Source organism: Cygnus olor, chromosome 3 (assembly GCF_009769625.2).
Source record: "Cygnus olor isolate bCygOlo1 chromosome 3, bCygOlo1.pri.v2, whole genome shotgun sequence".
Classification (NCBI taxonomy): Eukaryota; Metazoa; Chordata; class Aves; order Anseriformes; family Anatidae; genus Cygnus; species Cygnus olor.
Window position 1 is genome coordinate 18,306,900 of NC_049171.1, and position 72,089 is coordinate 18,378,988.

The following is a 72,089-nucleotide window of genomic DNA, read 5'->3' on the forward strand; positions in this document are numbered from 1 at the left end:
TGAGGATCTTTCTGTTCCTGCTTTTCTTTGGAGATATGTTATTAATAATTTTTGTGCCTAATGAAATCAAGTTAATGGGGCTGATAGAACCAGACAGACAAATTCAGATCTTTTCTGTAATGACTGTATAGACTCTAATGAAATTTCCTTGGACGATCAGGACTAGGAGCAGCCTGTTTCCTGATTCTTGCTGCTCATGTGTGCCCTCTCAATATGTGGTGGGCAAAGGTTTAACATTTAATCAACTATTAGACTTGTGCTTTTATTTTCTGTTAATCTGTTTAAATTGTTTTTGTTTTCTTTATTCTGTTCATCTGATCTCTTCAAATCTTCTCCCCCAGTGGCTGTGAAATGAATGCATAGAGGTATTCTATGAAAACACTGTCCTCCTTTTCAAACCTGAAGAAATAAATTAATGGGATGAAAACCTCTTATTAAAAATAAAGAAATAAATAAAATTACTCTACCCCTGCTTTTCCTAAACAGACTCACTCACCTGCATCTGCTAATAATAGTCCTGGTTTTCCCATCATGCCTTCTTACAATTCCCACCTCCTATCTTGTATATATGTATACATTCAGGCTTTTCATGCTGAGAGACAGGACTGAATGAGCATTGACACCAGCCTGTACAAAATACATTTTCTTCTTAACAATACCCAGAACTGCAGAGGAGTTGGGAGAAGGACAAATATAAGTCTGAGATTATAGTCTCCAAGCACATGGACATTATTGTCTATACTAGTCTTATTAAAAGCCTCGAGTTACCCATATAACCAAGATTAGATGATCAGACCCTAAATAAACTGAAATGTTGGGGCATGCAACATTTTACCATTTCAAATATACCTCTGCGTATGTACAAAATCTGCATTTTACAGATACCAAGACCAATAGATAAAATATACAGAATAGCTGTTCAAATAGCAGCTTTTCTGCTGTTTGACCTAAAATGTGTCACAGGAAAAGACATGTACAAAACACACATTTTCACTTTACATTTTTAATGTATCCTGCTGACTGCATGTTGCACATCCTGCGATAGCACTTGCATTGAAATCAACACAATGAAATGTGATGTGTCAGATCAACAAAATGAACACCACTTCTCCATGTGTAAAATGAAAAGGCATGCAGAAAGTTTATGCAGAAAGAATTGACAAAACAGATAATAAATTATATTGTTTAGGGTATCTTCTGTCACTGATAACAAAAGAGGTGGATGGGGCATCAAATAGTAATACGTCTTTTTATTTCTAGGTCATTTTTACATCTTACAATAACCATTACCACTACCAGAAAAAAAAAAAAAAAAAAAAAAAAAAAAAAAAAGATACATTATTTTTTAAGACAATAAAGGATTTTGTCTTTCTTTTTTCTACACATTTTTTCATGGCCACTTTGCAGGTTATATTTGTTTGCCTCATTATGGTTTTATTGTCTTGTTGAGTAACATGGGAGAATATATTATATTCTATGCATAAACACTGGTTCTGTTTTCATCTGGTAAAATAAAATGGTAATTCCATTTAATATTAACTACATTTGTTTGCAATTATAAAATATATATTGCATACTTTCTTGCCTTAAAAGCACTTCACAAAATTTTCAGAAATGAAAGCGCTGTAGTTATTCTTACTTTCTGCTTACACAGAATTCCTCAAAATATCACCAGTGACATCACACTGCCAAAGAAAATATAATGATTTAATACCCATTTTTAGCTGGATATTGGTGGTGTTGTTTTGAACTCTAATGTTAAATGCACTTCCTCCTTAGAACACTAAAAGAAGAACAAGTAAATTAATCAAAGTATAGGAACATGTTACTTCTTAAAGCCTTGAAAGATGTACTATACATTCTTCACACTTGAGAAACAACAAGGAATTACATGGTTTGCTCCTTCAAACTAAACTAATCTTAAAAAAAAATAAAAATTAAAAAAAAATCACAAAACTGGAATCCACTCTCAGTACAGACTTTTATACTTCTGCACAAAACGAGGACTAAACATTCTTAAAAATACTTCTGGAGAAGGCACATTGGTATTTAATATTTGCCCCGACAATGGGTTCACTTGGCTAAGCATCACTGAGCATCAATGTATAAATCGTGCACTCTTATTCAGAGCCACTGCATTTCCACAATATAAGTGCATGAGACCACATGCTGGTATTCTCCACAAAAGTCACTTGTTATTTAAATCAGAACTACAAACCTGCTCCCTCACCTCCCCCTCTCCAGCCCCTAGAGGGGCATATTCTCATTAACATTCTTAATGTTAATTGGAATTACATGTGCACATCAAGAGAAGAATACACCTCCAGATGCGATATTTGCAAGCTTCATATTAAACCAAACAGTGTTGAAATAAAACACATCATTGAACATACAGTCCTGTCTTCATATTGAGCAGTAATAGATGTTTTTATATAGAAAAACAGGTCTTGCATGCAGACAAAAATGAATTCCACGTAATACAACAGTAGCCTCCATTACTATAAGACTTGATCTTGCCGTTTCTTGCTAATGTGAAAAATCCTGCTGCCTACGATGTACATTTAGGCTTATGATCCAGCACACTTTTCTGTAATGGAAATTAGGTGCAGATCTGAATCATTTTAAAATGGTGACAAGACAGCATGGCTTAGATACACTTGTTCAGAAAAGGAACTATATGGTTTAGCGCAAAACATAAATTTGAAAAATTGCAAGTTAGTGCCTGTATTTTCTAGCCTCCTGAAAATAATGATTTTTTAAATAAATATCATAATTTGTGGAAATATAGACCTTTCAGAAGTAAACCAGTAAAATATATATAAAAAGTAAAAACAAAACAAAACAAACACACACACACACAAAAAAAAAACAAACCACCAAACGCCCATTGCATTATTCTTTTTCCGTTTACAGTATTTTTTCAGTTTTAATTCTGTTTACACTAAATTCTGTAAGGTTTCTGTTTGCAAAATGTAAATGAAGACTAGATTAGAAGACAGTGTGATCTGAAATCTGGAAAGCCCGAACAGATTAGTTTAATCTTTGCAGCAAATGCATGCTGGAATAGTGTTTTCTTTACTGAGTCTTTCCACTTCCATATAATGAGAATTTTCTATTGTTAGTTTTAAGCAATTCAGTCAACAAACCATGATCATCTCCAACACATTTAGATAAAAATACTGTCCAAGAAGCAAGGGTCACGTTTGACTCAAAAGGCATAAACTGAGGTTTCATTCCTTTGACAAGTCTCTCCTAATATGATTACAGAAACATAAATTGAAATAATGTCAAATTCTACTAGAAGTCATAATAAATAAAACCATATGCTGAAGCTTCGCAGCTTGTATTCTCCAAGCCTAGAAAACAGACATACAAGTCAGGCAATATCAAGGAAAATGATGTTGGAGCTAAGGAAAATATTCATTTACTAATGATCTTTCCTCATGTAATGACATGCTAGGTTTTAGCCCCAGACATCTTGGAAGTGCTCATGTAAAATCTCATTTGCCTATTCTTCCTTGCAAGCAGAGATGGTCATCAAAACAAGACCAGTTGGGGAATAAGTAAAGCAAGTGTCACATCTATCATGCTAACTTAGAAGAAGACAGAAGAGATGTTATATCAGAATATTTTTAAAAAAGCAAAAAGCAATCCCCTCCCCATACTGAAATAATACACTAAATGCGAGATTTCAGGTATGTTGCAGTTACAAATGCATAGAAATGAGGAAAACAAACAAACAAAAAAAAGCCTTTCTAGGTCATCTAGTCCATCCATCTGCTGGAGTAAGATCACTCCCTACAATACACATGCTAGAGCTTTTCTCAGTCTGATTTTAAATGTCTTCTTTCCATCTGTTCAATTTGACCTTACCTATTTCATCTTGTGTAGTTAAAATGGCTGCTGTATAGTGCAATAATTCAGGGCAACATCTAAAAATTAAAAAAAAAAATAAATCAGCATGCAAAAGTCCTCTTATCCTTGGTGCAGCTAATTTTGAAGCTATGTTTACCCACACTAGATCAAACTGGACAAACGATGCCTATAAGACTGTGCCGTCTGCGTGCGAAGCGTCATCTTTTACTGTATCATATGGATTAGATCCCGAGCTAATCAGCCAGATTCAGAGCTGAACTGCTTTGGGTCCATCTTACAATGCAAATATTGGGGGGTGGGGCATGTTCAACTGAAGTCTTCTGCGTTTAATGAGTTGCTTTTTCCATTCTTATTAACTAAAATACTTTAACCACTTTGGTTTTTTAAACTTAAACAATGATATTAGACGTAATCGTTATTTTATTAACATTTTTCTCCAAGGATTTTTCTTTCTGATTAAGAGTACTTTGCAATTTCAGACAGTATGATGGATGCTACTCTTCTATGACAAGAATTTTAACAGCCCTTCTTCAGCACTCAATGCACACCCAATTATGCGTCTGAGCTAGTAACCTTGAATTTATGTTGCCATGGCGACAAACTGGTCATGCATTATGGATTATCATTGAAATTCTACACCCCTACCTAGCATAATGAGAGTTGGGGACTTAATCAAATCAGCCATTCTGTGTGACACAAAGTGAAGAACTAGCTCTTATTGTTCCGAGTCGAGAAAGGAAGCAGGCCTGATGGAGTGGCAGCTGCAGTGCCGCAGCCTGATAGATTGCCCTTATATACATTTGTGAATGTATAGACAGATGGTTTTCAATGCCTGGAATTTCTGGCTTAGGAAGCAGCTGTTCGGGTAACCTCTGCCGTCTCACCTTGTTGTCATGGAGCAATGCACTGAGGCTGAGAATGTGGACGGCTACATTGATAATCCAGCTGAATTTAGGCGGTGTAGCATCCCTCTTTTATCCTAGGGCTGCAGGGCTGGAAGGAAGGCAGGGCTGCCATGGGGGAGTGCTCCCGCAGACCACAGCATCCTCCAGAGCAGAAAGGGACAGACCAAACGGTCACAGTAAACCGTTCCGGGGGATTTAATCTACTTTGCATCTCCTCCACTGTCTTGAAATCAGAGCCATGGGACGGCACGCTCTTCTTACGCCATTCAGGCATCAGTAAAGGCAGTCAGGTTTCAGGTTGCCATACCGTGTTTTGTTTATGTCCTTTGCTGAGAGAAAACACCAGCTCTGCTGAAGTCAGAGATGAAGATGGTTCAGTGCCAGAACAAAAAACAAACCAAATGGATACAATAAATCAGCAACCATTATACACTTCTTGCCTGCTAGGCTTCTTTTCTGCCTACCATTGAAATTTCTGTCTCTAGTCTGAGATATTGTAGGAAACTACAGGAACTGATGGGAGCTCATGAACTTTTTTTTTTTTTTTTAATTAAAATAATAGGAAAACTGAAGCAATTTCTAGGAGAATTGGGCCATAATAAATATTTATAAAGCTCAAATCTTTTTAGTGTAAGGACATGAGTATTTTGTTCTACAACAAAAGGATGATGATCTATGTAGTGTTACTGATTTGTTCTTTTGCCTATTTTAAATGACTATAGTAGTAACAGCATTGTTTTTCTCTGCTTACTTCCCCATCTGTCAAAGCTTTAAACCTTCAAAGCTTCTGATTCCTCATAGACATACACTTATTTAAAAATCCTTACTTTTCAAAAATCTTGATTAGCCAATTATTCTGCATCACCATTATATTTTGGAAGTCTAGTCGTTGTTACTAGAATATATTTTATTTACTTATTCATATGTATAAGGCGACCATTGCCATTGTTTCTGCCCAGGGTGCACTATGTGTCTGTCAGCCTTGCCATGACAGATTCACTAGATCTGTGATTTCAAAGTGTGCATTCTTCTCTCAGAATAAAACCTGATATCACCATAATGTTTCAAAGAAATACTTTATTTTGCTTCTAACTGCTTCATTGACACCACTTTTCCTTCCACCAAACCGTCTGTGTTTGTGTTTTGATGTATAGACTGTATATCATACATATAATGAGATTTAATTCTCAATGTATGTGCAGGAAGTGAATATTTGAGCAGGCTTTTAAAACAAACAAATGTGCAGACTATATATAGAGGAGCCTTGACTAATTTCCCCTTTTCTATCTAAATATATATCAATCTCTTTACTTACTATCTGTCGATTTATCTCTCAATCAGTATGCATACATTCCTCACCTTCTGTGCTGTTGCTACTCCAAAAAGAGCCACTGCTGTCCTGCATTGACCACGAGATTGCAGTAGCTCCACAGAAGGTTTTGCAGTCTGTCCACTAATGGTTTGTGAACTGAAACGCCCCAGGAAGGCCTGGGCATGAGAGACTGTATGCATTGAGGGGCTGAGGCTGGCTGTGGGGTTCATCCTGCAAGATCTCTTCCAGCTAGAGTCAAGGATGGTGCTCAAGAAAACCCTTGGAGGTTTATTCTTCTAAGAAAAAATCGTGTCCTGCCAATAAATCTGTGTTTTCAGCACACCTCATCCTTATCAGTACAGTAGATTTCAATTGCTATTTGGCTATTAAAGTACATCATGGCGCTTTCAGAATTCCTAGAGTTCAAATACGTTTGTTTGCTTGCTTGTTTGTTTTGTTTTGTTTTTTTTTAACAAAGTTACTTCCTCAAAATTCTTCACTCACACAAAACTGTCCTTAATAGCACTGATTATTTGTCACAGAGTAAGGAAGAAAATTCAGAGCTAGAGACGGATGGACTAAATAAATAGATTAATATCATTGTAATCTTTCTGAATGAAAAGAGTGAATGAACCTTTTTCAATTTTAATTTACAGGGCCATAGATTTCCTTGTGTTTATAAATTTAAGCCAAACCCTTAAATCTGATGTTAGTGTCAAGTTTACATTACTTAAATTCAATTTATTATGGTTGAGTAGCATTTATTGTATGGGCATTTTGGAAAAGGATGTTACAGTTGAGTCTAGCAGAGTGAGCCAACAAAAATACTAGCACATTAGAGAAAAATAAGAAATGAGAGAATACAGAACACAGGAACAAGGAAATAAGTGCCTTCTTCTCTTTAAAAGCATTCCACAAGAAAGAAGGGAAGATTTGCAGAACATTTTTCGTTATGTGTTTTAAAGAAACAATTTTTAATAGGGTATGCTAACTTCAAATATAGTGTAACGGGATATTGAGGAAAATGTTATTAGGCTAAGAATGAATATTTGGGCACAACACTTGATTTATGATTAAATTACATGTCTCAAGGAATAAAGAACTGCATGCAATACTATTCCTAATATTAACAGCAAAGGAAACTATGCAACCTTTTTTTAGGTTAAGCAGAAGCTTTTCAAGGAAGTACTTCTTTTGATTTCAGTAAGATTATTATCAGGAGTAAGTTTTTACTTAGTATTACGCAAGCTTCCAGAGAAAAATCTGAATATCAAAAAGTATTTGAAGTTTCTGAAACATAACATTGTAATTAACAGTAAAAAATAAAACTATTTATTTTAAAATAATGATAAAAAAAAAGCTGACAATGAGATTTCTGACTTATCGTCACTTTATCCTAACTTGCTGACAAAATCTGTATCTGGAAATAAGCTATAAGAATATCCTTAGAAACTTCAAACCTGTCAGATTTAAAATGCTGTCTTTTGACCTTTTTTTTTTTAATCATAGAATCATCCAGCTGAAGGAAAAAAAAAAAAAAAGACACCTTTTTGGCATACTGGATATTTTTTTCTTGCACCTTACGAAAAGGAGACAGAATTTTAAATTTTAGTTTACTACTTTTATTTTTTTCCCACGTTAATCCTGTACTTTTTTTGCAGGTGTGAGAAAATCCATATAAATATGCATTATATGGGGGCGTGCAATCATTTTACAGTCTTCTTTCTGTTGTTGTATGGACCACCAGTAGTTTTGTGGCCACAGGCTGAGAAGTCTCTCTGGTGTACGAATGGTTCACCTCTGTGCTGATCTTGGCTGTGGGTCTTCACTCAGTACAAGGAGGCAGAAGAAAGGCTGCTCTTCCCACCCAGTTCCTGAGAAACATGTCCATTCTAATGTTGTGACAGCCAAATTGTTAGTGTTTTAAGAATGAAACGTAGTATATTAAATGCTTTAAAACTTCCAGGTTTTTCAAAGCAATACAGGGAAAATATGCCTTTTTGCCAGTTTGGAACAAGAAGATCAAAGCTGCAAAGCTGCATACAGTCATACAGGATACGGATTATTTTGGAAGATCAGGGTTTGAGCAAAATGCTGTTTCCATTTCTGAGAGGCCATGGCAGTGTACTAGTAACTACAGGTCTGCTTAACGACCCTCTCTCAGCCTTAGAATATAAGCCCTCTCATTTTACTAAAATTCACCCATTTTGTCACAACCAGTGGAGCCAGCTGATATGCTTCCCTTCACTGTGATATGCATTTAACCACAAAAGTCAGATGCTTGGGTAATGAGAACATTTTTATAATCCCTGGTACCAGCATGCTCATTTACAGGATCTGACTGGTATGCTCACAAAACCTTTTTGTTGTCACACTGAGAGGTTTCATTCCTAACTGGAGCTCAAGCTGATCACAAAATTCAGAATTTATGAGTGGTGGGTGTCCCCGACAGCAGGACACCCACCAAAATAAAGTATAAATTGTCTTATTTTGTGCATGCATGTGTGCAAGACATTTAAGGTGGTAACCTAAAAGACCCCTCTACCCTCAAATCTTTTGAAGAGCAATTTAATATCTAAGTATTTACTAGCATTATCCAAAGTGCTGTTGAGAGTCTCTCTTATTTCAGTCTGCTTGGGTAGTGTTTTGGTTCTACTGAATTTTGCTCAAAGCCATGTATGTACCAGGAGCCTGAAGGGACTAACAAGCCTAACTAACCCTGTCCCTTCCCATGGGCCCAGGACCCCATTTCAACCCAGCCTAGGGCCATCAGTCCCTGCCACAGCGAGGTTTGCTCCTTGGCCGTGCTGCTCACTGAAAGCACGCTCTCCTGCTCTCTTGCACTCAGAATTCACAGCGGTACAGAAAAGTACAACTTCCTGTTTTTGCATTTTTTTTAGCTTAGCAGAATCCTTTAATATCTATATAGACCGGTATGTTGCATATTTACTAACTTTTAGTTTCTATGGAGGTATGGTAAATTGAGACACATGAAATTGTGCATAAACATAATTTACTGCTTTGGGCACCCAGGATCTGAATGTGTGAGCATGAACTTCTCAATAACAAATATGCATACTCTTTTGGACACTTTTCTTTCCTTGGTAAATACTCAAACTTGTATCTTTTATACATATATATATATGTATATATATATATATTTTTTCTTAAGTTAGTCATGTGCTTAAGGTACAAATATATCTATGTAATTACATGCACAGTAAGATGCTACAATAAAAGCAACTGGATGGGGGAAATATAGAAAGGAAAAGCAGTTCCATGGCATATCTGCCTGTGGGCTGGGCTCATGCCACAGGTGAATGTAAGTGCCTCCATGAGTGTGGCCTTGCCAATGGTGCTGGCACCTCACTAGCCTCTCTCTCAGCTTGTCCCTAGCCACCTATGCTGATTTACGCCCACTCAGTTTTTGCTCTAGAAGGTCAAAAGCTGTTTTTTGGAGCAGAGATATTGTCAGGTAGGAACTAGATTGAAGCTTTACTGGCAACCTGCAGAGACAAGAGGTCGCTCTTAAAAAAAAAAAAGAAAAGAAAAGAAAAGAAAAGAAAAGAAAAGAAAAGAAAAGAAAAGAAAAGAAAAGAAAAGAAAAGAAAAGAAAAGAAAAGAAAAGAAAAGAAAAGAAAAGAAAAGAAAAGAAAAGAAAAGAAAAGAAAAAAAAGTAATTCTTTTGGGGTAAATTTGTGGTACATGAGTTTTTGATACTAGGGTATGTATGATAACTTAAATATTGCAGGAAGGTACCAGCATATTCACTGAACAGCCAATATATCTAGACTTGCTGCCACACATTTAACAATTCTCTCGGGTTGGGGGGGGGGGGGGAGGGAGGGAAGGGGGGCGGGTGGGGCTAAAAGTCTGCAGTGATACTGTGGAAAAGGGGCAGTTTGGGATGTTCATTTAATCTGGAAATAGCTTTTATAAGCTGGAGGAGGTATGTCCCTGAGGTTAGTCTCTGCCAGATCAACCGTGTGTGCTCTGTAGCCCTCTCTGAGGCAGCATTACTTTTTACTTTAAAACTCATAAGAGAAAGCCAAGCAGGACAAGCCTGTGGATAGTCTGAGGCAAATGCTTTACAGTGAATGATATGGTGACAGCAGGAGAACAGTTTGAGCAACACTCCTTTTTACTTACACTTCACATGAGGAACATTAGACACTTCTAATTATTTGGCCATGGTTCTTTATGAAACAAATTCTCCAATTTTACAGTGTAATTTGATAGGAAACACCTATGTCAATTATTATCAAAAGTTTTCTTTTCAGGCAAACTTTCTTCCAATGAACTAAGAAGAATCTTTCAAAGTAACATCTGGAGACGAGAAGCTGCCAGAGTGGCAGTGCCTAGTGGCACTGAGAGTCATGCCACTTGTTTAGATGCGTACTAGTAACCCAATGGATTAAAAAAAAATGTGCCCCCTGCCAGTTATGAATATTAATAGCTATATTTTTCTACAGTTGTAATCCTGAAGAGAGTTAGATCAGCTAGGCACAAATACAGAATCTTAGCCAGCTTTAGCACCAGTACACACTGCTGTGTAATTCACTGGCATGCAAACACACTTAGATAAATACGTTGACATTGCTAAGATTTAGTGTGCACAAAAGAGACCCCTTGGTACACTAATAACAAATAAAGCTGAGTGGCATTAAACATGTCACTTCTACCAGAGCTCAGCATGTGACACCCATACACGTTTCCTTTCACACTACATTATTATCCCTTCTTCCCTGGCAAAGCCTCTCCCAAACAGATGTTAATTCAAACGGTAAGATACTTGCATATCTCTGCAAAGTGTCAAGTGAGCATTAAGGAAATGAAAATAATGTAGACTGTACAATAAGAATTACATGGTAGACTAGATTTTAAATACCAGATTTATACAAAAGCATTATTGTTTCATGTGAATAGGCAATTAAATACGGTGATGCAATGAATGAACAAATGTAGATACTGGACTTCTATTACACACTCTCACTCCTACCTAACCATATAAGTAATGTGATACAATAAAGGCTTTTATTTCATATACAATGACAGAGCTTAAATAATCAGGCCAATTTTTCTTACAGACAACTAACATGTTAAGTTGGGAAACAGATACACAGAACTTTTCTTGGGGAAATAAAACAAAGAAGATTTTTTGGAATATCTTCAAAAGATGAAGAGATGCCCAGAAAAACAAAAACAAAAACAGTCAAGCAACAATCTTATGCCTCTATCCTGTAAATCAGTCTGTTTTCATGGGGTTTTCCTTTTGTAAAAAGCAAGTGCTTAAATATTTTATGTTTTTTATATAATAGATATAATAAAATACAGAACCCACAAAAGGAAAGAATAAAGTCTGAGAAATACCATGCTAACCTTTCTTGCAAGCAAGTTGCCTGTGACTTTATCCGTCAGAGGTTCCTTTGCCTGGATGGTGGGTACGCATCTCCTTTGTCACCAACAATGGAGTCACAGCACTAGCCTGAATGCAACTAGCCCAAGGAGAATGCAGTCTGCTTCAAAATGCTTCCTCTCTCACTTGCAAAAACTGGTTAAAGCTTGTACTGTGTGTTGTACATCAGCCCCTCTGAGGCAAAGTATGGAGTTTGAGGTCTCCACACTGTCCTAGCAATGAGGAGATTATGGCAAAGGTTCAGTGCTCATAGTTTTTCAGCAGGGATGTTGAAAAACATTGAGACCCCTCCTAGAGGGATGCCCACAGGGAGGGAGATCTGACCCAAACCTCACTCTCTTGTGTTCTCCAGGTAAAATATTTCATTTTCAAGCTGCTTTTCCAAGCTTGTAAGGGAAGCAGTATTTATATTTCAAAACAGCTGTGTACCCTACCTAAATAAAACTCTCCATCTCACACCCAGTTCTCCCCTGGGGGAGGAAAGGAACCACAGGCCCTGGCAGGAGCAGTTTATGACAGGTTTAGGTCAGGACTCTCTTTAAAAGCTAAGCAGACAATAATTCCAGGAGCTATCCTGGCTCTCCCAAGGAAGGAGACACATGTTTATATGCCATATTATATCCCTGAGTTCATTTTTTTTTTTTAATAAGCATCAGAACCATGGGATTACTCATGTCCTTCCAAATATGAAATGCAGTACATAAAAAAAGCACAGGTCTTTAAACAATGCACTTTGTTTGCACACTTCACTTAATTGCTACTTTTCCTGTCCTGGGAGGAAAAATCTCATTTTACATTCTCTTTCCACAGTATTTAACTTTGATATAAATATGTGCAGTCCTCATGTTAGGTTTTTTCCTTAACCAGAAACAGTTGGCTGGAGCATAACTTAAATTGATTTTTTTAAATACAGAATATAATATTATGTGCTATTATACAGTAAAAGAATTGGCTTGTGTCTCCTGCCTTATGTTCTTTAGATCAGGAACATCTTACCGTCTTAGAGAGTCTATCTCACTGTGTGACCTGTTTAACTGTAATCATACCTTGGAGTCTTTGATTACAGTAAAAGCTGATGCCATGGTGAAATTCCCTTTAATATTTACATTATGAGACCTGCTGAAATGATGCAATGTCCTTCTTATCTGAAGTGCATTACCTCAGTGTGTCTGTGAATCAGCATCATTAGATCTGCATGAGTTCATCCTTAAAAAGGATTAAAAAATATTCACTGTTCTGGGAACTGGGCAAAAACACAGCTAATAGCAATCATCATTTTATTCAATTTATTTTTTTTTCTGTCCTTGTCCTGCTTTTCCTTTCACTTAGGGTGAGAGGAAAACTGGTGATGAGGCAATGAATGGACAGAGATTTTCCATGTTCCCAGCAACTAACAGCATGAAAAACTATGGTGGACCTTCTTCTGTGAGGAATATAATGTTATATATGGATAGCCTTTCTTTTTGAGTCACAGGTTGAAACAAATTTTATGCCTGCATTTGATTCATCATTACTAGTCACCATGAATGAGCCCAGGAAAGGAAGTGTATGTTATCCTTTATGTGCCCTAAAAGCTCTTGCCAAGGAGAACTGTATGAATAGCTCTAAATTATCTTCTCACATTGATCAGGATAACAGGAACCAATTTTCCCCTTGAAGCATTTTAATGAGATTTTGTTTCTTTTGATCAACATTTTTCTTCATATTCTTTCACTTCAATTACCAGTTTTGCCAACAGTTTAAAGTTTTGGCTATCAAAAACATTAGGGCTCCAGAATTTCTCTGAAAATGAGATTTTTTTCAAAAGCTTTGCCATTATCCCAAATTTTTCAATTAATCAAAAAACTCTAGTATAACAACATTTTATTAGTATTCATATGACAGTGTTATGCAGTCAATGCATTTGTGTCAGCCAGAATGCTGAAATGTAGATGTAGCAATCAATATCATGTAGTTTCAAATCTAGATTTCACATAGACACTAAGATTATTGTATGTTTAATGTATTCTGAAACAACTAAAAAGAAGAGAAATAACCATCCAAAGAAAAAAGATTTTTGGCTATAAGGTCTGGATACAGGTTTTGATTCAAGTGTAATTTTTCTCAAAATCAATATACACCAGATTGAATTGGGTACCTCAACATTTGCTGCTTGACATTATCACATGTAATCTCATTCACATTACTGTGAGACTGATAATGTCACTTGCCTGGTCTGGCTGTAGTGGTAATCCAATGAAACTGCTTGTGGAAGCTGTTCAGGAAGGCAAAACTGCACTGGCAGTCTGTAAAAAATACTGTACATTCTGAATATATATATACTTACGTTTATTGAGTTTTGTGTCAGTTCTGCTACCATCCATGATTTTTTTCCTGCTAAAAACAAAGTGAAATATAAAAATGTAACAATTTCATTGATAAAATTTACTGTACAAGATGCTTTTCTTATAAATACAAAATGCAGAAAATATGTGTAAACACTACTTGTACTAACTACCAAAACCAAAACCAAACCAAAAAAACAACCACAACAGTGATCAAGCTGCTAATGCTGTAAGAATACAACCTTCTAGCCTGACCAGTATTTTATTTTACCTCTATTTATGTCTCTAAATCACTTATTTGTCATATTCAGATGTGATCTTCTTAGGGCAGAAACCATCTTTTTGATCTATATTCTAATAGATCATTTTGTTTTGCAGCTATGGTCTGTGGTAAGATGTCTGTACACTGATACATAAAATAGTACCATTACAAGACATTTTGATGTTAAAAAAAAAAAAAAAGGCATTATTGATGCTCTAGATTTCTTGGCAATGAATGGTTATTGATACAGATTCAGATGCTCTCACATTTTCAGCATTTTATCATTTTATCTAGGACGAACCATAGCAATAGTAGCTTTCAAGAACTGTCTCTTTAGTAGAAAGGAGAATGTGATGGCATGAAACCTTTAAAAAAGTCGGAGGGACAGATACTGAAACCTTCACTCCCATTACACTGTACTGGACTTTACATCTGATCTCATTTCTTCTGCTAGAAACAAGATCTCACTGCTGGCAGCACACGTCTGGTGAACTCATCCTGCAAGAGGAGCAGAACTGGTTCCTGAGCTGGATGGGCTCTGAGTATCATCATATACATCCATTCCTCATCAAGAACTAGAAAACACTGTAACCAGTTTGTCTTACTGACAGTCTTTGACATAGAGAAAATCCAGAGAAATGGTCCAGGGAAAGTGGTACTTTGCTTTAAAACCTAACAGTACAGAAGTTTGTTTAAAGGCAAAGTTTTCTTTATATACTTTCCCAGTGTATTAGTGCAGATATTAATTAATCAACAAGGAGCTTGAATAACCTAAAACTTCTGCACAAGTTTTCAATTAGTAAAATAAGGGTTTGTACTCTTTCTGCAAGGAGCAATATTATTGATTTCAGGGCCTTACTGAATCAGGTATTTAAACTTGGTCATGCTATATAAACATGATACGAGATAAACTAATTACTTATTATAATATAGTCTAGCTAAAATTAGACACTGAGCCTTCAGTATGTATTTAGCACAGGCCATTAATTTTTAAGAACTGCTTTCGGCTTGATATTGGATGGAAATAAGAAGAAAATGTCATTTCCAGAACAAGTATTGCAAATGTAAGGACACACATTTAATACGTACAGAGTTTTATATCTTCTATGGTAAAATGTTATATATAACCTGAAACAGTCCTAGAAATCAAAAAGTTGTGTTGCTGCTTTTTCATTCAAGAAAACTGAAGCACAATGACTCTGAAGTGCTTACCTCAGTAAATCAGAGAGGCACAAGAGATAAATGCTACTTGCAAAAATACCTTGTGTGGAAAAATGTTAATTAATTGAAGACAAACTTCCTCAAGGAATTTGACAAGTCTTGATAGTCTTACCATTTGGAAAGACTATTTAAAGGTGATGGCACCATAAAATAACAACCAGCTGGAGTATCTACCTGAAAAGTGGGAAAGGAGTGTAACAACAAGTTGATCTTGAATGTATATTCCTGCCTAGATTTCCATGGGTAAAAGGCAGTTGGGTCATTCATCATAGTTGCTGAACTATTCTCTTCTAAAGGGAATTGTTTCTAACAACATCAACAGTGTTAGTGTTCAGGAACTGAAGGTGTCCTTGTCTCTTTTCTTTCTTTAATTAGCTGCCATTAGGGTTAGCTGTAGTTACAGGTAGAATAGGCAACTGCCTGTGGTAGCTTGTGGAAAATGCCACAGCTCCTCTCTGTAAAATGAAATTATTAATTATTATTATTATTGATGATGATGATGATGATAAAGACAACATACAAACAAAAATTTTACAGTTGCAGTTAATGGCTCTTCAAAGGCGTGCTAGCCCAGAAGAAATTGCGTGTTCAGTTCTGCTTACCTGATTGAACTGTTTGGATAAAGACACATCGAATGGCAACATCCTCAAAGTAGTGTTTCTTTCCCAAGAAAGAATCCATGCTGCCAAAAGAGAATTAATTCATAGACAGCTGAAAAATATTCTCATGATAATGCTGGATAGAAGATATAAAGTATTAGGAAATCAGTCATGCATAACACCAGGCAGAGTTCAAAACACCTCAGAAGAGAGGGAGTTGAAAAGATCCAAGGAAAGTCTCTTTATCTGTAGTAAAGTCTGTGAAAATATCTTTCTGTTTGTATCACTCTCTTGCTCTCATTCCGTCCAGACAGTGAAGATTCCTTCTAAACTTACGTTTATGCTTAAATTTATACTGTGGAACCCAAGAGTGCTTACCATGGCTGGGGCTGAGGTAAGCCACTGGGAAAAGACTTAGGTATGTGCATGTACCCTAGTCTGTCCTGAGTCTGTTGCAAAACACACCCATATTTATGTGCCAATGTGCAGCTGTGCTGCATTTTTGTGGAACGTGAGATCTTCTGACAGTTACTGAAGGTATAATCCAGAGTGGGTAGTGTGTACAAACAGGCATAAAGGTATTGCAGACTTAATGCACAAAAAAAAAAATATTTTTTTTTTTCACAGGAAACACCATGTATTTTCAGGTGTCCAATGCCCTGAAGAGAGTTGCTCTGAAGAGAAGCAGATGGACAAGCAGAAAGAAATCAAAGTATGAGCTATTGCACAGGTCCCAGTATTGGTACTGATGAAACTGTCTAAATAGCCTTATATTCTGTGTTCAGTCAAATAAATAAAAAAATAAATTTGTTTTTATGCACCTTAAGTTTCTTTGTCAGCATTTAACTCATTGATAAAGAGGGCTGAAAACAGTAAAAAGGATCCCTTTGCCAGGCTCCTCAAGGGATAACAGATGTTCAAGTACTTTCACCTTCCACAGTGGGAGCTGCAATACCTGTGGAAGCAAGAGTTGTTCCCTGGTGCTTTCGTGCCTTGGCTGCCTCTGCTTCTCCACTCTGCTCCATCCTCCTATGCCTCCACTTCTTCATCAGCTTCAACAGTGAAGAGCTTGGCATGATCCATGAAGAAGGCTGAGCTCCCCCACTGACACCACTTTGCACGGTCACAAGTTCACCAGCATTGCTAGAGTTTCAGACTCAGAACACAATGTCCGTGGGACGTAGAAACTATTCCTCTGGCTGCCTCTGTTGGCTGCTCCCACTATTTGATTTATGCTGGAGATGCATGGAGCTGCAGCCTAAATCTGGTTACGTAATAGGAACTTGATAACAGTGAAAGCCAATATGGAAGCGTAATAGAGCTGAAATTACAGCCTGGCACTACCTTTTATTAACCCTTTCATAGTGCATCTCTGGGTTTCTCACAGGCCAGTAAGTTGTCTGAGTTTGGGGAGAGGACTTTCTTGCTACTTGTAGTAGTATCAGGTTGACAGGTCTTTCCTCTGTCTTGCTGGAGCCAAAATGAATCCTTTTCCAGAAATACCATCCCTTTCCAACAGAAAACTACATCTTTGCTTCAGTTAACTACATAATAAACATTACCAGCTTATTCACATCAATCAGTATATCAATGCTATATTGATGCATATCAAATGCTATATTAATTTATGTGAAAAAAATGATATTATATATCATCAGAGCTTTTCCAACTTGGAGAGGTTTTCTGAGGGAAAATTTCTTTGTCAGTTTGTTTGACTTTTGTGGCAATTAGTTAATTTCTGAATCCCAGTTTCCCAGCTGAGCCCTGGGATCTGTGGAAGCAGGAGGTTCGGCAGGTCCACAGAGGAACTTCTAACAGCCGCAATCTGCATCATTTCTCATTTTAAGCAATAAAGACAACTTAAGGTTCTTCAAACCATTCATACATGAACCTTCCACTTTATGTTCTCATAATCTGATTCCTGCTGTTATTAGAAACCCCGTTGTTATTAGAAACTCATTTATCACAGATCTTTATATTCATGGCTTCATTATTTGAAGTCCTGATGATGATACAATTTCAGCTTTTCTTTCCTCTTGACTGAAGCTAGGGGATTTGCATATTTGATATCTGGGATTTAGGGAGAAACATGGAGATGAATATGAATAAAATCATTATCTGTTCTTCAAGGTGAATTTTGCTTCTCGTGCATATAAGTAAGATACATTTGATTTTATATTCATATGTTCTTTACAAAATTCTGGTAATAACATGATCCTTCTGTTGCTCAGCATAAGATGACTTGAACCATCAATAACTAAATCTGTGTGAAAGACATTAACAGAGTTGATATAAAGCAATATTTCATTAGCGTCCCAAGAGCAGTATTATGAAATATGAACCTAACACTGTTATAAAAACTTGTCTGGAAACCATTACTTGAAGATTGGAAGAAGTCTAAAAATGTCCAGGTGTACTTGAAGTTGCTTAGCAACTGCATCCTTAATCACTTTCTCCAAAAAGGGAGATTTGACAGAGGATGACAGAGGAGGGTCAAGACCTCAGTCTACTGTAGTCAGGATGTCATTTTGCCCTTCAAAAAGAGGTGTAAATTAAATGTCCTTCCACTGGGAAAGTGCTTCCTCATCAACGTGCATGAGTCCTGTGGTTTTCTGACTAGGGTTCTCATCTGCTCCTGGGACAAGATGTTGTCAAAATCAGCCTTGGGTGTTCTCATAACCTCTTGTACTGACATCTTTTCTTGAAGGCTGACAGTGTCAGTCATGAATGATTTTTGCCAATCAAGAAGAACATGAGTATGAATTTAGAATCTTACTCTTTCAGAGAAGAGGAACTGACAGAGAACCCAAGTCTCCTTTTGATCGTGCCATGCTGCTCTTAGCCTGTGTCATAACTGTAAATTCAGAAGGAAATCTGGGGTAAAATAATTGTAGTGAAGTATATAAGGAAAGGAAGATGATTTGGGGAATTAACACTTTGGAAAATTTTCCTGTCTTTACAAGAAATTCCAAAGTCTAATTTTACTTATGAAAATATAAATATGCTCTTGTTCTCATGCGCAAACCAACCAACCAAACAAACAAGAGTTCTATTTAATAGTTGGAGAATGGTAAGGCAAACAGGATGCTGAGTTTCTTGGCTTTATCTGTGTCCACTGGCATAGAATCACCCTTCCCATTCAGCAACAGCTCCATATTTTCCTTGTTTAGCCTTTGCTACTAATGTACAAATTCTTATTGTTATCCTTGATGTACTTATAAAGTCTCAAGTCCAGACGAGCTTTGGTTTTCCTGACACTATGCTTATATGTCTAAGCAATGTTTCTGAATTCCTCCTATGCAGCATGCCCTTCCCTCCACCGCTGCATTTTTGCGTGACAGCTCACTGCAACTATACAGGTATAGATACATCAGTATCTAACAATAAAACCTTTTTCTAAGATCTAGGAAGGGACACCAGGCTATTCTGAAGAGCTAATTTTAGAAATGTGCTACATATCTGCTCATTAAAGAGTCTTTTAAAAATTACCATATGACACTATGCAAAATGAACTGGACAAAGGTATTTGCATGGCTTTATTTATTTAATTTTAATAATCAGTTACCTTAATAGTTATTATTTTTTATCAGTTTAGCAAAAAAATGTTGGCCATAACCATGTGTTACTTATTATGATACTCTCCTATCACAATATATTTATTCTTACACTTGTTCTTATGTATCTGCTGGGGTTGCAGTTCTGTATTCCTTAATGTATTTTTTCATCCTGTTAAATAGATTGAGCTACTCTTTAATAAGAAGATGATTTAAGAGTTATATCTATTTATCTATTTATTTATGTGTCCACTGCAAATTAACACATATTTCTGAGTCACTCATAATATTTGAGAGGTTTTCCTTCCTTGAGTTTTAAAAGTACTATTGAATCTGTTCTGTTTACCTGTATACTGGAGACAATTTTACATTATTGTAGTTACTAATGTACCCAAAGACTTAAAAGACACATTTCAGTTTACTTGAGGCATTAAACTTCCATATTTTTCTCATGATATAATTATATTTTTATATAATCCCTCTCTCACAGCATTGAACTTTTCATTTCATTGAGATAAATATATATTTACAAAGTGCTTTTGTCTTGTAGGTGAGAAATTTATTTTTACATTGAGTAGTGCTACAGTAGAAACTAGAATTTTTGCAAACAGTCTGCAGAATAAAACCCTAATCTGACAAAGCTGAAGCAAAATGTGATCTTCTAAGCTGGATCTGTTTACAATTTTTAAACTTAACCCTGTGTGCATATGCTGGTTCATCAAATCTAGATAATAACAAAAATAGCCAATAAAATTTAAAAATCCATTGTTCATTGTAAAATACCCCGCTTACATTTAATCTGTTTTCTACTTTCCCAGGTAAATAACAGATCTGATCTCAAACACGTATAAACCTGGAAGTTTCAAAATAAACCTGACAGACACTCTTCAGTATAATTATTTTTATTACTGCAACCTCCTCCTTTCCTCATTCCTGTATATAAAACCCCTCAGAGTAGATAAACATCAGCTATAGGATTAATCTCTCTTTGAGGAGAAAGGTTGTTGTATGGCAAAGTCAGAGTTGACAGTTTGAGCTCTGAGATGTCTTTCCTGTAATTCAATCAAAAGTCTCCCAAGTAATTTTGCAAGGATGCTTCTATAACCTCAGCCTGAACTAGGATTTTCAAAATATATGAGGGGAAATCATATTTACTGAATTAAAAAAAAAAAAAAAAGTCTTTAAATGCTTTATGTGATTTAGGATATAATTGTTTACATTAACTTAAAAAGCCCTCTATATGCATTGGTGTTACCATTGCACAGCATTAACTTATTTAATGTGTACAATTAAATGTAATCAAAACGCCAGTTCAGTTAATCAACAGAGAGAATAATATGTACTGTAATCAGAGTTCCTTACAGAATGTGTTTGTTGTTGATGATGCTGTTATTTGGGATATTTTTGTCTGGAGGGTGACTTTGTAGTTTGGGAGATTAAGAGATTTTGATGTTATATGAAAATTGTTCTATGTCTTGTTATGTTTTCTCCTTTGTGTTGTTATATATCATGCTATCTGAAAATACTGGCATTCTTTTATTTGGGATTTTTGTGGAAAAAAATGTATATATATATATATATGTATATATGTGTATATATATATATATATATCCTGGGAAAGTACTAAGCTTTTGTCAGGGTTTTAGGAAATTTCAGCCAAGGGAGGCACAGAGCTGGAGAGCAGACAACATTAGGAATGTTTTATCCATTTTAGCTAATTATTTAGCTAATCATTAAGAAAATGTTAAGAAAACAAATAAACATCACTCAACTCATTTCTTTTGTGTCTTTTCAAGCACTGGAAATCTTTCAAGTGCATGGCAAGGACTGCAGTAGGAGGTTCTGGCTGAGAGTTCCTTCTGGGTGTAGGAATGGTTACGTAGTTATGGCTAGTTAAAAGAAAAATGAAACAGGGAAGAGGTACTGCACATTCATGTTCTAACCCACCTTCACTAGAAAGAATACAGACAACTATTTTCCTACACGTCATTTCTCCCTTCAGTATCCCCCTTATAAGGGTTGATAGTAGCATTTTTTTTTCTGGGACTTGATGGGATTTCCAGTGCCTGCTGGAGACAAAGGATTTTCCTACAGATTACCAAAGTCTTTTGGAAATCTTCAGGAGTGTGTAGACTGTATTGTGGGGTTTTCTGCCTATTCTCCAGGGAAGGTGGCCAGTTGTATCTGATATTTTTGCGTTTAAGCTTTGTTTATCAGATCATTTAGCATTACATCAGGGGCACAGTTATCCATCACAATGAATACTTACATGGATAAGGATCTTTCACTCATTCTTACTAGCCATTGCCATGATCCTCAGAAGTGTAAGGCACCTGAGTCAAGGTGGTATTTCCATTTTAAACTTCAACCTAAAGGCACCTAAAGTGCATGTGCTCATCCACTGTAGCTCTCACCCCACAGAGGTACTTAGGCCCTCTGCATTGCTGATGGAGGAAGATGAGGTAAAGTCTTTCAGACTATTTTCTGGAGACATGATTTTCTCTGAATGATTCAGCATCTAAAATAGATATCCTGTAATGCCAATCATTCATTAGGATATAGAACTTAAACTCCTACCGTTAAAAATACAGCCCTGAATACCCCAGTCTTAGACACTTTATCATGGGGTTGAATTATTCTTAAAGAATTTTGGAAGTAGTACTAAGAAGACTAGAGGCATGTTGTTTTTCTTCATTCTGATCTTCATTAAGACCAACAGTAGGCAGAGCTATAGCCCTCAGGAGGTAATGTTTGGTGATAATAATCTAAACAAGACAAATACAAAACCCTTCAGGTTAAACACGTAAAATTTGCCTTTTATTATCCCTGCTTTTCAAAGTATGAGATCATGTATATGTATTTACTTTTGTTAATAATTATAAAATATTTTACTGTGTACCATGTTTACCCGTAATAATAATAGATCATAATTTTGATTATGAACATGATCATTCATAGAATTATCATAGAATTAATTCCCAGGATATACTAGAAGTATTGTAATTACACACTTACATTGTTACACATTCTGCAATGATCAACTCTGAAACTTTAGAAGCTTTATATTTTCTATTGCACTTTTGTTTTACTTTTTTTTTTTTTAAATTTGTGGAAAAGCAGAATATTCTAATTGTCTGCCAATCATCTCTTTCACACAGAAGACCATATCTTGCAACATATATCCTTTCTATTTTATTTGAATATAAGACTAACCAAAACCAGCTCTTTGTGAAAGGCACTTTTGATATAATAGCACACATTAATTTGTGCTGTTCTAGAGTACAAATTACCAGTGTATCTGTTGCTTTTTGTTAACGGTTGAAGACAGAGACTACAAGTTAACTGTATAATGAGAATACACTTAACGGTCAGTCACTACTGAGTAACCACCAAACAACCTGAAAATTCATAATCCCGTCTACCCTCTTGTGACTTGGTTTCATGTTCATAGGTATATTCAGAGGAGCATGGTTAATTCTATATGTGCTCATAATTCAGTGAAGTTAATGAAGTCAAATACAGACAGAAGCTCAGTGTGTTCAACCACACACAACGCAGTACTATGGAGTTTAATGCTGACCCATTGGAAGTAGTACAGTGGACCTAAAGTGCTAAAGAAGCTAAAGAAAAAATAAAGGTTAAAAAAAAAAATGTTCAATATAACAGAAAAAAAAGTTAAGTTAGTTAAGTTAAGTTAAATTAAGTTAATTAAGTTAAATTAAGAAAGGAAGAAAAAAAGGAAGAAAGGAAGAAAGAAAGGAAGAAAGGAAGGAGGAAAGAAAGAAAGGAAGAAAGAAAGGAAGAAGGGAGGAAGCAAAGAGAGAGAGAGAGAAAGAGAGAGAAAGAGAGAAGGCAAGCCAATGTTGCAAACATAACGTAAAGGCAACAAAGAGCAAACCACGCTGTTATACTTACTTCTTTAAAATTCCTTAGCTCTTAACAGCAGAACTATATGCTCTACACAGTCTGCCAGCTGTGAACTGAAATAAAATCACACTTACAAGTACCGTAAAGTACAATGTAATGAGTCTACTAAAGCTTATTATATATATATATATATTTTTTTTTGTAAATATAGAAACAATTATAATGGAACAAATCTATTCATATGACAATATAATGAAGAGGCTTATGCTTCTGCAATGAAAGGGTTTACTACACTTAGTTTAATTATCCTGCATCATGACTTACTGAATATATTATATAGTCTCATGTACAACAATTAAGATGATAATATACACAAGCAGACACACAGAAACTGAATCACTATAGAGTACTGAGCAGACTACCAAGATTTACGAGCTTGTTCATGAATCTGTCACTCTGATGCATGACTTTCTTGACCTTTATGACTTTAGACAGGACCCTTCAACAACAGCAAAACCAACCCCCCCAAACTTTTTCAATATATCCAATAATAATTGTTTATTCATTCTGCACATTAAGCACTATTGTCCTCTCATTGTTTTAGATCAACAGGAACAATAGTTCTCCTGTTGTATGAAGGTCCAATTAAGTGTTTCTGAAACTTTTTGAAAAAACAACTTTCCCCAAGTCATCTGTGTTATCCTTTAAGTTCAATTAATTCAGGGTAGAGAAAACCATTTATAATTGATGGAGGGAAATGGTTACTCTTAGCTTCTTGTTTTAAATGAAAAGTACCCTCGCTGTCAAGGAAGGATAGCTAGAGACTAGAATAGGCAGATGAGTTTAGCTAGCATGAGCTAGCATGCCAGTAACTACAGCTTGATCATGTTTTCCCAGCCTGGAGGAAACGAGCTTGACATTGTATGCTGCTCTTTGGCATTTCTTAGTCACCTGTGCACCACCTCACTATCATCTCCCTGCAGCATGCCCTAGAAACTGAGGCAGAAGCCTGCAAGTGACAAGGATCACAGAACTGGAGCCCATCAGTTAGGGCTTCAGCTAGCACAAGGCAGGCCTTGGTTTCACTTCTGTTTTCTCTTCAAGGAAAATGTATAAACACTCCAAAGACTAATAACCAGAAATGTATCCCAGAGTACCATATTGTGAAATCCATATTAGGGGCATACTATAAAATCAGTAACAAGCAGTTCTGGAGGAAAGCCTTTTCAATGGAGAATTTGCTTGGTCCCAAGAGAAGAGCAACAATACAGTTTCCTGGAGCTGATTTTTAATAACCACTTCAGGAACAGACCAAATTGCCTTTACATCTACTACTATAAAGTGTTTTTTTTTGTTTGTTTGTTTTTTGTTTTTGGGGGGGGTGGGAAGGGGGGCAACCTTGTCATAAAATTTACACAATTTCAACAGCCATACCAAAGTGAAGAAACTATCTTTCAAGTATTACTGTATCTGACGGGTATCTAAAATAAATGGGCTGGATTTGCAGGTTGCACTTTCTTGATGCCAAGAGGTAAAGCAGCATATTATCTGAGATGACGGAGAACACACATTGCATACAGCTCCTGTTGATAGTTGGTTTGGAGTTTAAAGTTTAACTTTTATCTGCTTGAGGAGTCATAGTAGTAGAGCAGTACGAAACACAAGGTGTTCTAAACAACACTCAAAACAGTTTTCGGTAATATAACAGTAGAAACACCATCCCTTTTTGCATAATACACTGTATGAGCAACTTTCTGATTAATCCAAAAGCAACAAAAGACAGGGTGTAGTATAAGCCATAGTACATATCTTATGGCCCTGGTGATCAATATGAGCCTGAAGCCACTGAAAAAAATAAATGAAACACATTCACAATTAGGATAAAACACTAGCATTGTTTTGTTATAGACTCAGGGCTTGAAGTCGGTCACAATTCTCCCAACAGCCAGCTGCGGGAAATGCTGTGTGGTCATGACACCTTGTTCTTGTCAGTGCTTATGATGCTTTGCTATGTGTTTATTTTCTTCTACTTTCATTTTTAGGTACCTCTGACATGTATATTTAAATGTTAGTACATCCCTCCATGATGTTGTAATAGAGAATACCTGGGAAAGTGTTAGAAACTACTTGTTAGAAACTTTTCAGTCAGTCATGTCTGTTGCGGGAGAATTAAACAAATTCACCATAAATACTGTATGTTGCCTCACTACTAATCATTACAAAGCATTTTTCTATGAGAATTTTGTTCCAGATCAGAAAATAAATTTTTAAAGTTTTCATAAATTCCTTGTCATTAAACCATGGGGAAATATCATTGTTTTAAACTCTTTGCAACTCCAAACTCTCAAAGATTTGATTCATTTGTTTAGAAAATTTTTTTTTTTTTTTTTTTTTTTTGGTGAGTTACTTGACATTACAAACATTCCCTAGAGAAATGTTTCGGGAGGAGACAGAAAGAGAGAAAGAAATTGAAGAAATATATATAGAGAGTTCATTTTCTTATTCCCCAAACTGGGTGGTGCTGAAGAAGCAGCTGGTTAACAGGTTAGCAGTTGTGGGCTGACAGGCCAAGGACAGTGAGATGAAAATAAGACTGAGATAGAGAGCGAATACAGAGGATTTGAATGACCTTGATGAGAGGCATCTAGAAGGATCATAAACTAAAATCATATAGAAGTGGTACTGAGAGAGTTAGTAAAATGAGTTTTTGATTCTTCCCTCTGTGAAGTGCACAGTGCTTTCCATATTGACAATTCTCTCCTCTCCCTTTCATTTTTCCCTTAAAAGTTATAACTACCTTGTTAGAAACATCAACAACAAAAAATAAGCAATAACAACAACAACCAAGAAAAGCCCCCAGATTCTAAAACCAAACCCACCTCAAGGGAATTGTCAGGATATAAACTTCTTCAAAAGAATTTTGAAATGTCTTACTCTTGAGAATACTGTTTGAAAAATTCTCCACACTTTAATTCTGTAAATTAAAAATAATAATAATAATAAATAAATAAATCATATTGGGTATTAATAACTATTTTCAGAAATAAGATTTTTTTTTTTTTTTTGAGGTTCTTGTGTTCTTCTGGGTTCTGTTATGTTTGTGCAGTTTGGTACAGATGAAGACAAAGATAGTTTACTGTTGTCAAGATTTGACAACATATGGTTCTCTTGAAAAAAAAAAAAAAAGTACAAATGGAACACATTATACTAAAATACACTAAGTCCTTGTATGGACAGGTTAAATTGTCTTAGTACATTGAAAGTGGGTTAGGTTTATTGGAGTGTGAAAGCAAAAAGAAAACAAAACCAGAATAGACAGGACTCAGAGTCATTCTAAAAATAAACAGAGTTGAATATACAGCTTGTTTTAGCTTGGGGTGAAGGATGACAGGATAGTGGTTAGGGAGAGTGATCACAACGTTTTTGTGGACATGAGGTACACCAGAGCATGTTACAAAGAAAAGTTCTGAAGCATAACAAACCCATTGCTCAGTTTCTCCCATTTCCCTCTAAATGCAATCAGTGCATCAAGTCTCATCTCACTGCCACTGTAGCTTGAATACTTTCCAATCTCTGATATGTTCCAAATTATTATAAATTCAGCTTCCCATATAAAAGTCAGAGCAGTGTAACATACTTTGGTATGAGACTGAAAGCAGACATGGCTACATCCCAGCTGGTGGAAATGTGGTAATGAATTTCATATAAATTTCAAACATTTTTTAAACTCTTCCTGAACAGTTTTACTTGCTACCAGTAAAATATAGATGCCATAACTGAATACTCACAGTGAAAATTTTAATTACACTTAGACTAGTGTTGTGGTTTAGCCCGGCTGGCAGCTAAACACCACACAGCCGTTCGCTCACCCTCCCCCCTCCCTCTCTGGGATGAGGGAGAGAAACGGGAAAGTGAAGCCTGTGAGTTGACATAAAGACAGTTTATTAAGACAGGAAAATAATAACAACAACAACAACAACAACAACAACAACAATAATAATAATAATAATAATAGTATTAATAATAATAATGTGTACGAAGTAAGTGATGCACAATGCAATTGCTCACCACCCATTGACCGATGCCCAGCCTATCCCCGAGCAGCCGGCCCCTCCCACCCCGGCTAGCCACCCCTATATATTGTTCAGCATGACGTCAGATGGTATAGAATACCCCTTTGGCCAGTTTGGGTCAGCTGTCCTGGGTCTGTCCCCTCCCAGCTCCTGCTGCATCCCTAGCCTGCTCGCTAGCAGGACAGAGCGAGAAGCTGAGAAGTCCTTGGCTTGGTGTAAGCACTGCTCTACAACACTTAAAACATCAGCATGTTATCAGCGCTCTTCTCATCCTAATCCAAAACATAGCACCCTGCCAGCTACTAGGAGGAAAATTAACTCTGTCCTAACTGAAACCAGGACAGATATCCACCCCTTATTCCATACCATTTATGTCGTGCTCAGGTTACACTCTTTCCAATACCTTCTAATTAATCACCATTTTCATCTATGATATATAGCAATCATGGTAGTGATGACATACAGTATTATATAATAATCAACATACTACAATTCAACTCATGGGCTATTCTCACCCAGTATTAGGTCCCCTTGAGGTACACACCGGACCTCCCCATTCTTTTGCATTACCCACCAAGTGCATCCAGGTCCCTGAGCAAAAGCAATCCCATGAATGGGTTTGCCTTTTCCTGAGGCAGGAGTAGCCCAGACTGTCTTACCCAGCATGTTTCTTACGTGCACTACAGGAACTTTATCCCCTTCTACAGTGCGTAACAGGTTCGATTGGGCAGGTCCAGCTCGGTTGGCAGATCCTCTAGTATTGACTAACCAGGTGGCCTTTGCCAAATGTGTATCCCAATTTTTGAATGTCCCAGCACCCATTGCTTTCAGTGTAGTCTTTAACAGTCCATTGTATCGTTCAACTTTCCCGGAGGCTGGTGCATGATAGGGGATGTGATACACCCACTCAATACCATGTTCTTTGGCCCAAGTGTCTATAAGGTTGTTTCGGAAATGAGTCCCATTGTCTGACTCAATTCTTTCTGGGGTGCCATGTCACCATAGGACTTGCTTTTCAAGGCCCAGGATAGTGTTCCGGGCGGTGGCATGGGGCACAGGATATGTTTCCAGCCATCCGGTGGTTGCTTCCACCATTGTAAGTACGTGGCGCTTGCCGTTGTGGGTTTGAGGGAGTGTGATGTAATCAATCTGCCAGGCCTCTCCGTATTTGTATTTCAGCCATCGTCCTCCATACCAAAGAGGCTTTGACTGTTTGGCTTGCTTGATTGCAGCACATGTTTCACAATCATGAATAACCTGTGCTATAGTGTCCATGGTCAGGTCCACCTCTCGGTCATGAGCCCATCTGTATGTTGCATCTCTACCTTGATGGCCTGAGGTGTCATGGGCCCATCAGGCTATAAATAATTCACCTTTATGTTGCCAGTCCAGGTCCACCTGAGCCACTTCAATCTTAGCAGCCTGATCCACCTGCTGGTTGTTTTGATGTTCTTCAGTAGCCCGACTCTTGGGCACATGAGCATCTACATGGCATACCTTTACAACCAGGTTCTCTACCCAGGCAGCAATATCTTGCCACAATGCAGCAGCCCAGATGGGTTTGCCCCTGCGTTCCCAGTTGTTCTGCTTCCATTGCTGTAACCACCCCCCCAGGGCATTTGCTACCATCCACGAATCAGTATAGAGATAGAGAACTGGCCACTTTTCTCGTTCAGCAATATCTAAGGCCAGCTGAATGGCTTTCACTTCTGCAAACTGACTTGATTCACCTTCTCCCTCAGCAGCTTCTGCAACTTGTCGTGTAGGACTCCATACAGCAGCTTTCCATCTCCGATGCTTTCCCACAATACGACAGGACCCATCAGTGAACAGGGCATATTTCTTCTCATTTTCTGGTAGCTTGTTGTACAGTGGGGCTTCTTCAGCACGGACCACCTCCTCCTCTGATGATATCCCAAAGTATTTGCCTTCTGGCCAGTCTATAATCACTTCCAAGATTCCTGGGTGACTGGGGTTTCCTATTCGAGCCCGCTGAGTAATCAGTGCAAACCACTTGCTCCATGTAGCATCAGTTGCATGATGTGTAGAGGGGACCCTTCCTTTGAACATCCAACCTAGTGCCGGCAGTCGGGGTGCCAGGAGGAGCTGCGCTTCAGTACCGACCACTTCCGAAGCAGATCGAACTCCTTCATATGCTGCCAATATCTCCTTTTCGGTTGGAGTATAGTGGGCTTCAGATCCTCTGTATCCCCAACTCCAAAACCCCAGGGGTCGACCTCGAGTTTCCCCAGGTTCTTTCTGCCAGAGGCTCCAGGTGGGACCATTCTCCCCGGCTGCGGTGTAGAGCACATTCTTTACATCTGGTCCTGTTCGGACCGGCCCAAGGGCTACTGCATGAACTATTTCCTGCTTAATTTGTTCAAAGGCTTGTCGTTGCTCAGGGCTCCATTCAAAAGCATTCTTCTTATGGGTTACTTGGTAGAGCGGGTTTACAATCAGACTGTAATTTGGAATATGCATTCTCCAAAACCCCACGACACCTAGGAAAGTTTGTGTTTCCTTTTTGCTAGTTGGTGGAGACATAGCTGTTATTTTGTTGATCACATCCATTGGGATTTGACGACGTCCATCTTGCCATTTTATTCCTAAAAACTGGATCTCTCGTGCAGGTCCTTTAACTTTATTTTGTTTTATGGCAAAACTGGCCTTCAGAAGGATTTGGACCATTTTCTTCCCTTTCTCGAAAACTTCCTCTGCAGTGTCACCCCACACAATGATGTCATCGATGTACTGCAGGTGTTCAGGAGCTTCCCCCTGCTCCAGCGCAGGCTGGATCAGTCCATGGCAAATGGTAGGGCTATGTTTCCACCCCTGGGGCAGCCGATTCCAAGTATATTGGACTCCCCTCCAAGTGAAAGCAAACTGTGGCCTGCACTCTGCTGCTAGAGGGATGGAGAAAAATGCATTAGCAATATCAGTTGTGGCATACCACTTGGCTGCCTTTGATTCCAGTTCATACTGGAGTTCTAGCATGTCCGGCACTGCAGCACTCAGTGGTGGCGTGACTTCGTTCAGGCCACGATAGTCCACTGTTAGTCTCCACTCACCATTAGACTTTCACACTGGCCATATGGGACTATTAAAAGGTGAATGGGTCTTGCTGATCACTCCTTGGCTCTCCAGTTGACGAATTAGCTCGTGGATGGGAATCAGGGGGTCTCGGTTGGTGAGATATTGCCGCCGGTGCACAGTTGTGGTAGCGATTGGCACTTGCTGTTCTTCAACCCTCAGCAACCCCACAACAGAAGGGTCCTCTGAGAGACCGGGCAAGGTAGACAACTGTTTAATGTCCTCTGTCTCTAAGGCAGCTATGCCAAAAGCCCAGCGGAACCCTTTTGGGTCCCTGAAATATCCTCTTCTAAGATAGTCTATGCCAAGGATGCACGGAGCATCCGGGCCAGTCACAATATGGTGCTTTTGGCACTCATTTCCGGTTAGACTCACTTCAGCCTCCAATACAGTTAACTGCTGGGGTCCCCCTGTCACGCCATAAATACAGATGGGCTCTGGCCCTTTATAGCTTGATGGCATTAGAGTACATTGTGCACCGGTGTCTACTAAAGACTTATACTTCTGTGCGTCTGACGTGCCAGGCCATTGAATCCACACAGTCCAATAAACTCGGTTGTCCCTTTCCTCCCCCTGGCTGGAGGCAGGGCCCCTCTAGTCCTGGTCAGAATCTTCGTTTCTGTGTTTAAAGGACTGCCTGCTGGAAGCTGGAGCAGCAAACTTTTCAGAGAACCCCTTTTTCCCGATTGTTTTCTTTTGCAACTCACGTACCCGTGCCTCTAGGGTCTCAGTAGATTTTCCATCCCATTTTCTCATGTCCTCTCCATGGTCACGTAGGTAAAATCACAGGGTGGCGCAGGGCGTGTACCTACCATATTGTCTTCTTTGCACGGATGAACGTTTACCCCTAATAGCCGAGACACTGGTTTGTACAGGTGGGGAAGAAAATAAACTCTCTTTAAGTTGGTGGACCTCTTCAGAAAGTTTCTCCAAAGTATTCTCTTTTAGTTGGTGGCCACTGGTTCGTTCAGGTGGGGGGGAAGATAAATTCTCTTTAAGTTGGTGGAACTCTTCAGAGAGTTTCTCCACAGCCAAGACGCAGGCCTGTAGGGAAGAGGAGAGACTTTCCTCGTACTGCCGGAGTTGTTTAGCCACTTCATCCACTGTGGGTTCATCACCATCTTTCCAGGTTATTATTGCCTATGAGCTGGCATATGATGATGGTGCACTCCGTACAAACTTCCGCCACATGGGTCGGGTACACTGGACTTCATCTGGATCTGTGGATATTTGTGCGTCGTCTAGGTCCTTATAAATTACTTCCCGTACGGCTAATTCCCTCAGGTACTGAATTCCCTTCTCCATGGTGGTGCACTTGCCTGGTAGACATACAAGTTCTTCCTTGAAGGGATACCTTTTCTTCACAGCTGACAGGAGACGCCTCCAGAGGCTGTGAGATCGTGCTCCATCTCCAATTGCTTTGTCAATGCCTGCATCTCTAGCAAGGGATCCCAGCCGCCTGGCTTCCCTGCCCTCTAATTCCACACCATTGGCTCCAGTGTCCCAGCACTGGAGCAGCCAGGTGACAAGCTGCTCACCTATACAGCGACCAAAGTCTTTTCACACATCTCGTAGCTCACACTGGTATAGGGTTCGGGTAGTTACTGTTGATTTTTCGACATCCTCATCCTCATCTTCATCCTCCTGCACATTTGATGGCCCAGCCTCGTCTTCTCCATACCTAGACCTAGCAGAAGACTGTCTGCGTTCTAAACGACCTGAGTCTCTATACCATTTTTTCACCTTGTCTACAGGGGCAACTTGCACTGCGACAGCTCGCTTCTCTGACCCAGCTACAGGAGGAAAATTAACTCTGTCCTAACTGAAACCAGGACAACTAGAAATAGACCACCATATTTAAATAGTCTGTCTTCTGTTGCACTAGCCTGCTGGCTTTAAAAATTTCAGTGTAAACTTTATGTTTCTCTTACTTTGCTATTTCTCATTTCATTTACTGTTAAAATCTAGAGTTTCACAGTGGTCATTGGAAGGAGGCTGGTTTATATCAGCTGATGATCTGTTTCAGAGCTCAGATTTTACTCAAATATATATTCTTTATTTCACCAAAATCCTAGTTTCACAATTTATACCTTGCATCTGACTGTCTTGCTGACTTATATTACTAAAAATTAAAAATAAACACATGAGGATCGAACAAAAAGAGCTGTTTAGCCTAAAAGAGCCTGCCATGTCTGCTCAACTGTTTAGTCATCCAGGAACTGAACTACTTTCTCTTCAGTTGAATCAAGCTAGTTACTTCCAAAGGTTTTGCTTCTGTACAGTCAGAGCAAAGTAGCTATCTTAGTAGTTTGTAATTATACTACACTTAATTACATATAAAGTATGGAAGTTGAAACATCTGATTTTGCCTTGTAGAAATAGAACAAGCATGTCCTATTTTCAGTTGTCCACTTAAGTTTTTTTACTTCTTTCCTCTTTGCACTGAAATGGAGAACACTTTATCCAACATCCATTGACACAGGAGGAGTGGAATCTGTGGTAATGTATATTACACATTTGGAAAGTCAGTAAATTACGCTAGCTGCCAATGAGTACAGAAAGGATTCTGCTTTTCATTGCTTCCATCTGCTGGTTTCCTTTTGTGTTGAACTGTCAAGACAAGCAGCATCTCATGATGTGGAACTGGTGAAAGTCTAACTAGAAAAAAAAAAAAGCAGTTTCCTCCTTTTTATCATAACCTGCTGTATTTTATCACTCTATTAAGTTAATATAAAGCAAAATGCAAAGACAATTCAACTATATTGTAATTTTAATTGTAAAATGTAAATTGTAAACTGTATTGTAAACTGTATTGCTACCCCCTATCAAGATTATGTTTACACAAAAGTTAATACGCCATTTTTTCACAATTTTTCCAAAATTATTATCTAAGCCCCCCAACCATTCCAGAAACCTAAGGAATTGGCTTGGTTTTCAAAAGCATGCTTAGAAGCTTTTGTGGTATTTGAGCATAGTCAGTTTGCTGTTATTGTTGTTTTGTTTTGTTTTAAATCTACTTTTATTTAAGACATGAATGAGTCGATTTGCTTTAGGCATCCAAGTCTGAGACACTGCAGCATTTCCTAAGAGATACAAAAACTTTTTTACCAAATGTGTAAATATATTAACATTTTTGTGAAATCCCAATCTTTATTTAATTTGTTAACTATTCAAAACCAATTTCAAGTGAATCATGTTCTTTTGCATTGAAATGTTTATGATTAACCAATTATTTTGTTGTAGGTTTTTATTTTATTTTATTTTATTTTGTTTTAGGTTTGTAAACTTATTCTTAGTGGTAAAAAATCCACTCTTCTGAGACTACTCAATATTCTTAGTATGTAGACATTTGAGTGATGGAGGTATTCTCTTTAGATGAAGCCTATAAAACTTGAATGTCTGAATATCAATTGGATGTGATGCCTATCCATATACAGCCAAGATTTGTTGCCCTATAAACTGGCCTCTCTGGGACGCCTCTCTCTCCCTCACTTTCTGCATACATTTCATGAAGAATAAAAATAGATTCAAAAAAAAAATATGTTTTTTTGAAACGTATCCTGTAATGTATAAGATATAATTTATTTGAACTAACTATAAATGTTTATAATTCAGATGCCTACATATGAGATAGACACCTTACTTTTCTTTACATGCAATGGGAGAAAAACACTTTTAGATAAGAATTCATCTTGCCTGTTTTAGATACTTTGAAGGTAAAAGGAATTTTTCTCAGTAATGTGAGTTCTTTATTATCTATAGAGACACTTGAGACAATTAGCTTTGATGTACAAATCTACCTTTTAAGCATCTGAATTTGCAGAGGCACATCCCATCCTTTGAACACAGGCAAGGCAATGCCTGTTAAAACTTCTGTGGTTGCCAATACCACAGTGAGAACAAATGAAGAAAACAACCATGCAGGCCCTTTAAAATGTTTAGATTTTGAGAAGCCAGGACAGTAAATGACTCATAGTGACAACTATAATAAAGACAGGTTTATTTTTTTCAGCAAGCTTTGCTTTCACAATTACATAAAAGAATGTTGCTGTCTGGGCCTTATGATCATACTGCTTCCCTGCCCCCCCCCCCCCCCCCCCCCCCCCATGTCCCAAGTCTGGCTGGGCCAATTTAAGGCCAACTTTGATAGAGCAGCTGTCCAGACTTGAAGCTTTCTGGGAAGCCTTCATGGGTACTAGAAAGATGCATTTAAGCTCAGGTTGTCATCCTTGGCCCTTGCATGAGCTATACTGCAGCCATGCCTGTGTCTGGCCATGTACTTCGCTGATCTGCATGCTGCCCCTGACCTGCTGCGTTGGCTTCCTGGCTTGACTTTGGTCCCGCCTCATCACTGTGCCTGGCCATCCCTGGATTGTGTCTTACATGGATACTATCACCAGACATAATCTCCTTGTTGAGATACTGTAGGACTACACTCTTGTTGTCAATGTCACTGTCCTACCAGCTTTGCTGTCAGCCTGAGCTCTTGGCTTGACATCCTTTGCAGAGCAGTCTGCCCTTGCTGTTCTCTTACACCAAATAAGATGAACCAAGGGAAAACAAAGTTTATATTTTTCCTTCAATCTGATAAAAAAGAATCAAGAAGTACATGAAAGTTGGAAAACATATTGATGCTCTATTTACAGTTATTACTCTGAGTATAAAATGGAAAACAAATTTTATACTTATGAAGAACTTTTGTTATAAAGAATGCCATGTTTACTTGAATTTATGTTTAGGAAAATTTACATTTAGAAAAGCAAAATATTCTCATGTTACCTATGTGAAGTTGTCAGGTACTGGGCAGTTGATGGTACTGTCTGCCACTGTCTGTGACAGGCATTCTGAATCAGCTGCAGTTCCAGCTTTGTATCCTACCAATGACCAGCTACTCTGCCAGATGCCGAGTCTGTATGCTGATAGAACATAAAATATCTGGGAAAGATGTAGGAAGAGACTGTATTCCTAAGAAATATCTGCAGCCCTACACAATTTCTACATGGGACATAGTTAGGGCTTTGAAGAACCTTGGAGACCAGAACTTTGTGTACCATGATAGCAAACTAACTACTCGGTGAGGAGCACTTTAATTGGTGGCTTCCCCAGTGACAAGGATAAAGATGCTATCGTGGCTGGAGCATCAAGCCAGAAATATTCTGAGGTTAAGGTTTACTGAAACTACAGAAATGATCCAGAAGACCAGAGTTTGTAATATAGAGAAATTTTAACTATGTAGACATTTCCTGAGAGAAGATTCTAGCAATGCATAGCTTTCCCATTTAACTCCTTGTGTTCCAATTTGTGCCAATTACCCCTTTTAAGAGAAGTGATTGTCCTGCTCTACTCTGCACTGGTGCAGGCTCACCTCAAGTACTGTGTGAAGTTTTAGGTGCCACAATATAAGAGAGATGTAAAACTATTAGAGAGTGTCCAAAGGAGGGCTACAAAGATAGGGAAGAGTCTAGAGGACAAGACACATGAGGAGAAACTGAAATTGCATGGAGCCTGAGGGGAGGCCTCATGGTGGCCTGCAGCTTCCTCACAAGGGGCGCATAGGGGCAGGTGCTGAGCTCTGCTCTCTGGGGACAGCAACAGGACCCAAGGGAACGGCATGGAGCTAGGAAAGGGGAGGGTCAGGCTGGGTGTTAGGAAAAGGTTCTTCAATGGGAGGGTGGTCGGGCACTGGGACAGGCTCCCCAGGGCAGTGGTCATGGCACTGAGACTGCTAGAGTTCAAGAAGTGTTTTGACAACACTCTCAGTCATATGTTCTGATTTTGGGGTGGTCCTGTGTGGAGGCAGGAGTTGGAATCGATAAATCTTGTGGATCCCTTCCAACTCCGGATATTCTATGATTTTCCTGTCACTGGGTACCACTGGGTCTATCCTATTTGCATGCTCCTTTCAGGTATTTATATACATTTATTAGATACACCATGAACAGGGAAAAAAATAAAAATTGTCTGTTAGCAAAAGAAACAAATCTAAATTTTCTGTCAGTATGGAGTCAACCATTGGAAAATATTGTCAAGAGAGGTTATAGACTTTCTGTCCTTGAAGTTTTAAAAACTTTTTAGACAGCATCTGCATAATGTCAGATGTCCCTTTCGGGATTATTTCCTACAGTTCCATGACACTGTATTATGGCATTAATGCACTACTGCTAACTTTACAGCTCTGCAGTGACCCATTTCACAAGGTGCATGACAATGGATGGACTCTTGCTTCTTTACCTATGAACAAGACAGTATAATTAAGGACATTTAGGGTAATGTTATTCCTAATAAAAATGCGAAGTCAAATTGTTAACCTGAAGATCTTGGGTGAGAAACTTTTTTAAGTTTTCTGGTTTGCAGAAGGTGAATGTATGTAGCAGAGCAAATCAAAGCCAGCAAGATAAAACATTCATCCCCAATTTAACTGCTAAAAATGAAATTACATTCAATATTCTAATGTTATAATAACAACAAACAAATAGTAATAATAAAAAAAATATACTAGAAGGAACTTTGAAAGTACGTTAACAAGTGCATCTTAGCAAATTCGTTCCACTCCTTCAATAAATGCTTCTTTTTAATTTAATTATATCCATGAACTTGACCTGTTATTCACCTCAGCCTCATCCGAGATAGTTATGTTACTAGATGGGTCTAAATTGAACCAACAGATAATAAATCTCAGTGTACAGGTGTACCAAAAGACTTTGTGCAGGTCTGGTCTTCTTCAAACTATCGTGTGTTATTGAATTCATAATATCTTGCCTCTTCATATGGGGGAAAAAAACGCCATTCTCAAGAGTTCACAAAATCTTGTCTTTAAACTGGCTGTGATGGGGGGACAGTCTGACAGCCTGAACAACAGACACCAGTCATTATGCAGTGGCAAAACTCTTCCTGGATCCTCAGAACCCCAGAGGGACATTACCACAACTCAAGAAGCCTGATATGAATATTTAATCTCTCTAAAATTGGATGATTATGCAGATACTGTGCATCTGGGAGAGTTGTTCCCCCAGGGGCTTATAAAAATAAATACTACATCTAAAATGTAACAGCCAAAATGCAGGTGGTGAATTCTCTCTCCACCACTTATTTGCAGCTCTACTTGGCTTGTCCTGATGTGCCACTGAAACAAATGGGTGTTCTTTGAAAAACAATTGCTGAGGCACATGCACCATCCGTAAGGGCTGAGGGGCTCATCACTGGAATATGAGGTGTTCCTCCAAGCCATCTACTACCGTATGGTTGATGGGTTTGATGATACGAAGGAGAATAGTTTATAGGATTTCTTCTGTGCATGGTATATTAGTGTCTCACATTTTAATGAATTCCATAAATAAAAGATGATGAAATGCCAATGTTTTGCGAACTACATACAGCTAGTTTCTGCTTGAAATCTGGCTACATAAACAATGCTGTAACCAACATTTTTTACCCTGTCTTCTGTGTTGATATTCTTGGAATTACTAGTTAAACAGCAATAGATCACTTTCATTACCAAAATTAAAATATTGAGCTAGCATCATGCTGTTTTTTGTACTTTCACCTCAGCTTCATCAGTCATGCTGAGAGCAATTGATCTGTTCTGGGTAATGGAGACCTGTCTTTATGTGGGAAGCTATTTGTTGTTCTAGCAAAGGCCTTTGGCACACCTTACAGTACTGCTCTAAAACAGTATCTAAAGTGGGGACATTAGGCTCTGGTCCAGTTACCTAGCCTTCTCCACAGTACTAGGTACCAGACTTCAGAAAGATTAAGAAAAGACCTGTAACCTGTAAATGTGCAACAGGAGGGTTCTAAACAGTGTCACTTAAAGGAGTGTAAACTCCGCCGGAAATGACATTTTTTTTCCTTTTGGGATGAAAATAGTAATGAAGCATTCATCAGAGATTCTGTATCCGCCAGGAACAAACAGCAGTTTGATGAGCTTCTACAACTGCTTTTCATGCACATACCCTGAGGAAAAAAGGAGAATTAATAGTTTATTTGCTTTGCTTAGTGAGAGAGAAACTGGTGGTTGTAGGAGAATATTTCAGTCAGATGAATTGCTAATAAATACATAATTTCTTGCTTAATTTCTGAGAAAATAATCTCACTTCAGATCATCTGATCTTTGCGAGGCATAAAACCATGCAGTGTAAAGAGCCTGCTCCTGGTCACAGAGGATCTTAAACCCATTTAAAAATAATGCTTGAGCTGCAGAAAGCATTTAGTGTATTGCCATGGAGAAGGCAGAAAGCTCGAACAGATTTCTTCCCCCCTCAGGTGGCTGGGCTGGAGCACAGTGCCGCACTGCTGATCAAAAGCAGAGTATTTGTTTTTTAACCTCTCTGCACCCACCCCCAGTAGAAGTAGCAAAGGTCACAAAGCAGGGGGGTTACTCTATCTGCCACCCCAGCCCAGCAACTGAGCCTCTAGCAAACACATTAGTGTTTAATTTGTCATCCCTGATGGAGTGGCACCAGTACTTGCACTCCCACCACTCCCTGTGAGCACTCAGTGGGGACTTTGTGCAGGTAGGGGAGTGAGGAGGAGATGTGCAGGGCAGGAAATGCATTAACATCAGGGCTGGGTCCACATTCTTTGAGTTTGTTACCTTACCTTGACCACTGGATTTTTACACACAGCTTGAGTGTGTACAGGCTGAGAAGGCAGTGGCCACGCAAATCAGTGGCAACCACTAGTTCTCCAAATATCTCCCCCTCTCCTCTCCAGACCCCTTGCCTCCATCCTCCAGCACTGTTCAGAAAACAAAGAATGTTTTGATTGCTTGGATGACAGCACAGGAATTTGGCTCTTCAAAAGCACTCTCAATGTATATATGGCATGAGTATTGTAACCAGAAACACCTTTAAAAGCCATCATGAGAAATGGAAGCTGAAGCAGTGACCAGTTGCATTTTGAAGCAGAGTTTCTAATGAACTCATAAAACACATAGACAAGCATGCACATAAGTCCAACAACATGATGGGAAACAGTCAGTAAAAAAAATATTTAATGGCTTTTCAAAATAGTTTCTATTGCTTTTGGATATGTTTGATTCCCTCCAGTCTTTCTGTTTACAAAGTCCTATGTTTACAAAGCTGTCTCAAATATACCATTTAAATTCATTGCATAATGCACAAAAATCAATTTTCTTGTTCAGCAGCCAAAGGGCAGGAGAACTAATTTTTATGCACTACAGCATCATTTCAAACTGGTCCACTTGTGACAGGTTTCCAAATGTACATTAAACCAAGTTAGATGAAAGGCACTAGAGGGTGATCACATACATTAATGGTATCTGGGGAGGCAGTCATCATCCAAAAAGGAGAAAAGATGTCTGGGAAATGAGGGAAGCGTGAAGGCAGGTGAGGAAATTTGTTTGCTGAAGAACTGCTCAGTTTAAATGGAACACTCAAAATTTAAGTCACATTTTACAAAATGTTTCTCCTTGAAAGTACACATGCTTTCTAGCTTAGCCTTCCTGTCCCACATCATACTTCCTTTTATGACCTCATCTCTGATGCGCTTTTTTTTTTCTTCTAGTTAGTTTGTTTTTTCCATTGTAGAGTATTCCATTGCCCAGTCTTAACCCTGATGCTCTCATGTTCTGTCTCTCTATTCCCTTGCCAAACTTGTTTTACAGTCTGTCACTCATTCTGACTTCAACATATTCTAAACTTAACTCCTGCCCACCCAATGCTCAAGCTCCTAAATTGCTTCTGCCCAGAGCCCCAGTCTTCATCTGACCATACGGGTCTTTATATCCACTTTGCTGTTCATTGTTCTCCTTTCTTTCTTAGAACTTGCCCTGTGGGCACTTCCAGTTCCTACTCATGCTCTGCTGAATGCTCTGGAGAAAATTCCTGAAGTCTAATACTCTTTATGAATATAACTTTTATCATTACATCTCTTTTGTCTTCTAGAGTAAGTTTTCAGGCTCCATTTTTGTTCTCTCCCAACTAATGTTTTCAAAAACTCTTTACAACTTTCAGTTTTCCTTTGCTTAATCTAAGATCTTGCTGACATCTCATAAAATAAAACTGTCAGGCTCATGCACAGCCTATCTATGCCTTTGCTATTTACTTCTACAACTTTGGCTTCTTTTTACCACATCTTATTCAGATCCCAGTGCCATTCCCAAATGGCCCAGCTAAAGCACATCTCCTAATTTCTCAGTTCAAATGTCCTTCTTTTTTCCTTGATCTTGATTCATTTTCAACCACTTCATTTATCTATTCATTCTTCCTTGCCTGTCTATACCTTCTTGGTCCCTTTGTCATTGCTGCACCTCATCCACCTTTCCTTGTTGTCCCCTGTCCCTCTCTCTTTGGCATTGCTGTGAATGGACTCTCTCTGCCTGAGGACACAACATGATCCTCTGACTCCTTCCTCATTCCTTTCTAGCCTCGATTCTAATCTATGCACTATATTGCATTCACATTTATAAAACTAAAAAGTTTCTTATTATCTACCTGTAAAACAGTCTCTTCCATTACAGTTACCTTCAATCTCTCTTCTGAGTTCACTTCCCAGATCTTCTTAGTTACTCTTTGTAGAGTAAGTTCCTTTTCAGTTTTTTTTCCTACTTACTTAACATCATACTTGCTGAATCTTCTTCCCCATCTTCTCTTCTTCCCCCTTATTCCTCAGGTGTTACTACTTACCCTTTTGTTTATACTGCTTCCTGCCGGACAGTGAGGTCTTGATCATCACATCTATGCTACCAGTTCTTATATGTTTCTTGACATCCACAGATTCTCTCCAGTTACTCAGTATTTTCTAACTACATCACATCTTACTGAAATTAGAATATGCATGACAAAACCTCAGCAACTTATTTTCATCTTTTTAAACCCTTTTTACTGCCTTACTGGCAACTTCTGTTATAAAATTCATAATTCCTGAGTACCTCTCACTTCTCTCATTCCTTCTGTCCTACTCACTATATCAAAATTCACATACTTGCTATTAAAACAACATATGAAAAAAACTTCCTTCCTCTTCCTCTTTTAACACACTTTCCATTTCCTCACAATTTTTCTTTTCTAACAAATTTGATGGTTTCTCCCCCTCCTCTCAGTTCTTCCCTCCCATAATTCCTTAGTTTTTTTTAGAGCAGATGTAGTGATGCCTCATTAGATCACAGAAGTAATGTGAACCATGGAGTCTAGATATCTGACTCTCTCCATTGAGCATCTAAGGCAAAAGGGAGATATTTGGTACTACATACTTTTATCCTGAGGATGTGCTTATAGTATCACAGAATCGCAGAATGGCTGAGGTTGGAAGGGACCTCTGAAAGTCATCTAGTCCAACCCCGCTGCTGAGCAGGATCACCTAAAACACATTGTGCAAGAGGGCATCCAGGAGGGTTTTGAATGTCTCCAGAGAAGGAGACTTCACAACCTCTCTGGGAAGCCTTGCTTCCAGTGGTTTTTCACCCGCACAGGAAAGAAGTGCCCTCTCATATTCAGCCAGAACTTCCTGAGCTTCATTTTGTGCCCATTGCCTCTCGTCCTCTCACTGGGCACAAGTGAAAAGAGACCAGCTTCATCCTCTTGACACCCTCCCCTTAGATATTTATACATAGATATTTTTCCCCTGGTAGCCTAGGGGAAAGAAATTACACTTAGAAGTACCATCCTCTTGAAAAATAATCCATGTTCTAATAAACACTTCCCTTTCCTTAATCTTAAATTCACATCGGAGGAAAGGTAACACTTAGGTAACACTTGCTGTAGGGCATGCCACAGTAGCCCATCTCTTTCTCTGGACATTGGAGCACTATGCAACTAGAAATATGTCACAGAAAGAGAGGAGGTTTAGATGAGATGGATTTTAGCTTGTACAGAACGGATTCCAGGTCCTGGAATACATGTATAAGTCACATCAGGATGTCCTCTCACCTCCTTTCAGGATGTAGTTTCAGCCTCTGTCCTATCTATTCTAATTTTGGCTCTTTTTATTCCTGCAGTCATGGACAGATAGAACACTCTTATTTGAAATATCACTTAACGGTTGATATCGTTTTCATGTAAGTCTCATCTGAATTTGAATGTCTCCAGGCTGGAAAGAACCCAGAAGCAGGGTGGGTTGCCTGCTTTCTGTATGAGTGCAATAGATTATGATGCAGGAAATCTTACTACACTATTACTATCTTAGTAATGTTAGTCACAGTCACAAAAGGTGAAATCTGGACCACCACAAAACTCTGAGGGAGAGGTAGATGCCTGTTTGCAAGGTTGACACATGTATGAATGCGTAAAAATGAACGCGTAGGAAAACAGGAAACACGATGTTAGGATTCTCCAATATTAATAATTGTAGACACCAGGCTGCATGGTCTATTGTATAGGACTTTCATGAGTTGTTTTCAGACCCAACTGAGAGTTAGATGCAGTCAATTGAGCTATGTGTGTCTTTCATCCTAAAGTCTGCTGCTATGTTTAAATTTTCACCTTTTAAGTGTCCATTTTCTTTTTTCTTTTCTAAGTTAGCTGTCTGCTGCAGTAAAGTTATGCCTTAGATCCTGACCATTAGGGAAAATACAGTAGCATTGCTATTTTGCAGGTTGGTGTCCTAAGCATAGACACACTAAAGCCAGGATCCTGCAGGCATCTTCTTCCCACTGATTATCCTGAGCAGTAACCAAATAGCAATTAGACAGCTAAAAAACTTTCTGATTTTGCTTATACACCAGAATAAATCTGTATAGCAGATTAAGAAATAGTCCAGGATCTTTTAAAATCAAAGTTTGCATGACAACTACAAAAAAGCCCTCAAATTCGGTATTTTGTTTCTCCAGTTTTGATTGCAAAATTGATTTTATATTTCCAAAATGCAACAGGAATATCATTGTAAAATAATAGTGTAGACAATTAGGCTTTATCTCATTGAGTGAAAAACAGTGTTAAATGTGTAAAGAATTTGAAAGTGTTTATTCCCCCTTACCTGGCTTCTTTCAGATGGGCACATAAACACCGGAGTGTTACTTAATTCTTTGTAAAGGAGATACCATCACATTTCTTTGACCATCAGAATGTAAGTTAGTGTCAACTTACCCTATTCAGGTCACATTCAAAGCCCTAATTACCACCCTGTAAAAACATTACAGTCAAGATAGTGATCACAGCACATGGTTACTGTACATATTGATTTTATCCTATTACTATATTAACAAAAAAGAAATGTGTACTAACAGCTGACTTTACTGATACTGTTAGTAATCCTTAACTCTTTTATTGCTCTTAGAAACCCAATAACATGATATATCCTTATTACATCCTTTCTAGAGTCTTATGGTATTATGATGGGGAATGTGCAATATTCCCTAGTGAATGAGATCTGGTGGTACAGTGGTGCTGTGGTATATTAGCAGTCACCCAAACACAGATAAAGCCAGTTTAGTTAGTAGAAGGTCAAATACAAGAGGATAGTAAAATCTTTGCTATGAAGCTCCAGTGGCTTAATTAACATACAAATTCTGATTTCACACTGCTGTTTCAAAATGTGAGTGCTTTTATCCTAAACTAATTTCTAGTCCACAATAAATAATAATTTACATTTCCTGCTAATCTCATGTAGATAGGAATCTAGCCTTTCAGTTGGCATTTGGAAGATAGGGACATATCATGTTTATAATTGGTTTGCTGTTTTTTTTAATATTATTCTTTTTTCTTCCTTTTTTGGGGGGGGAGCGGAAGGGGGGTTCGGAATGGGATGGGACTATACAGCTTGCCAGCAGGACATTGAAGGAGAGTGTTTGAGACATTTTTTTTTGTAATTGTTCTTGTGCAGGATTTGTATTTCATCCTCTCCACATTTTCTTTGAGCTTAACAGAAAACAGAGTTTAGAAGATTTGTTTGGTGTTTAACTTGATTATTTAAATAAGAGATAAGCAATTGCCATTACAGCAGCTAGGCAATAATTTCCTGGGGTCAGGGTCTCTCCTGCCCAGCATACACCCCTATTGTTAATGGAACTGAACATGCACACACACATTTTTAGAAGGGAATGTTAAACAATCCACATTTATTTTACAGTGCAAATACTTACATGACAAAACACAGACAGACTTCAGTAGTCAGCCTGAAGATTATAAAAGAGAGCTAGAAGAACAAAGAGATTTAACTACCTAACCATTCCTTTACCCTCCCAAGTCCAAATTTTAGAAGCGCAAAACCTCACTTAACCATTGTAACCCCACTTAGCTTTCACCTAATCCTACAAAGCTGGGGTTCCAGCACCAACTTTTTCCTCTGCATTTCTTCAGTAGACTAGCTAGCTGATCTCTGCTAATATCTCTAAGCTAATATATCTCATGAATTGTACTGTGAGCTTAGGTACTGCTGCCTATCAACTAGAAACTAACACTTATTCTAAAATCCCGAAATGACCATTGCCCACACAGTTTTCTTGTTCAGTTGGATGAGTATCTACAGCAGTATTAAGTGTTAGAGATCAAACTGTGACCACTCAAACATGCTTGCAGGGTGCAGTGGGAGCCCCAGAGCAAGAGTCCGTATCAATCAGATGTTAGGGTCATCATGATATAACAACTTTTTTTCCCTTCTCTTGAATATTGGTATATACACAGATTTGTACTTTCCCTCAATTTTCTTGACTGGATTGGTTTCTGCAGCTGCCACGCAGCTAAACATTGCAGTATGGCATCTGTTGGATGCCGCTAGTTAGCCAGAATGCTGCTGACTCCCTGGGTTGAAAGTCTTTCACCCAACAGTACCATCACCACTTCAACAGAAACCAGAGCAACAAACTTTACTTAAGGGTTTATTACCTGTACCTGTACCCTTACTTAAGGCAGCCCTTTCCCTATATCTCTCCTTCTCTTTCAGACCAGGAGCAGCTTAACAGTTTTTATTGCTGGGTAGAAAAATTATAAGAAGATTTCGGTTAGTTCTGAAGGCAAACATTACATTTTTTAGCATCTGTGTTTTCTAGACTAGAATAATTTTGTTTTTACTTCAATCAGGACAAGTTTGTAAGTTACAGTAGCTGAGTACTTTAAGGATACTTTGCAGACAGTTCTTCAAAGCTGTCTGACCACAGCAGAAGGAGCTTTCCTGAAGCAGGCAAATTCACAATTGCTTTATAAAGAAACAAACAAACAAAAGAGTCATTTTGACATTTATCAGTAGTAAAAAGTGTGTCTCGGGGAAGAAAATATTGTGAGAGAATTCAATCCACTTGACATTCAATTGAACTTCGATGAGAATAAGCTGGGTAGCTTGGGAAGACATAAAAGAGAAAAGTAACTATGCTTGGTAACCATCCAGGAGGGATTTGCTACAAGGGTATGGCAAGGCTTCGTGATATTGTTTATCTTTAATAATGAGCTAGAAGAATCAACAATATGTTAATAAAACTTCGGGTGACACCACCAGTGAAGATGTTCCCTTGTAAAACATCTGAGCTAAATAGTTGCTTCCTATTTTTTAAGCAAGATATAGAAAGATACTGTAACACAAGTGGCTGGGGGCACTTGAGAAAATGTGGAGTAAGTGTCATTACACTCTTACATTTTTGAAAGTCAAAGCTTCAGTTCCTAAAAGAAAAACAAGTTAAAAGTAAAGAACTATTGAAAAAGCACAAAACCCCAAAAGTCTATCTTGGAAAAGGTGATATTCAGTACAGTGTATTAATAAATACTTGATATACTACAAAATATAAATGTAATATAATAGAGATATAATACAGTATACTAAGAGTTAAAGACTTTGCAGAAGCTGTGCTTCATCCTCAGATAACATGTATTGTCAGCAGTAAAATGTCATGTACTTCAAACCTAACAGTAAAGCTCCTTACCATGAATACAGAAGTGTTTATCCTTTTTTATGTGATGACTGGTGGAAGTACATGAAGTTGTCACTCTGGCTAAAAGAAACAGATATTTTTCATTTTGCATATATATATAAATATATATATATATACATACATATATATATATATATAAAAAGAGAACAGTGAGACTGCTTTACTTGACAATTAAAGTTGAGAAATAGTGTTGAAGTCCTCTGTGTGTCTTTGAATTGCTTATCTCAATCTCTGGACAGATTTTTGTGTGAGAATTGACATAAAGCTTTCCCACACAATCTTTTTTTAGGTATTCTAAGCTCCCCTCACAGTATATGAGCATTGCATTTAAAGTTATGAAGTTTTCCAAGTAAAAAAATTCAGTGAATAGGATGCAGAACATATGAGTGCATTTTGCCTGGTATCTATAGTCCGTTGTCTAAAAGATCTTATGTGTTTGACATAATAAACAATGAACTTCCTTCTGCTTTCAGTTACACTCATATAAATCTGGAGTAACACCTTTGGAATCTGAGATGAGTTCTGCCTCAATCTCTTTTTTAGATGCTGGATGGAGGCCAAGTTTTTACTTTGAATAACTGCTTCTAATGTTGGGATTCTATTCATAAGTAACCCATAGGAGGTGCATCAGAAAACAGAGCTCTAAACTTAGGGAAACACTGGGCAATTAAAGTATTTGCCATGTAAATCCAAAGCCTAACCCATAAGTTTCAGGAAATGTATCTAACTGTGTGTTCTGTGCATGCAGCTGAAGAGCAGACATGCCCGCACAGGCTCTGCAGCTTGCAGATGGTCTGGAATGTGAGGCTGCTCCAGGTTCTTCGCAAAGGGAGGCAGGATCCCTTTGCTCTTCCCTTTTCACATGTTGTCTGTTTATCTGGTTTTAATATCTTTCCTTAGGTAAAATTTGGAAGTGTATCCCAATCCCATTTTCACAAACATTTAGAGCTTTAGATGGCCTTTAGAAGCCACTGAAGTTGTTTGCACATTACATTCATTCATTCATTCCGTTGAGAAGTGTGTGACACTGCTACAGCACTAAACAGTTAGGTTAATTGCTTTTGGAATGACACTGTAAACCAGCTTAATAAAATAACACAATTTTAAATGAAGCTAGCCAACATCCTAGAAACAAATGTTTTGGAGTCATCATTTTCCTGCCAGGTTATTTTATGCCCAGTAATAAATTTACTTAAATTATTACAGGATCTTCTGTTTTGCAACTAATTCTTTGAGAAACATCTATGATATAGAAATGTCCTAAAATCTGCAAGTCTAAAATTATGCTGTAGAAAATTGACTAGACAGGGACTGAACAGAATGGGTTGTTCTCCATGTTGAGATAGAAACATCCTTCCAGACTTTCCTGTGCACTTGTGTGGGTGTGTATGTGCACTCACTTTCTCTCCATAATCTTATTTTTTTGTAGGGAAAATTCACACGTCAGCAACATTTTCCAACTACAGCAATTTTGACTAATTTTATATTTTGTTAGGAATATTTCCTGTCTTTATGTGTTTGCCAAGTCTTAAGTGTCCTTTCTAGCATTCAAGAGATGAGTGTACAGTAACTGCATCTCTGGCTACTTAACAACTCGTGTAATGTGTTTCTCATTTCAACAATTCCCACCACTCAGCTCACAGTTTCATTAATTTTTCAGGTGAAGTTTTGCTGATATGTGGTTAAGGGATTGAAAACACTGAAATACATTAAACTCCATTTCTGTGCTACAAGCTGTCCTTGGAGTAATTTACTTAGTGTGAGTGCAACATCAGTCCACACCATTCTGTCAAAAACTGAAGAAAAAGTTCACACTTCTGAAGACAAGAGCTGGTAAATCAGTTTTGGACTAGCTCAGGGAGATTTTCCCAATAATAAAACTATCACTAATATTAAGAATTTCATGGGTTAAGTTCTCTATAAAGGTTATTATGAAAGCATATTGAGCTTCTGTTTCTGGGAGAAAAGGTGAATAAAACTGGGAAAGCTTTTTTTTTTTTTTTTTTTTTTTTTTTTTTTTAATTACTAAGGATGAAAAAAAGAAGAAAAGAACTTTGTAGGGTTTAAATCATGCTAAAGATGCTAAAGTGAGGTATGACAAAACCCAAAGTCATGCTGGCAGTCCTCCCACCAAAAACAGGCTGCCCTGATAGCAGGCCAGTTGGCCTGGCCTGGTCTGGAAGCACTTACATGAGATTGTAAATCACTCCAATTCTAAATAGCATTATTATTATTATTATTTTTAATATAACTGCGAAAACAAAAGTTATTTTCTATGAAGTAAAGAATGTCATCAATCCTTCTCGTCTAGTTATAATCACTAGCCCGAGTCCTGACATCCATATGTACCTTAATTCAGTTTGAAGGAATTGAAGAAAGATTTAGCCCCAAAGAGTTCCCTTAAACCTTAAACTACCCTATAATCTTTGACCAAATCTCTCTGGAGCAAACTGAAGTCTTTCTGTTTACTTCATTATGCACTAGATGAGGCACAAAGGGCTGTAAAAAATTAAATATATGAGTAGGCCTTTATTTTAGAGCATGCATGCACCTGCTGTGGAAACCTGAGTTACTTCCACTTAAGAAAGCAGCAGCTCTAGGAATACTATCAAATGACACAAAACTTGCAAATCAGCTGTTCATATTGTGCCAGCTAGTGCCTGTAGGGGACAGAGAAATACCTGGACGAAATATTCTGGGACCAGGGTTATACATATGGCATAACGGAAGGGCTGATCTTTCTGATGACAGTGGAGATCTGGCTTTGCCCCCCCAAAGTGCACAAGCCTTGAAGAAATCCTTCCTGGAAAGACTTCTAACAAAGCTTTTGGTATCTGTAGTGTTTGTGATGGGGAAAAAACCTCTAAAACATTTAATTCAAAATGTTGTTGAGAGGTCATTTAACAAAGAATCTCTGACTAGGATAGTCCATAAACTGTGCGATACTGGAAATTACCTTTATATATATATATATACATATATTATTTTGTTTTTCTTTTAATATAAAAACAAGGGCTGAATGGCGGATGTTGTATGTGTACCCTGGAAACAGGATTAAGATCTTCCAGTGAGTTTGGGGAGGTTTTCAATTTCAGTGTGGGCATGGCTTCCCTGAGGCCTTCCTAACGCTTCCCTGCCCACCTGGGAAGCCGGCAGCATGGCGCCCAGGTCCTACCATGCTGAGGGGGCAGGCAGGGCTGGTGCACAGATGGGGACTGTAGGATGCTAAAAGGGTGCCATTACCTGCCTACTTGCGCCAGAGCCCCAGTTATTGCAGGGCGCTGGGTCTATTGTCAATTAAAGTGGTAGCAACGGCGAGCAGCAGCTGTGACAGATGGCTGGGCTCCAGCCACCTCTTGGCAATGGGACCAGAGCCAATTCAAATCTTTTCTTTCCTCTTAAAAATAAATAAATAAATTGGAAAAAAAAAAAAAAAAAAAAAAAAAGGTCCCCCAAATCAACACATGGTTGTCAATTATTCACAACGTATAAGGGGGAAGTGTCATATCTACAAAGGCATCATTTTTCTCTATTAACCCTTACTTTCATTTTTTTGAAGTCAAGATTTTGTTTATTTATTACTTACTTCAAACATGTTTTAGCAGGATATTCAACCCAAAAGACAGTTTACATTAAACCTTTGTTCTGAGAGGAACTTACACGACACTTTGTTCATAACTGAACCAATTTAACCCAGTTAGCTTTTTAATTACAGAAATCTTTCTTGCAGAACTGTACAGACTCTGGGTTCAGAACAAAGCACACTAAAATAAATCCAAGACTCAACCTGTTGTTTCTGGTGAGTCTGATTCCATTTATTACCTTTAGATTATATTTATGTTAAAGATGAGTCATAGCACCCTTCCTAATCTCAGATAGACAAGACCCAAAGCTGTCTCTGAAGGGCTTTTATTATTCTCATTTCCACATGATTTGGGGTGTTAGGCACCTCTGTTCTTCTCTAGGTTCACCCACTCTCAGCCTAAACCTGCTTTTGCAGTCTCCGAGGAAATACCTCAAATTCTGGGTACCCAGTGTGGAGCAATCAACCTAAATGCAGCCATCAGTGACCACATCTTGACAGCATTCTGCACCAAATTATACCTTGAATGGTTCAACCCTTTGACCACAAACTGAAACACTGATAATCTGGTCAGATGTATATTTGTTTTATTGATACCATGTGGGTTACATCAGTAGCAAAAGTGCAGCTCCGAGATTTAATATTAATGTTCTATAAGGAGTTGAGGGGGAATACTGTGGTGTTTTTACCCTGCTTGGTGGCTCAACTCCACTGTAGCTGCCCTCTCACTCCCCCTCCTCAACGTAACGGGAAGAAAATATGATGGAAAAGGGCTCAAGGGTTGAGATAAGGACTGAGAGTTTGCTCACTAATTATCATCATGAGCAAAACAGACTCAGTATAAGGGAGAATAATATAATTTATTGTCTATCACTGGCAGTCTAGAACATTAAGAACTAAAAGCAAACCAAAACCACCTTCCCCACATCCACCCTCTTCTATGTCCTCCCCCCAAGCAGTGCAGGAAAACGGGTAATGGGGGCTGTGGTCTGTCCCTGACACTTCGTCTCTGCCGCTCCTTCACGGTCACTCTCTGCCCCTGCTCCACATGGGGTCTCTCCCACGGGATGCTGTCCTTCCCGAACTGATCCTGCAGGGGCTGCCCACAGGCAGCAGCTCTTCAAGAACTGCTCCCACATGGCTCCATACCACGGGGTCCATCCGTCAGGAGCAAACTGCTCCAGTACAGGTCCCCCACGGGCAGCAGCTCCCCCCAGACCCCCTGCTCCTGCGTGGTCTCCTCTCCACGGGCTGCAGCTCTGGCCCGGGGCCTGCTCTTGCGGGGGCTCTCCATGGGCCGCAGCCTTCTTCAGGCCACATCCACCTGCTCCACCGGGGGCTCCTCCACCGGCTGCAGTGTGGAGATCTGCTCTATGTGGGACCCACGGGCTGCAGCGTGGAGATCTGCTCCATGTGGGACCCATGGGCTGCAGTGGGACAGCCTGCTCCACCAGGGCCCTCTCCACAGGCCGCAGGGGAACTTGTGCTGCATGCCTGGAGCACCTCCAGCCCTCCTTCTGCACTGACCTTGGGGGCCGCAGGGCTGCTTCTCTAACTTTTTCCCACTCCTCTCTCCCAGCTGCAGTTATGCATCATTTTTTTTTTCCCCCTTTCTTCAATCTGCTCTCCCAGAGGCCCACCCAGCATCTCTCCCTGGTTCAGCTCTGGCCAGCGGCAGGTCCCTTGTCATGTAAACACAATACAAATACACAAAAAGGGATGGTGGGATCCCATCAGAAGAACTATTTCATCAGCAGTGACTTTGAAAACATGAGTGCAGAATAGTTTAAAAATTCAGTGAACTGAAATTGTTTGATGTTGAATAAAAGGTGTTGACTAGTAGTAGGTATAAATCAAAGAAGGAAACACATTTAAATTTCTTGTCAACTAAATCAGTGATTCTTTGAGAAAGAAGTATAAGGAAAGCAAAGAAAGGAGTGGATTACTTCCTTGCTAACTTTAAATTACTCTTCCTGTAATATTTTTCTTTCTAGATCCAAGCAGCCCATCCCGGCCTGGCTGCTTGCTATCATCCAAAAGACAAAGCATTTTCAACTATTTGGAACAAAGGAAATCTCTTTCTGTAGAAGAGGAAAGTTTGGGTAGAGTAAACATAAACAAAGCTAACGTTCAGAGCACAAAAAAAAAAAAAAAAAAAAGAGAGAGAGAGAGAGAGAGAGAGAGAGCAATCTGTCAAAAATAGAAGAATACAAAGCAGAGTTACCGAATTCTGAAAAGGAGGAGAGGAAAATTCGAAACAGAAGAAACCCCAGCAGTGTTATTAATCACCCTTATTTTGTTTTGTTTTGTATTGTTTTGTTTTTATTTCTATTGTAATGGTGTCTTGAGGCCCCTATCTAGAGTTAAAATTTAAGCTTGAGATATGAACTGTTGTGTATCTGGTTGGTTAATGCCCCCAAGGGGGTAGAAAAATTAAAAGAAAACTTAATCTCTAGTTGTTATAGTATTTATGATTTCGTACAGTCTTGGGACAACACAAACACAAAGTATTTTTACTGTTACTATTAATTTGAGCTTTTTTTTTTTGTTTTTTAATAAAAAAATATTTCTTCAAGCTGAATTCAACACTGGAAAGGAAAGGGGCTTGATGAACTGTTACTGCTTAGTGTTTATTCCGCAAAGGTTTTATTGACTTATTCAACATTCTTCTTATACATTAAATAAAAAGAAAAAAAAAAAAAAAAGAAAAAAAAAGGAAGAAAAACAGGTAGTTCTTCTATTATATCAAAACTTTTTCCATTTGTTTACAGGGAAAGAAAACACTTTCCCTTCTCTTTACCCTTGGCACAGAAGGTTTTATTTGGAGGATGAAAGAACAAGAGGACATTCTCTCTTAAGTATTGTTAGAATTCAGCTTAGTCTGTCAAAACCATACCTACATCTTTTGGTCTGAATTTAGTGAAGTATGCAGAGTAGGTGATCCCATCTAGTTTTGTTTTTTATTTCTATGGACTGTTCTACTCAATTTTGCAAACTCTGACCAGCTACTCTTTCTTTATTGAAATTTTCCTAAAAGTAGGCTGCACCCCATGTAGACAAAAAGAAAAACAAAAAGAAAAACAAAAAGAAAAAAAAAAAACAAACAACCAAAGAGAAAAAAAAACACCAGAGAGAAGAAAGTGGGAGAGAACCTGCTGTTTGGATTTCTCAGGTGGAGAATGGACATTCAGAGAGAATAAAAGAAGTGTCCATGGTCACACAAGCAGCATGGGCATATCAGGAGAAGAAATGCAGTTCTTCCAGGTTTCGGTCAGGTACCCTAGTCATGTAATCAGCTTCCATATTTTGAAGGTTAAGCAGGTCAAAATAAGAAGGGAGAAACAAAAGTCTTTTAAAGGGAACTGTTTGCATTTCCCTTTAAATAAAGAGAGTATTTGCATTAATTTCTATGGTTTTGGGAACATAGCTCATCAAGAGGTGAATACAATTATTTAGATAAAAATAACATGAAAAGAAATTGTTTTAAAATTCAAAGCTTATTGAGTAGCTCTGGATGATTTATCTACGTAAGATAAAAATTGATCCAGGGACCCCTCCCTTACATCCAAATAATAAGCCCTATTATGTTTTACAGTGAAATACTGAAAGATACTTGAATAAATTATTTTGCAAAATATTGTTGAAATTTGCAATACATTGATTGATAATTATTTTTCACACTTCTGTGGGACCAAACTCCAGAAATGGTGTTTTGGAATAATTTTAATTGTAAAAGAAAAAAAAAAAAAAGTACTCCATTCACTAATTATATCACATCTGTAATTTCAGGCAGAACAGAAGTTGAGATCTATGGAAAGGTTAAAGCCAGGTTTGAGATTAAAAGTTACCTTCAACTGTTAACCAGGCGAGTAACTTTATACATAAGAACCATTTCATTTGTTACTATTCATGTGTATAATCACATATCATTACACTGAGCTTAATTCTGCTAATCCTTATTTTGGACTGGGTCACATTGCTAATTTTTAAGACTGCTCATCCATTTCAGTGCACATTTCTGATTACAGACACAGACACAGACACAGACACAGATTTCTAGGTTGGAAGAGACCTCAAGATCATCGAGTCCAACCTCCGACCTAACACTAAGCACTCCACTAAACCATATCGCTAAGCTCTACATCTAAACGTCTTTTAAAGACCTCCAGGGATGGTGACTCCACCACCTCCCAGGGCAGCCCGTTCCAATGCTTAATAACCCTTTCGGTAAAGAAGTTCTTCCTAACATCCAACCTAAAACTCCCCTGTCGCAACTTTCGCCCATTCCCCCTCGTCCTGTCACCAGGCACGTGGGAGAATAGACCAATCCCCACCTCACTACAGCCTCCTTTAAGGTAACTGTAGAGAGCGATAAGGTCTCCCCTGAGCCTCCTCTTCTCCAGGTTGAACAAGCCCAGCTCCCTCAGCCGCTCCTCGTAAGACTTGTTCTCCAGACCCCTCACCAGCTTGGTCGCCCTTCTCTGGACTCGCTCGAGCACGTCCATGTCCTTCCTGTAGCGAGGGGCCCAAAACTGAACACAGTACTCGAGGTGCGGCCTCACCAGAGCCGAGTACAGGGGCACAATCACTTCCCTAGACCTGCTGGCCACACTGCTTCTTATACAGGCCAGGATGCTGTTGGCCTTCTTGGCCACCTGAGCACACTGCTGGCTCATATTCAGCCGACTATCAACCAATACTCCCAGGTCCTTCTCGGCCAGGCAGCTTTCCAACCACTCATCCCCCAGCCTGTAACTCTGCTTGGGGTTGTTGCGCCCCAGGTGCAGGACCCGGCACTTGGCCTTGTTGAACTTCATACAGTTGATCTCAGCCCATCGCTCCAGCCTATCCAGATCCTCCTGCAGAGCCTTCCTGCCCTCGAGCAGATCGACACACGCACTTAGCTTGGTGTCATCTGCAAACTTACTGAGGGTGCACTGGACGCCCTCATCCAGATCATCGATAAAGATATTAAAGAGGACCGGCCCCAGTACCGAGCCCTGGGGGACACCACTTGTGACCAGCCTCCAACCAGATTTGACTCCATTCACCACAACTCTCTGGGCCCGTTTTTTTTTTTTTTTTTTTTTTTTTTTTTTAAATTTTAAATTTCAGTGCTAAATTGTGTTTTATTTCCAACAGTTAGCCATTACAGTATCTGAAATGGCTAACTGTTGGAAATAAAACACAATTTAGCACTGAAATTTAAAATTAAAAAAAAAAAAAATGCAAAAGAGCTCTTTCTTTTATTTTTTTTTCCTCAAGAATTAAATCTTCAAGAAGCAGTCCTTTTCTTTGATGCTAAAGTTTTTGTTTCCACTATCAATAGATAAAGATAATTTAGTAGTTAATTGATACAGATGATATGCAAATGAATATTGACACTACAGCAAGGAAAAAAAAAAAAAGATAATGCTGTTCTTTTATAAAAGGCCACCTTGTAGCTCTTTACTAACTTGCAGCCTCTGCAATATCTTGTATATTGTTGACATTCCTTAGCTTGGGCTAACAGTAACATGCATACAATACTCCCATCACACCCTTCACTAGCTCAGTCAACCCTATTCATGTGTTACACACCTGTGCATATTTGCAGTCCATTTAAGTGTGGCCTGAGAAATATTAGCTTTCAAGGTGGACTCAGTAAAGATGTTTTACTCCCTTTTTGTACTTCACAGGCACTAAAGGATTAGGAAGTCATAGACCCTACAAGTTATATTCTTATGTTTGATGGTCTCACGATTTTGTATCAGTCTTGCTTCATCAAATAGGTAGGGATGTGTGCATCAACACATGCTTACATGCAGACAGTATCTGCTTTTTCTCTCAGCTGTATCATATTTTCTAATGAGAGAAAATTTTTCTTCCTTTTCTATCTAAATGGTCACACATTTTACATTGTCACCAGCCTGAATGTTCAAAACCTATAGAAGGATTCAGTTCCTTAGAGACAGAAAACTTTCAGTGTTATACATTGCAAGATTGTACCAGAAACCATGGGGAATCTTTTAAGGAAATGATGAAATTATTAATGACAATAATTTAATAATTTATGCCAACTTTTTATATTCATTTCAAATGTCTGATTAGTGAATGGAGGAGATCTGAAATCTATTACAGTCTGCAGTTAAGTGCAAAACACTGTTATTCTTGAATGCCTGGAATTACCTAGTCACGCATAGAAGATATTTTGAGAGTTTTTTTCATTGACACAATGGTCAAATTCAGGCAAAATTTAATCTCATTGTTGAATTGAGCTTGAGTTTGACCCTTAATCCATCTGACCACCACAGTTCTAGCTTCTTATGTAATTAACAGGTTGTTTCTGCTTGACCTGAATGAGGACACCTCAATTCCAATTTATCTGGAAATTTACCCCAACCAAAGCCAAGAAATGTTTCACCATTTTATGTACATAACATTTATTCTCTACCACAAGCTACTTGCTGTTGACCAGCAGAAATGTCTGTCATTGTTACTTATGACTAAAATAAAGTTAATGAATGGGTAAGTTATATACTTAGAAAAATCTTTATATAAGATATCAACATGTAATACAGATAGATACTGTTTAGGTGTCAGTGATAGAGGATATCAGATTTCACTGTAAGCTTTGCATCAAATGATGAACTAAAAGCGACTCTAGAACAACAACAACAACAAATATATACAATTGGTAATATCCTCTCACAAGTGTTTTCTGAATTCTCTTTCCTTCAGCTCATTCTCAGATGGTTCAAGGATGCATGCTACTGTTACTGAAGACATGCAAAAGCCTTAATTCATGTTTTAAAGGCTTGTCCTCATCTGTTCCCTACATACCCTTTTATTTTAAGCCCCTTTAGTACATCTTACTACACTATCAGGGAACAACATGAATAGATTTACTATTGAATGAATAAAAGTAGAAAAAAAAGGTCTAAAACCTGTATGACAAGCATGGAGAAAAGCTGTGAGAAGCTCCTGAATGATGAAAGTACTTCCCCTTTTCTTCATAGCATTGTGATAACTTTCCAAGAAAACAGTGTAATTCCTGTTTTTTAAGACTTTTAAAACAAAGCCTATATAATTTTAAAATTAGAGTGAACAAAACAATAGAAAACATATCATAGAGATGAATTCCTCACAACCAGGTATTTTGCTAAAACAGAACAAAGTTTTCATACAAAATTCCAACCCAAACCATTCTGTGATTCTGTGGTTCTATGATTCTGTGATTCTGTGATTCTACGATTCTATGATATTGTTATAACTCAGTCACTGAAAGATTTTGAAGTATTTTTGTTGCCTTAGACTAAGTACAAACAGAAAAGTTGTAAAGTAGTTAAAGATTTTGTGTAACAGTATAACAGTGTCTAACTATGTAAGACTGCCATCCTCAGATACTTTCCTTCACAATCAATGGTGTCATTTGATTATATCCTTATGGAATCAATAAAGAATTGCTAGTTATAACAGCTGGTTATATGTGTGATAACTTTTACTATTTTTTAATAAAATAGTGCATTTTCTTTTAAAGCAATTTTACTGTGATTTTGAAACATATTGCTAATTGTTGTAAAGAAATAAGTAACTGGGAGTTTTTTCTAAGAAACATAAATACATGAAACTGTCACACTCTGGAAGGTATCAAAGGATTTTAAGCATCTTTAAGACTTGTTGGGTCTGACAATGTAAATGACAAATCTGACTTCAAGGTAAATATACAAATAATTGATGCAGTAATTGCAATGTGTAAAACTGGAAACCCAAGGCAGGATTTATGGTCACCTTATTTTATGTTTATAATGTGGGAGTATACACCAGAGGTAGTCACCCAAGGGTTATTTTACAGGCAATGCATTTGGGACAGTGTTCAATTTGTTAACTATAGGTGTTTATTTTAGGGTAAGACATACCTCATCTTGGGCTCCACTAATTGTATTGACTCAGTCTTCATTGATTATTGACTCAATCCCATGTTTCAGCAGCGTCAGGTGACTAACTCAAGTTTTACTGTCTGTGTTATGAGCAACCACATTTAGTGATTATCCCACTAGTACTATCCATACTCATAGTTCTGTTTAAGTCATTGGCAAAATTACCACTAACTAAGCCATTGTGGGAAAAGAGATAGGGCAAAAGTGAGGACTTTGAATAACCTCCACAACACAAACAAAACTAACCATCCATGTATTTACATCTTAAGTGTTAGAAACAGAAAACCCTTGAAGAGTTTGTGTCTTACTGTTTCCGTACAAGTACTTTCATATAGAAATTCCCAATTACATTCATTTCCTGGCCCCATCATCACTTAGGGATTACTTCAGGTTGCAATTGGAACACCATGTCTCTTGAGCTTCAGTAAAGCACCTAATCTCTAATTTCAAATGTCTTCACCTCATGTAAGCTTGCTCTTCTTTTGCCAGCTAGGATCATAAATTCTAATTTATTCCAAAGTTAAGCATATCCATTAGTCTCACAGTTAAGCAAGACTGCAAAACAAAGAAGGAAAAAGGAAATCACTGAAATTCATGTTGTTAAACTGGCAGGAAACCCAAGCAGCTCCAAGCATGTGATGCAGTGAAATGAAGAAGAATAACAATATAATTCACAATTGGCTTGCTCCAGCAAGATTGAATTTAACAGGAACTATTGATATCTGCAGGAAGATCAAGCCTCCTATTTGATAATATTTAGAGAAATAGTACAAAAGAACCTGCTTAGATTTTAAGAATGCCCTTGATATCAATTCAAAAGAATTCCATGTGTAACAATTTACAATAAATTATTCTTTTCCCTCCAAGCAATTTTGAAGTATTAGACTGGGAGAAAAATAAAGAAAGAACAAAAAAATAAAGTCCTATTAGGTCAGAGTAAATGTCCTCAAATCCTACCTTGGAGAAAGGCCAAAAGCAAATAAAGAGATTATGAACAGCAAATGCAGCAATGCTTCTGTGGTGATTTAAGGCTCAGGGACCACCTGAGGAAAATCTGTAGTCTTTGCATTAAACAATTTTCAATAGCTTTTATGTGAGATGAACAATCTTCAATCTTTTTTTGTTTGTTTGCTTTGCATATGCACCTACAAGTTTTATTTGATATTTCCTAGTTTTTTTTTTTTTTTTTTTGAGAAATAAAAAGTAGCTATTCTATATTGAATGTCTCCCAGCCATTAACGATTTTATAGTTCTTCTGTCACACTACCTCTTTAGTCATTTCTTTCATTTCCTTGTAGGTCTAAGCCCACTTAGTCTTTCGTTATACAGAAGCCACTGTACAGTTTTGATTTTTTTCGTCTTCTGAACGATTTTCTGTTCATCCATATACCTTTTGAGTCAAAGGAACAAGTATTTCAAAAAGAACTCATAGCTGTAGCCATACAGTTATTCTGTTTTGATATTTCTTTCATACAAATTTCTATTTGGTTAAAGTTTATTTGGCAATTTCTAAGCATTGAGTTGATGTTTTCATAGAATGATTGTAAAGTATACATGAATATATACGTATATATATACATAATGCAAATGTCTATCCTAAGATTTGCTGATGCTACTTATTTTAGTTGTCTATTCTTCATGCTCTAGGGACATTTCACAAACATATATTTTAATTCTGGTTTTCCTCCTTAGACAAAGAAGAAAGTTAGATACTTCTATGGTGCAATCCAGAGCAGAGTCCAAAATAATCTCTTTCTCTCCAGTGACTGCAGAAGGAATCAAACGAGATTAAAACACTAGCTTAGCTGATACCTAAAACTGTGTAACAAGAAAACCATTACAGTCTCTGGTGTGCTGATGGATGAAGATCCATTTGTTTACTTGCTAGAAAAGCACTTTTGTACTTCTCATAGCTCTTCAAATTTAGCAATAAAGCTGTATCAAACTGAGAGAAAGTGGAAATATAAAGTCTTCAATGAGTCTCCTCAGTTTTCACACAATCACAATTGCACGACTCAGCCCCCACTCTACCTCAGCTGAAGGAATAGAGATCTTACTCAGTCCCTTGTTAATATTTAAAACATCTTCTCTTACTTCTCTGAGGCAGCTAATATAATTAACTTTGATCTATTGACTGGCCTTATCCATACCAAGTATTGTTCTCACTGCTCAAGTGTTTTCATTCAAAATCAATAAAGGTAAAGATGGCATAATCTGCCTATAAATGGGATATGTATATTATGTGCTCTGTCATGTTGGCTACCTAAACTTATTCTAATTTTACAAAGAAATTATAAATGCATTTTAGTGGAAATCCCCCTCAAGAACCAGTTTTGTCTGTTAATTAAAGCAATCTTCATAAAAATAAGCAGTTCTCCTGAGATTATGTATCCCCTTTACAAAAACATAGTATAACATATCATCCATAAGTTTAATTTGTTATTGGTACTTAGACACCTCTGATTATTGTTTCAAAGATGTGTTGGGGTACATTTGAATTCAGTTCATTTTGTCACCCTTTAAAGTACTTTCAATAACAGAGACAACTAGCACTGAAAAGAAGCTTCTTGCAATCCATCTGGGATCAGATTTCCTTGGTAGAGATACTATTTTATACATCTTATAAAATATATATATATAAAGTGTTCTGTATGAAAGGTTGTTATTATTTCTTCATTACTAGATAAAATCATTTTTGTTATATAACCTAGAATTATTGTAGAATGCCATAGTTTTCATGAGAACCTGCCACCTCTCAGAAATCAAGAAAATATCTAGCAAAATATGATAATTTCACAGCTGTGTTATCAAAAGACACATGTAGAATTTACCTCAGGAGGAAGAACCAGCCATAGCAAAGATGCCACAGCCTGGCAAAAAAATGTGAACCCCCTCAGAAAAACTCTCAGACAAGCTGAGGTCACAGGTGATATGAAGCCTTGAGGTTGAGACTGTAGCCTTCAACAAAACAGATTACCTTGTTCTTAATTTAAGGGCAGCAAGAAACTGATCTGGTGTTTTCAAAAACCAAATCCACTGTTCTTGTGACAAAATAAACAATTAAAAAAGTTTTAAAAGCAAAGAATGATTGATTTAAGGGTGTTGGTATATACTTCAACTAATGTTCTTCTTCAGGTCAGTTTCATTTTGGAGAAAGACTGAGCCGCAACTGAACCTCTTTGTTCAATTTTCAATGTGTAGTTTTTCTACTAACACTCTACTAAAAGAGGCACCATTTTTTCTTCAATGTATTGCTGTGGTGGTTTTACTTGGGTGGGCGGCCGAGCTCCACCACAACCGCTCTCTCACTCCCCCTCCTGAACGTGGAACGGGGAGAAAATACGATGAAAAGGGCTCAAGGGTTGAGATAAGGACGAGGAGATCGCGCAGTAATTATTGTGACGGGCAAAACAGACTCAGCATAGGGAGACAGTAAGATTTATTGCCTATTACTAACAAGCTAGAGAAGTGAGAAACAAAGGAAAGAAACCAAAAGCACCTTCCCCCCCAACCGCCCTCTTCCACCTCCTCCCCCCGAGCGGTGTGGGGGAACGGGGGTTATGGTCAGTCTATAGCACTTCTCCGCCGCTCCTTCTCAGTCACTCTCGTCCCCTGTGCTGTGGGGTCCCTCCCACAGGATGCAGTCCTTGCCAAACTGATCCAGCGTGGGCTGCCCACAGGCAGCAGCTCTTCAAGAACTGCTCCAGATATGGCTCCGTACCACAGTGTCCATCCCTCAGGAGCAAACTGCTCCAACCTGGATCCCCCATGGGCAGCAGCTCCTGCCAGGTCACCTGCTCTTGCGTGGGCTCCTCTCCATGGGCTACAGGTCTGGCCTGGAATCTGCTCCGGCAGGGGTCTTCCACAGGCCACAGTCTCCATCGGTGTAGGTCCACCTGCTCCACTGTGGTCTCCTCCATGGGCTGCAGCGTGGAACCCTGCTCCACCGTGGTACTCCATGGGCTGCAGGGGGACAACCTGCTTCACCATGGTCCTCACCACAGGCCGCAGGGGACTTCTGCTCCGGCGCCTGGAGCACCTCTCCCCCTCCTTCTTCACTGACCTTGGCGCCTGCAAGGCTGTTCCTCACTCCTCTCACTCTCCCAGCTGCTGGGTGGCGCAGCGTTTTTTTTTTTCTTCACTGTCTTAAATATGCTCTCACAGAGGCACAAAACAACATCACTTATTGGCTCAGCTCTGGTCAGCAGTGGGGCCCTTACCAAACATGGGGCAGCTTCTAGATCCTTCTCACAGAAGCCACCTCTATGGCCCCCTGCTACCAAAACCTTGCCACATAAACCCACTACAATTGCATAAGGGACTTAAGAGGAGCAAAGCTCCTTATTTTCTCCTTTGGGTTGGGCTGAATCTCATGTTCTTTGCTGAAATTTCACTTCAACAAAAGTAGTGGAGTTTTGGGGTGATTTTGATCCTACAGACAAGGAGCAGAGGGAAACAGCAATGACTTCAGTGAACGGTATAAGCCTTGGAACAAAGAATGCCTTGAGACTCTGGTGCTTGCTCACTTTCCGTCTTTATCTGGTTTTTATACTTTTCTTCAGTTCTCAAGAGACCCAATGCCATTTTTCTGCTTGTATAATTGACAGCAATGTTGCTATTACAGAGAGAGAAAAATTGCCAAATTTATTGAAGAAAATTGACAATACCGTAGACTGAACCTATGACTTACCTTTCCCTGTTTTCTCTGACAGAAACATAGGGATATGAATCAATTAGTTGTTCTCAGGATACCCTCAAGGAGAAGTGCCTGAGCTTGCTGTAAAATTCTGCCTTAACAACAGCAAAGTTAAATTGTCAGCCACATGCTTATCCCAGGCAAAAGAGAAAAAACATCAGAGATGGGAGTAAAAGTGTCTGGGTTACTAGCAAAATATAAAGATGGGAAGACCACTGTGACTGTTGTAATCTGTATTGTGCAACTGGATAATGACATTCAGGTTGCAAGAATGCTTTGAATGAATAGTTGAAAATCTGTTTCTTTATGTGGCTTAAAATTCATAATATTCTTAAGTAAGGTTTTGCTAGCTATTCTTGCTTTGTGCACAGAGTACAATGTGCTGCATAAGAAAAGCATAGCCATACATTTTATAAACTATTTGTTTGTTTTACATTACAGATCATGTATTGGTGCAGATTGTTTTGGCATAGTAGCAATGGTTACGTATTGGAGAGAGCAGGTGAAAAACCTTGCTACGTATGTGTACCTTATCAAGCATGACAAAAGCCTCTCTCAGATGGATCCTCTGTCAAATAAATTGAGTAAGGGTATTTTTCTGTATGTTTTGGTCCTTAGATCCATAGCAATGGGCAAATTTATCAACTGGATGAGAAGCACTCAGTTGCATTTTATACAAGTGAATTAGTTCATATCAAATTCCAGCATGGCTGTTCAAACCGTAAGAAGATTGTATTATCTTTATAATTAATAACTGCTCAAATGATTTCACTGTTTGAGAGACTAATCTTACTTGGAGTTTTTGATTAAAATCCCATATACACCCTGGACTCTCTACATCTGTTTTAAATAGTAACAGCATTATTTCAAATAAGTGGATAATGTTAGAGGGCAATACAGATTAAAGTTTCCTTAAGTCATTGTCCCATGAGATTATCTATGGTTGACTTGTCTCTGAAAAAATTTTGGAGGTGAATAAAACTGTGTCAATCAAACTGTATTTGATCTACAAGGTTTCTAAACAAATAATTCCCTTCTGGACCTTAAAAATGTCTAGACAGACCTTAGTTATTAAGCACAATTTTCATTTCATTAGGATGAATTAGCTTTGAAGTTCTTTAGATTCCTACCAGGGCACACTTTCACCAGTTGCATGTAATTATTATTTACTTACTTTCTATGCCCATTCTGTTATTTCTGAAGATCACGGTAATGTACCTTCAGTTCTGGTACTGGCTTCTTCCTTTGTTTTACAGAAAAAAGCAGGATCAGCCATTAATGGCACAGACAAAAAAAAAATAATAAAAAATAAAAATAAAATAAGTAAAAAATTCAAGGCTGCAGAGTACATGGCCTTAGTAGAAAGTCAGTCCTGATTATCTCATCAATTAAATTGAATTAGAAACATTTTCCATATTCTGCTTTAAGTGCACCTGTCTGTAATCATAAGATCAGATACTGTAAACTTACAGAGTGGATTTGACAATAATTAGATATCTGTTCTTCAAGAAATACTTTTATGAGGCATACATGAGGAGTTCTGGCCTCTGCCAATTGAAGTTATATATTTTCTTGAGGCTAGTAAGGCATGTTTTGAACACTAAGACATTGGTTGCCTTAACACATCTAATAGTCTAAAGCTGCAGCATCTTTCCCTAACTGCATTAGAATCAAAACTAGGTTTACAAATACATAAGCAGAAAGTAAATTCAAGATTTCCACTATCCACAACATCTTTATGAAATTTCTTAATTCCTGTCCCTTTTCATCATAATTCTGATTTTTTAACAAGTTTGAAACCAAACCCATGTCTAGGAAGTCTAGAAAACAATCTTTCTAAGAAAACATTTTCATCTGAAGTCAGGCATATGAAATTAAGAACTCTTGAATTTACCAGATGAATAATCCACTTTATACAGGATTTTGCCTCTAGCCATGGCCAGTGAAGATAATTCACAGGAAGAGGAAAAATGTCTTGAGAACTAAATGAAACTTTTAGTTCTGTTCTGAATGAAAGACAATACCTATTCTTCGTTCTGGATCTATTTCTTGTTGCATTTTCCTTGAGGCATAATTTAGCCTTGAAAAGCAGCTTTTTTTAATTCATTGTCTCTGTATTAATTCTACCTTGTTCAGAATGGAAGGATGTAATGAAAAATTTGTAGTTCTCTCTTTGAAGAAGGTCAGGAGTTCATTTAAGCTCAGACAGCATTTTAAGGTTCACAGGGGCCAGCAGCATACACACGAATCATAGAGTTGACATTACCTCTTGCTGTCCCAACTAACGTGATTCAGTGACAGCGGGAGGGAGGGTGAGATGTGGGATCTTTGGCATAAGTGCATAAGATGCTGGGAATTATCTCAATGTAAAAAGAGACTGTAGTTATTCTGCTTCTGCAATGTATTATCTCCTACTATCCTTCTTGTTGTTTTAATAATGCTGGTACTCAAGCATATCTCCCTGCTTGCCTATTCTTCTGATTTTCATGTCTGGGTGTTACACAAAGAACTTTAGCAATGTGATAAATAAGGCCCTCTTTGTAAAGTATGGAATGATCTCTGCACAAAATGAACCAATTGCAGTTAGAAGTGGACCATGCATTAGAATTATTGGAAACTAGAAATAACTCTTGTTAAAGACCCAATTTCAGTGTTAAATGATTTCTATTGTAACGCACTATATTGTATCTTGCCTGACTGTTTTATTATTACTGTAGGCTGAATAACAGTACCTAATACTATTCTTAGTGATACTTATTCTACGTCTCTAGTTAATTTAGAGCTGTAAGTGTGCGTAGATTGTTCAAGTCTCTTCTTACCAAAAAAAAAACACAAAACAAAACAAACAAACAAACAAACACTTTACCTTTACTTATGAAATATTTTCACCATACACTGTCCAATTGTTTATGTTGACTGGATCCCTCTTCAGCCTCTTTGATTAACACATTTTTTTACATATATTTTAATTCAGAGCAAACTAGACTCCACAAACTACTGAGAAGGAAGTCTAATAAATTGAGAAATCCTTCACTGATTATTCTAGTAAATAGAACCTGTTGAGTTGTAATTTATTTTACTGGTAGAAAATCAAGTTAAACCAACAGAAGCCATACACAATAGTCCTGCTCCAATGCGTGCAGTAGAACACAGATTCTGGACTAACATGCATGAAATATGTAAGTCTAACCATTACCTGCTGTATAGATATCATGGACACCACAGACATAACTTGATCATATCTCTTTTACTGGGTGATTAAGGAGAAATATATAACCACACACTATATAACCATCATTTGCCTTCTTACATACTGATACCTTATTTTTGATAATCTCTAGGATAATACATGGTGGATTTTTCTTGTGCCACTCACCTAATTCCCCACTGCAGGCTAAAAGGCATTGGTCAGTCCATATGTAGGGAAACTGGTTATCTTGTCTTCATGTCTGCGTGTAGAGGTAGTTTCCATTGGCTTTAATGCTGTGGATGTCTAACAAAGAGGTGTACACTACCTTCAAGTCACTTCTAAATCCTTAATGGCATTAAAATTCCCTGAGTATGAATGGTGTGCAGATTTGGGTCCTGAATACTAGTCATTATTACACTAATTGTCTGATAAAGATGTAAGCATTCTTCCTATTTTCACCATTTTTACTGAAGAAATTTCAGTTTTTTTTTTTTTTTTTGGTGTGAATCTACAGAGAATCAAGCCTAAAGACACTGTTTTATGTACTTTAATTGGATGCAACATACCCCTTCTGTGCATTTTTTTTTTCTAGGGCAATATGTAGCTTTAAGCAAAAGTGTCTGTTTGTACTATCCTGTTCTCCATACACATTCACAACTTAAAATAAAAGGAAAAAAAAAAGTACTTATTTTGAAAAAAAATAAAATGTAAAGTCTGTTATGTTTGCACTTTTAATTTAACACTGGTTGGGATATCTGCCAATGTAATATAGGCACTTTTCTGTGCACTGGAAAACCCAATTAGGACTTGTTCTTAGTTTGATTATCAGTCAGAAACATGCATACGGAAATATTCATTAGAGACCTACTGAGAGCTGTGATAAAGCAGCAGACAGCTGAATTATAGAATCTGTCAGTATCCCCACTACAATTCTACATTTGCTTGATAAAGGACAAGTAGCAAAATATCTAAGATGTAATTTGGTGCCCACTGGAACTGTACTTCATTATGGTAGATATTGTTCTGACTCTCTTCAGGAGGTTGGTGAGTGTTTCATGACATGATATTGCGCACAAATGATAAATCACAAGGCTAAATGTTGCACCAGCCTTCCATGCACATAGAGGTAACATATGCGGTAGCTGGAGATTGCCTCTCAGTCACAGACTAAAGCTGATAATTTAGAGGATAGATTCCAAAAGCTTGGACTCAAAAATATGATATTTTCTAAGGATGATGATTCCACCAACCTCACTCATCTAAAATAAACAATAGTTTTATTCAGAGGCCAGACCAAAAGGAAAGGAAAAATATTACCTTTTGGTTTTATGAGTGTAAAATGTTTCAGTTAATGTTAGATAGCTTATTTATTTATATGTATACATATTTTAGCTTCCAGACCCTTTGCTATTGGCCTTAACTTCTAGCAACAAAACCCATTGGCAATGCAACATATGATCTGAAACAGTAATGGGCTTTCAATAGAATTGGGAAGGACATATGCATGGAACTGTGATATCAGTCAGCTAAATAGATCAAAGTCTCTCATACAGTTTACTTAAAAAGCACTTGGGAAATCTGGTTCCAATAATGACTTCAATGTTTTCCTTTCTAAACAGAAGCAATATCACATTTGTAGATGAAAAAAATGGCATTGATTCCTATATTGAATGTGGCATTTTTGTAAAAAGTTGTTTAAGATACATAAACTCCTACCTAAAATTAAATTATTTAAATAAGTATTCACAAAAGCATGTAAGTATGGAGAAAAAAGGTCCATGCGATATTCTCAGCATAAATCAGAACCTTTGGCAATGTACTGGTTACAGCAGTCCACAAATTGAACATGAATAGTAGTAGTGTTTATTTTTTTATTTTGTGATTGAATTTTATTTAGACTAGGACTCCTTAGCAGTCTTTATATACACCAAGTGTTGCATCAGCAACCCTAAAATAAATTCATGTTAAATCATGTTACTAAACAAAACTGTTGAAAGATCAAATTCCCTAAGCCATTCTGGCTGTGTGTACATTCAATACTTTTACAGCATTCTCTGATGAAGGATTAAAACCAGTTCACCATGTGAAAACAAGACAGAGACCCATGCAGAAATGAATCACTTTAAAATATGCACAGTCTTAAAGTGAAATTGCACAGCAGGATACTAAAATATAAGTACCCCCTTCTCATTATCTTCATTATTTTCTAATTGGGAACCATATTCATATTTTGGACATAGTTATCCAAGAAGCTTGACTGGTGCTTCTAACTTCAGTGCTTGAAAGCCTTACAAGCTGTGAAAGCAATTTCCTTCGGAATATGTTTCCCTGTCATATAAGGCAATATTGTTTTCCCCAAGTTACCAGACAAAGAGCAGATGCACAGAAGCTATGTGTAGGTGTACATTAGCAGGTACAGACAGAACTGAGCTCTGTCTTCCCATTCTAATATTGGAACTGGAAATATGATGGAAAAATGCACCAATGTAGGCGTCTGCATCTAAATTTTTGGTCCAGACACAGTTCTAGCCACATGCTGCACTGGAATTAACATACCATGCTGAAAGTCTGTGGGATGGCTTTTGCAGCAAGGATATGGCTGAAAAAATAGTTCAGACATTCCCCTTTGCCATCTGTAAAGTAAAGGGAAACACTCCCTTTTCACCTGTCTTGAAGTTAGCTTGGCTGCATGGCAAAACACCTGAGAGAAGTTACCCAGCTAAAAATCATCCCAACAAAGAAAAAAAAAAAAAAAAAAAGACCGTTTGTCATCAGATTGAGTCCTTTCTCCAGCTCGCTGTGCAGATAACATGTATCCCAGCACAGGTGAAAGGCAAGTGATGGGGACCTGCAGCCACAGCAAAATGGATTGGCCTGGGCTACCTCTTCCGGGAGCACGCAGGGTTAAGAATGCATAAAAAGCCATAAAATCCACCTTAAGTAAAATTAGCAAGGGTGTAGTACTCGGTTAATGCCTAGCGACATGCCCAGAGGTAGAGAAGATTCTTTTTAGAACAAGACTTGAGGCCTGGAGATTAAACCTTGTCTTCTCTATGTTTGGTGAGTCCTCTGCTCTCAGTGACCTGCTGCAATAAGCCTTGTTCACCCATGTTCATTGGGAGTTATCATGATGGCATGTCTGTAGGCAGCTGGAAGTTAGTAAGATTTCACTGAGCAAAGCACTTTCAGTATGTGTTTAAACTTAAATGTGACCCAAATGTTCTGTTGAAGAAGGATGGCCTTAAGTCTGTGCCCAATGGCCCTGCTAAATCAGGATCTTCAGCCTTGATATCAAAGTTCAAGGAACTCCCCCTCTACTCCATTCTCATGAGGATCCACCAGGAGTTCAGCTCTGGGGTCCCCAGCATAAGAATGACATAGACCTGTTAGAGTGGGTCCAGAGGAGGACCATGAGGGCTGGAGCACCTCTCCTATGAAGACAGGCTGAGAAAGTTGGAGTTATTTGACCTAGAGAAGGCTCTGAGGAGGCCTTATAGCATCTGTCCAGTACTTAAAAGGGGGCTACAAGAAAGATGGGAGGGACTCTTTATCAGGGAATGTAGTAATAGAACAAGGGGTAATGGTTTTAAACTAGAAGAGGGTAGGTTTTGATTAGATATAAGGTAGAAATTCTTTACAATGGGGCTTTGATCAACCTGGTCTAGTGGAAGGTGTTGGAAGGAGAGTTGGAACTAGGTGATCTTCAAAGGTCCCTTCCAACCCAAACCATTCTATGATTAACTGATAAAGTAAGAAAGCACATGTTGATTTCTGTGAGCATTGGTTTAAAACATCTCAGTTTTCCAGCCCTTGGACCCATTTTTAAATATCATATATTTAGAACTAAGGAAAACAACATATTGCCAGTAAATTGTTTGTAAACTGTGAATCTACCCCAATTTTTGTGACTATATTCAACCTTCTTGTACAGAAACATCATTCTCAGGATGCACATTTAAACACACACCTGATTATGTGGGGCTTGAATGGGACTAACAGTATAGTTAGATGTGTATTACCTCTCTACACAGAATCTAATTTTTTTGACTCAAATTGGTGGGGTGATCTGGCTGCTGGAACCATATGGAGTCTGTAAGGATATTTGCAAACAGTTGCTTACACACTCAGATTCTAATATTTTAATGTTATTTAACTCCTACTCTGGTTTTATTTTAATCTTAAAGAACCATATACTTTTATAGAATCATAAAGGCACATATACATGTATATTAATACCATATCATATATTTTTTCCAGCTGAATTTCATTCTGAAAAGAACAACAAAGCTACAGCTGAATACCACATGAAAAATATTTAGCCTTGCAAGCACTATTTATATATCAAAAATCTTTATTAAAATCATGGGAGCACACTGCTGAGTAAAAACATCTGTCATTTCCCCTCCATCTTCTTTTTTTTTTTTTCCCTTAAACAGTAACACCCACATTTCAAATGTCTGAAGAGTTTATTTAAGTTATTCTGAGCATATGGAAAGATCCTGTATCATCCACACACAGATAGCAGTGAAACTCTGAGATGAAACCCCCCAAAGCACTGAACATGAAGGAAAAGAGTGAAAGAAAACACAATCAGCATACGCCGGCACTGTATTGGATATGGTAGGTTTGGTGACACATGTCACTATTGTTCTAGGAACTGACCTCTTCCCCGCTGTCATTACTAAAGTTTGGGTGGGTAAGCTGTCTTTCTTAAAAGATATATTTATGCTTTGCTGACAATGTTGTTTTTCATGCTTAAAAATAAAAATGTTCCCTATAATAGACATATAACTATTTATACTGTGGAGGCTCCAGTCTCAGTATGTGGAATACTGGAGGAAAAGGGAGCCTGTGTTTTGAATAGTTTATAATTTACTCTATTAATCTGTCATTTGGTATAAATTTAAAAAGCTGGCCAAAGTTTTTGCTCTTGTTTGAGCCTGTTTTAGCTTATGTTGCTTTATATATATCAATACTAACCCTCCAGCCTCTGTGGTCTTGCTCCCAATTCATAGCAGTGCACCTGTAAGGGAACACGTGTCAGCTTGCTACTCAGATAAATCAGATTACTCAAATGAGTAAGAACTGAACTGCAGCATGATGATGATAGAGGAGACAATCTGAGGTCAACCAGTCAAGAGAACTCATGGGACAGCATGGTAGCAATAAGAAGAGTGGACTGGGGTTTCTCTGGTCTCCAGACAGTCTCTTCACTGATGGACAGGTTAGGTCACCCAGCTTCCGGTACCTAATAGTCATTTCTCATTTTTGAAGGAGAAATATTCTTATCTTCAACAGCTGCATAATTCTTGATCAGACATTACACAATGCTTCTTTTTACAGAACACAGTAAATGACTCCGCCCTGGCTTCCTGCCATGTATGCATTTATACATTGCTTCAGCCTTTGCTTGTCTGGAGAATGAGAGCAAGAAAAAGACACTGTGCACATATCGTAGAGTTCCCACAGAGCAGTACAAATGCTATGAATTAATGTACTGCTAGGCCAGTTTTGCAGTGGGAAAAAAAAAAAGAAAAAAAAAAGAAAAAAAAAAAAGATTCCTTTCCCCATCTTTTTCTCAGATATGTAGTCAAGTGAATGTTCTTAGGCATCCGTGTTTTTTTGTTGTTGTTTGTTTTTATTTTTTTTCCCCCTTTCTAAAAGCCTATTTTATAAACTTTTTCTCTTCTCCTTATGTGATAATTTCAGGACTAACTCCATATTTCCTGAAATTGCAAGGGTCCCTGCAGGACGCTACCTTGGCAGCCGGAGTAACTTAGTTCCATTAAGGAAGCAGTCTAACATTTGTACTTGTATCTGTTTAAGTTCCAGGGAATTCTACCATTTTTATTTGTGAACCTTCTTGTTAGCCAAAATAATTTCAACCTGGAGAATTTCTCACAAGCAAGATGTAGGTGAAACTGAATTTAGACTCAGTTGAGTTACAGCAGTAACTGTTACAGCAAATAGCTTTTCATATTCTTAAGCAATCCAGAGACAATGAAAAAAAAAATGTAGATTTTGGCAAATGTTGGTGAGTTTCATAAATATGCCAAATACCAAGGTGTGGGTTTTGTTAGTTTGTTTGTGTTTTGTTTTGTGTGTTTGTTTGTTTGCCTTTTTTTTCTTTTTTTTAGTTAAAGTCTACTATAAAATATTTGTAAACTCAGTTGGTAAAGTTGTCTTATTTTACCTGTACAGCTGTTATACTCTGACATCCACTGTTTGGGAAAGAGGAGACACAGCTGGCTGTTTCTTCAGTGCTGTCGCTAATAGACAGTGCCGCCCTGTCCATTAATTGTCCATCACCGGCAATATCTGCTCTCCTACCTCCTCATGAAATACTTCCTTGTCCTGATGTGCCTGATTAGTTCTCAGAGATGTG